This window comes from Phaseolus vulgaris, chromosome 1 (genome assembly GCF_051622355.1).
Source record: "Phaseolus vulgaris cultivar YP4 chromosome 1, ASM5162235v1, whole genome shotgun sequence".
NCBI lineage: Eukaryota > Viridiplantae > Streptophyta > Magnoliopsida > Fabales > Fabaceae > Phaseolus > Phaseolus vulgaris.
The window spans coordinates 39,734,796-39,806,884 of NC_143498.1; the positions used below are offsets into that span (position 1 = coordinate 39,734,796).

At 36.9% G+C, this 72,089-nt stretch overlaps 3 protein-coding genes and 1 pseudogene across 3 annotated transcripts; 2 read left to right on the forward strand and 2 right to left on the reverse strand.

Annotated features, from left to right (window-relative positions):
- Window positions 1–5,726: 5,726 nt before the first annotated feature.
- LOC150029619 (uncharacterized) lies at window positions 5,727–6,270 on the forward strand. The gene is made up of 2 exons (XM_090296638.1): window positions 5,727–6,095; window positions 6,214–6,270. The coding sequence occupies exons 1-2, from the start codon at window positions 5,727–5,729 to the stop codon at window positions 6,268–6,270; spliced, it is 426 nt and encodes a 141-aa protein (XP_090152764.1).
- Window positions 6,271–21,128: 14,858 nt separating this feature from the next.
- On the reverse strand, window positions 21,129–21,647 carry LOC150029620 (secreted RxLR effector protein 161-like). The gene has a single exon (XM_090296641.1). It carries the CDS (start codon window positions 21,645–21,647, stop codon window positions 21,129–21,131), a length of 519 nt encoding a protein of 172 aa, XP_090152767.1.
- An 860-nt stretch (window positions 21,648–22,507) lies between these two features.
- On the reverse strand, window positions 22,508–25,399 carry LOC137815962 (uncharacterized). Its single transcript, XM_068619069.2, has 3 exons — window positions 24,557–25,399; window positions 23,485–24,019; window positions 22,508–23,034 (listed from the first exon to the last, which is right to left on the reverse strand). Exons 1-3 carry the CDS (start codon window positions 25,397–25,399, stop codon window positions 22,508–22,510), a joined length of 1,905 nt encoding a protein of 634 aa, XP_068475170.2.
- Window positions 25,400–31,456: 6,057 nt separating this feature from the next.
- Window positions 31,457–58,679, forward strand: LOC137815963 (uncharacterized; annotated as a pseudogene).
- Window positions 58,680–72,089: the final 13,410 nt, after the last annotated feature.

The following is a 72,089-nucleotide window of genomic DNA, read 5'->3' on the forward strand; positions in this document are numbered from 1 at the left end:
TTATAAGGTTATATGTTAAGTATAAGGAGAGGTCACATAAACCAAAACTTTTCTAAAGAAATTGATTAATTAGGAAATATTATAATTCAATTTAATACAAATTTAATATACATCTCAAGATACAAAAGATAAAATATTTAATTGTCTAATTATCATATAAAAAAATAAACATAAATATTCTTAAAAATATATAAAATTAACATTAATATTAAATTTGTAATGTAGTAAAACAATAAACTATAGGTAGTGCTACTTGTTTCTACTATATTGTGATTGTTATCGTACATATTCATGCAACATTATTATGCCTACATTTTATCTAATTTAATTATTTTTATCACTACAGAAAAATATTTTTATTGTCAGATATTTCTTTTGTCAGGTAAGACTGATACAACATAGAAAAAACCAATGTTAAATTATGATTAGTGTTGGCATTGTGTCAGTTAAAATACTTACTTTCTAGCAATGGAAGCTAATGAATTTGTGTCGTCGAGATATTACTAGCATTGGTTAACTATGACTCTGTAAGTTGGGAGTTTATTCTTTATAGGCTAAAAAAGGGTTGGCTTTTGTGATAAATGGATTAATTGGATTAAGGGTTGCTTAGAATCAGCCTCGGTGTCGGTGCTTGTAAATGGAAACCCAACTAAGGAGTTTATTCATAAGAGGGGGTTACGTCAAGGAGGCCTGCTAGCACCGTTCTTGTTTCTTATATCGGCTGAAGGATTGACAGGTGTGTCAAGGTTGGCAATTGAGAAGAATTTGATTGATAGTTTGGAGATCGGGAATAAGAAAGTTAAGGTTAAGATGTTACAATATGTTGATGATACATTATTCTTTTGTAAAGCAAATACTAAAAGTGTTTTTAACATCAAGGTTGCGTTGAATTGTTTCGAATTATCTTCTAGGCTTAAGGTGAATTTCTTGAAGAACGGGATTGGTGGGATGGGGATTGATTAAACAGCGATTCAACGGTTTGCAACAATTCTTAATTGTGATGTAATGATAACTCATTTTATGTATTTGGGAATGTTGGTTGGGGGTATCATAAGAAAGGGTTTTCTGGGATGGTGTGGTTGAAAGACTAAAGACGAGACTGAGCAAGTGGAAAGGTAGGTTTTTATCAATGGCCGAAAGGATTTGCCTGATTAAGTCTATCCTTTCGTCCATTTTGTTATTAGGTAAATGGATTTGGTGCCTGGGAATGGATAAGGGCAGTTTGTGGAAAGAGATTTTTGAATCTAAATATGGTGATTGGAGAAATCTGAGAGAAGGAAAGAAAAATAGAAAGGATTCTCTTTGGTGAAATCATTTGAAAGAGGTTTGGGGTTTGGAGGGGTGGGGAGGAAATTTTGAGGATGCTTTCTTTTGGAAGATTGGTAATGGGAAGGATATTATTTTTTGGGAGGATAATTGGGTGGTTATGGTGCTTTGAATAGCGTTTTTCCTAGGTTGTATTCCTTGAGCACTTCCTGTAAATCCAAGATGGTTGAGTTTGAGGGTTGGGTTAATGTTGGTTGGGTGTGGCATGTACCTTGGAGAAGGAGGCTTTTTGAATGGGAAAAGCCTTTGGAGAGTCGTTTTTTACAGGAACTTCAAGGGATGAGGCCTGACATGGAAATTGTGGATAGTTGGGAGTGGAAGGATGGGGAGTGCTTAAGGTACTCGGTAAAATCTACATATGTTGTTTTAAGGAGGGGCCAAGAGGGGTCAAATAAGTTTTTGTTAGACAATTTTTGGAAGTGTAAAGCTTTACCCTCAACTCAAGTTACAGCTTGGAGGGTGTTAACGAATAAGATTGCAACCATGGCCAATTTGGAAAGGCATGGGATCGTGGTTGAAAGTTTGTGTGTTGTTTGAGTCGTGTCGTCATTTGTTCTTTGAGTGCATAATAACCTGGCTCATTTGGAGTCAGTGTTATGATTAGCTTGGAGTGGCGTCAGTGGACCACAATGACTCATGTTATCATTTTTTACAGTTTAAGTTGGGTAGAACATCTGATTTTGTTAATGATGTCTAGGGTGTGATATGGATCGTTGTAGTAAGTGAGATTTGGAAGCACAAGAACCATGTTATTTCTAAAGGTGGTGTGATTGATGTTTCAGAAATGTTTTCTCTTGTTCAGTTGAAGGTTTGGTCGTGAGTCACCTCCAAGAAATCCTCATTTTTTTCTCTTATTTTGATTGGTGTCTTGATCCTTTGGTTTGTATGAGGTTAGTTTTTTTACGGTTTTTTTTTCCAGTGTTGAGTTGTTTCTTTTTCGTTTTTTGGGTATTTACAGGAGTTGTGTTTTTTGTTCGTAGGAGGTGTTTGGTTTTGTTAGGAGGAGGCTAAGGATTTTTTTTTTATAAGGGTTGGATCACTCCTGAAGTGGTTCTTATTTATTTATTATTTCTTACTGATAAAAATAACCTAACATCGGTTAAACTAACACTGAATAAAACTTATATTAATTAATTATTGAATGTTAGTATTGGCCCTAACTCACATAAGAAAAGAAATTAAATATTTATTGAAAAAAATTAAGTTTAACATTGCAAAAAGCAAACACTTTAATTAAAAAATATAATTAATGTAATAGGCTATTGTCGGTCTGGTCGACGATTGAAAAAAAATGTTAACAAAAAAATTTACAGTGTAGAGTCGATTAAGCTGATACTAAGATAGAATAATAATAGAAATATATTATTCTGTCTAAGACCAACTCAGATCGAATTGTGAATTGAGATTTTCCTATAATATGCATATAAATATACACATGATTCTAAATTGCATAGAACTATACATATGATTCTAAATTGTAAACCAATTTATTTTGCAAACAAATTAAATTGCTATTAAAAAAATGAAATTTCATTTCTAAATTTTAAAAAATGTATTTATAAGAGTTTTATCCAACAATATATAGCCAAATTTCATATAAAGCTCCATATAATGTATCAATACAATTTAAAATCCAAAATCATAACTAATTGTTGTTGTATCAACTTGAATGTGTCCTCCAACTATGCAATCCTTTGATTTGTTAGATTAGCTCTTTTAGTGGTTGCATTAAATTTTTTAGTTTTTTTTAAAGGCAAAAAAGAAATTTCAATTGTTATATTAACTTTTTATTTACTGCATTAATTGTTTCAGTTGCTTCTAGTACTTGTTATCTAAGTCATTCATTCTTAACTAAGTAGCCTCACTTTGACTAATGGCAAAAACTAATAAAGAGGACCGAGTGAGAGATGACACTCCATGACGGAAGTTAGTAGTCAAATTCACAATGTCATAAACTCTACCTCCTACTAAAAAATAATTAAATAGAAACTAATTTTAAAGAAAAAAATAATTAGTTACTATATTGACTAAATTAGATATTATTTTTGTAAACTAAAAAATTATTAGTACCTAAAGTAGTTTCTATTATTTATAAATTAGTTTCTAAATTTGTATCTATTTAGTTACCAAGATTTTAGCTACCAACTTTAAAATCTAGAGTAATTAATTAACTAAAACCTTATTCTCTAACTAGATATCAATTTAGAAACTCATTTATATTTTTTTAATTAATAATAAAAACTACTTTAGATATTAATAACTTTTTAGTCTATAAAATAATATCTAATTTAGTCATAACTAATTATTTTTTCTCTAAAATTAGTTTTTATTTAATGATTTTCTCGTAGTGATTTGTACTCAACCACATTTCTCTTTGTTCAACACTCAATTTAGCAATCAAAATAGGGCGAGTTATTCATTAGGGTAAACATTTGTTATTTTCAAATTAGAGAAATAACAATTTTTAGAGTAAACATTTATAGATTATTCTTAAAGGATATAATGTGTTGGGAAAATCAAAACTAATTATCTCTTCTTGGTGTAGATACAAAATGGACACTTGCGAAAATAATAACCAAACAAAATAAAATAGAACAAAATACAAAAATAACACCAAGAATTTTTAATGTGGTAAAACCTTTTCAACTAGAACTACAACCCACGGGACCTAGTCCATAAAATGTCTCCATTATGAAAGTATGATTACAACATTTGTTTATCTCACTCTGCGAGGATAACACTTAATCTCACCCAATAAGGATGAAATACAAAATCTCTCTAGCATCTCACTAGGATTTCTAATCTCACACTATGATGAATATCTATTCTCTCATTTTTCTCTATGTTGTTCTTCTCCCTTGTTTGCATTTCTCTTCCTCACAAGTTCCCTTTATATAGAGAAGGAATTTGTGGGACTCTAATGATATCGGTTGGGTTGAAAATGGAGCAAGTAGTAACGTTGGCGAGATTATTACGATGTGGAGAAAAAGTTATTTTCAGTTGTTGAGGTCTTTTAATGGGAAATATTTTTATTTATTTTGGAAGGTTGGTGGTGGAGTGCAGGTTACAATATTAAATGTCTATTGTCCGGAGAAGCTGAGGGAAAGAAGTTAATTTGGGACGAGATCAGTGATGTGAGGGAGAATCATCAGAACACGGTATGGTGTCTAGTTGGGGACTTTAATGCTATTAGGAGGAAGGAGAAGAGAAATTTTTTTGCTTTAGTGTCAGACTATAGCAGCGAAATTAGGTCATAATTGTTAGATATCCCGATGATTGGCAGGAAATTTACTTGGTATAAAACAAATGGATCAGTGAAAAGCATAATCAATAGGGTCTTGGTTTCCAAGGATTGGTTGGAAATCTGGCCAAACAAAAAACAATTTGTTTCCAATAGATCGATGTCTAATCATTGTGCCCTAGTCCTCAAAGATGGGTGTTCTGATTGGGGACTGAAACCGTTTAGAAGCCTGGACATTTGGTAGAAGGACGACAAGTTCAACAAATTTGTGCAAGACAAGTGGACTAATTATGATGTGGTTGGAAGAGGGATGTTCATTGTTAAAGAAAAATTGAAAAGATTAAAGCAGGATTTAAAAGTTTGGAATCGAGATATCTTTGGGAACATCAATAGTCTTGGGGAGGATTTAAAAAAGAAGATTCAGGTTTTGGATGCTTGGGATGACGAAGATGTTCTTGATGAGGCAGTTAGGGAGGAGAGAAGGTTTTTGTAGGCAGAACAAAACAAAAATATGTTCAAGTAAGAAGCAGTGTATTTTCAGAAAGCTCGCCACAAGTGGCTTCAACAAGGTCATTTAAATACTAAATATTTCCATTCGGCTGTGGAGTGGAGAATGGTAAGGAATAACTTTAATGGTATGTACATTAACAACTGCTGGTGTGATGACAAGGATGTGGTTAAGGAAAAAGTCAGAATTTTTTTCAAGATTAGATTTGAAGGAGTTAGAGGGCCTCAGGTTAGGTTGGACAATGTTTTCTTTAACTCTATCATAGAATTAGATAATGAGATTCTAGTTGGTCTATTTACAGAAGAGGAAGTTAAGAATGCAGTTTGGAGCTGCGATAACTCAAAGAGCCCTGGTCCGGATGGTTTTAGTTTCTGTTTTATTAAACATAGTTGGGATTTGATTAAGAATGATATTTTTCTGGAAGTAAAGGATTTTGTTGACTCTAGTTATTAGCCTAGGCGGACAAATGCTTCCTTCATTTGTTTGGTTCCCAAGTTCGATAGCCCTCAGCTGCTAGGTGATTTCAGACCAATTTCTCTTGTCGGTTGTTAGTACAAGATTATATCAAAGCTACTTCCTCTCAGGCTGAAAAAGGTGTTACGTTATGTCATTAATAATAGACAATCGATCTTTCTCAAAGAAAAGGGTGTAATGGATAGTGTTCTCGTTGTTAGGGAGGTGCTTGAGGAGGCTAAGAGGACGAAGAAGAGTTGTATTTTCTTCAAGGTTGATTATGAGAAGACCTGTGAGTCTGTGAAGTGGGATTTTATCTATTACATGTTAGGAAGACTTGGATTCTACGATAAATGGATCCTTTGGATTAAATCTTATCTTGAATCTGCTTTGGTATCTGTCTTTGTTAACGAGAGTCCGACAAAGGAATTTTCACTGTTGAAGGGTCTGAGACAAGGTGATCCTTTCTTGTTTCTTATAGTGGTTAAAGGTCTGGTAGGAGTTTCTAGGAATTCTGCCGAGCTTGGAATGGTAGATAGTCTGGAGATCGAGAGTAAGAAGGTTAGGGTAAATATGCTTCAATATGCAGACGATATTTTGTTTTTTTTTTTGCCATGCGAATTCTAAAAGTCTGTTTAACATTAAGGCAATGTTAAATTGTTTTGAACTGGCTTTGGGTTTGAAGGTGAATTTCCTAAAAAGCAGTATTGGTGGGGTGGGAGTTGATGCGTTCTATATTTAGGGTTTTGCGGCTATTCTTAATTACGATGTAATGAAAGTCCCTTTCAAGTACCTGGGGTAGCCTATTGGGGGGTGTCATAAGAGGGAAGCGTTATGGGATGGAGTGGTGGCTAGAATCAAATCGAGATTGGGAAGATGGAAAGGTAGGAATTTGTCTGTGGATGATAGGATTTGTCTCATTAAGTCATTTATTTAGGCTATTCTGTTGTTTTACATGTCAATGTTTATGTTGTCGGCTATTATGATAAAAAAGATCGTGAGTATTCAAAGAAACTTTCTTTGGGGGTGGGATTCTGAAGGAAGGAACATCGTTTGGGTTTCTTGGGAAAAGGTTTGTGAGTCTCGAGAAAATGGTGAGCTAGGAGTAGTTAATATCAAGAATTTCAACTTGGCTTTGCTGGGTAAATAAGTGTGGCGGTTGGGGTCTAATGAGGGAGGTTTGTGGAAAGAGGTTCTAGAGTCCAAATATGGAGGCTCGAGAAATCTGAAGAAGGATAGGTGTATTTACAATGCTTCCCTTTAGTGGAAAGATTTGAAGTTGATTTGGAAATTGGAGAAATAGGGTAGTAATTTTGAAGACTGCTTAAAGTAGGAAGTTGGTAATGGGAAGTCTATCAAGTTCTAGGAGGACCAGTGGGTAGGCACTAAATCTTTGAAGAATAAGTTTCCAAGGCTTTTTTCTCTTACCGTTGAGAAAGATACGTTGTTGAATCGTAGTGGGATTTGGACAAACAGTGTTTGGGAGTGGAGAAGAAGCATTTTTTTTATTGGGAGAAGGTCCATGTTAAACAACTTCTCGAGGTAGTGCATGTCTCGTGCCCTGTTCTGAAAAAAGTTGATAGGTGGGTTTGGAAAGTAGATAAGCTTCAAAAAATTTCAGTTAATTCGACTTACGGGATTCTAAGAGATGTGAATGAGGGGGACTAGACGAGGATGTCTAAATTGTTTTGGAGGATAGGCTTTGCTTTAGCTCAGGTTACTGCTTGGAGGGTGCTGGAAAATAAGATCGCTACCAAGGCTAATTTGCACATACGCGAAATTGCAGTCGGAAGTGTTTGTTGTTGCTTTTATGGGTAAGAGAGGAGGAGCTAAATCATATGTTTTTTACTGCAGAGTAATTTGGCTGGTGTGGAATCTTTGTCATACGTGGTTGGGTATTTTGTCGGTTGCTCCTTTTCATGCTTACTCTCATTTTCTGCAGTTCAGGGTGAGTAATGCTCCAGAGTCAGTCAATTTAGGGATGATAAATAGTTGGATTGCGGTGATTAGTGCGATTTGGAGTCATAAGAATAAGATTATTTTTAAAGGTGGAGTTTTTGGATTCTTCTAAGATCTTTTCTTTGGTTCAATTGAAGGTTTGATTTTGGATCACTTATAAATCCCCTTCTGTTTGTTTTTCTTTTTCTGATTGGTGTCTTGATCTGTTGGTTTGTCTTTCTTTGCTTTAGTTTGTTGACAGTAGGAGTTTTTGGTAGGGTTAAATTTAAAGTAGTTGTCTGGAAATTTTATGTTGTTAGGATGTTCTTGTTTTCTTTGTATATGGTTTGGATCATACCTTAAGTGCTTCATATGTATATATTGTTTATTGCTGATAAAAAAAAGGAAGGCTTCTTCACAGAGAATGTTTATCAGATTTTCATGATACCTTGAAAAGACAATCTTCAACTTTCTAGGTTGAACTTCATAGTCTTCTAAGAAAGATAAAATTTCAAGAATTTGGAATATCCATCATTAAAAATATTGAATGGATAAATTAGCAAGATTCATTGGTCATGGTCTCCCCATCAATTAAGAAGAGATTTCCAATTTCCAATAATATGTAAGTTGTGAATCATATATGTTGTTTTTGTATAACTTTAAATAAAATAAGCTTTTCACTATTTATTTTTGTAAATTGAACCGGAAAAATACATTTTTTTTTATAAAAACTGTGATGTTAGATATTATTTAACAATATTAGTTAGTCTGTAATTTAACTAATATACCATATTTAGTATGAGTCATGCTATGATTAGTTTGTCATGTAAGCTAATTTTACAATATATTAGATGAATTATTGATGAGTTAGTGTAATTGTAAATGGATTTTTTTTAAAAGGATATAATTATTTGGCTATGGAAATCTTCAGAGTAAAATTACTGTTATGATATATGAGAAGTTAGAAATTGTAAATAGTTTAAATTGTTTTTCTTTTCTTTTCCTTTTTGGCAATTGCATCAACAGTGCAGAAGAGTGCAAAAGAGTGCAAGCCGCAGAACTTGGATATTTCTTTGACCAATTCGTGTAGGTGGACAAGTGGGAAAATATATTCGTGTCAGTTAATTATACAACAATATTATATCTATGCATGTGCATAGTACTAAGTATAGATACAGAATCGGAAATCCCTATTTGGATTTTTTTGGTGTTTTTGAAGGAAAAGATTTATAATAAAAACATGTCTAAGAAAATTAAGATAATAAAATATTATTTATTATACAACTAAAACTTGGCATTGTAAAGAAGTATTAAGAAATGTTAAATTAATAAGAAATGATTATCTAAATTTTGTTGTTAGTCTGAATCTTTTGTTAGACTCAATAGTTTGTTTTTGGGGGTTTTACCTCGTTTTATAGGTTTGTTTTTCTTGTTTTTTTTTATGAATTTTGGTCTAATATTTTATACTTGTTTGTTTTCTTTTTACTTTTTTTTTCTTTTTAGTAATATATTTTTTTTGTAAAGGGGATGATTATTAGATTCTGGAGTATCAGTTTAGATTCTGGAATATCAGTTTAGAGATACAAGTTATATAATGATATAGGTTTTATAATGATGTCTATAATAAAGTTTTATAAAAAGAATTATATTATAATTTTTAATCCTCTAAATTCTCCTTTTATAGTTTTTCTTCAATGTACAAGTACTATATGAATTTATAAGCAAATCCTTAATCTTTAAAACATTAGCATATCGGTGTATTAATTTCTTTTGATGTTTCATGAGGAAACAATACCTCTCTCTATATATAAAAGAAATTTAGTGACAAAAATTTAAAATGATTTAAAAAAATAAATTAAAACTTTACTTTTAATTCGGTTACCACTTTGACAATGATACTTATTCCCAAGAGAGTATAAAAAATAGAGTTTTTGAAACTATCCATGAAGCTCTCTCACTAGATTCATTTGAGCTCTCTCACTAGATTCATTTGAGTGCTCTAAAATAGTTTATGAAACTTTAACTAGATAACACACCCATAATGACTAAGTAAAAGAGAGTTAGAAGTTGGATTTATAAAGGAAAAAGAAAAAAAAAAGGATTATTCTTATTTCCTTAATATAACCTTTTGATACAAACTTAAACTTTTAATGAAATTACTTCATTTGCTATAAAAAAAAAGAGGATTTACTCATGTGTGTGACTCTTCAATGGGATAGTATATATTTTCTTGGTAATATTAGTGTTGCTACGGATTATCATCATCCTGGAACACGAATATGAAATAAAATATGAAACAAACTTAGAATTTAGGTTAAGGTTTTAGTTGAACTCACCGTGCAAGACAAGGAAAACAGCACTAAAGCCCTATAAAGACTATAATGGTCACATCTTTAGTCTATGTAACATGAAACCTAGCTAGCAACTTTTTCCATTTGTTTCTGCCTTTTCATCTTATTATGTTTGTCGCAACTTTGTTTAGCACCACATGCGCCATGTTTTTTTACAAAAATGGTAGCTTCATTTTCGTAGAAAAAATGATTCATTTTGGCCCATTTATGGATATCCTTCTCTAGCACTAACAGTGGTATATGTTCATTCGTTACATAATGACAAGAAAATAATCAACACAGAAATCCGTCAATATAGCGACATTTGGTCAAAATATATTTGTGGTCCAACAAGGATAAGAAAAAAAAGATTCGATATATGTGACCTTCAATAGTTTCATCAACATCTTAATTCAAGGAAAAATACAACCTTATATATGTTCATCTCGTTTGAATATGAGGAGCACTAATCTGAAGGCTGATTAGAACCTTTTTTCCATTTGCCTTTGCACCTGTCACGCCTTGCTATATAAGTTTGTCGCAAACTTTACTTAGCATCCATATGCAATGTTATTGTAACAAAAATGGTGCTTTTTCTTTCATGGAAAAAATTATTCCTTTTCTGCCATCATTTTGTGAATGCCCTTCACCACTAACCGTGGTACATATTCATCCATATTCATTGAATATTATTGACAAACTCAATATATATGAATATGTTCATCCCCTCAAAAAAATTGTGATATAATATTGAAGATGCTACATTGAGTTCATGATATTTTATGACATTTTATAATATATATATAAGTAGGTATAAATCTTATTTTTTAATATTTTTATAAAGTTTTATAAAGTTAAATTTGATTTAGTTTATTTTCTAATATGATATTAAGTTATATAAAGTATATCATAGAAAAAATTTGTTGGATTGATAAGTTACTATCCAATATATAATCTCACATACAAATTAATATATTTTTGATTTGTTGAACACATGTCATCACTCATAAATATATATTTTCACAATGCATGAGTTGATGGATCTTGAAGTGAGTAAAGTAATAATATAAATAAATTTAAAAAATCCATACTTGCCATGCTTGTTAATAATTTCATCAACCTTTAAATCATTAGAAAAAAGAAAAATGCATTATATTTATGGAATATAGAGGGACTGTAATGCAATGCGTGGATATGTTTTCTTCCATGTGTTGTTTTGGATGATAAAATAAATAGCTTATTCGTTGAGATGTTAAACAAAGAAATGAAAATAGAAGACAAGGAATGTAAGTAATATGATGAGAATATTATCGCACGCTGCCGGGTATAGACCCGACCGAATTCTTTTCCTGGTATGTAGAAAAGATGTATAGAAAGCATCATTAGAAGAGATAAATCTTTTCTTAATATTCGAGCTACGTATAGTGTTGGAATGACAGCTAGAAGTCTCCTTCAAAAGCATTTTTATAAGTTATAAATATGCAGCACGATAAGTGTAAATATGAAGCTTTGTATTGAATAATATAATGTTTTAAGGTAGGAGTTGAATGTACATATTCTTATTGAATAATGCAATGAGCTGAACTTGCTTGAACATGATGTCAATTTGGTCTTAATCTTAAGAGAGCAATTTAGTGAAATACATATTTTTTGAAAAAATTACCTTTTACATGCTGCACAGACTTCATTCATTATGTATAGTTTTTTTTATGAGTTTGTGTGCCGAAAGTAATCCATTAATATATTTTTTTTTCTTGTTTAAAGAAAGGTAAAAGTTGAATGTGATATATATTTATCTGGATTTTTTAACCGTAAAAAGTATATATTTTTATAATAGAGTATTTAGGATGTTCTAACCATTTAGGTAATATTTACATTAAGAGACTATTGGTATATCATTAAAAACATATTCTTATTCCGGTATTCTATACAACATAATTTCTCCAATGTTATTTTCTTTAATTTGTGTTTTACAACTGATATCAGAGTCATTTAACAGCCTATCTTAACGAGTGTTTGTTGGGCCTATTGTGCCACTCGCTATCGGGTCGTTATCATATCACCCATAATATGTTGTCCCACGCACGAGCTGTCACTCTCGGCGTGAGAGATGTGTGTTGGAGATCACACATCGACTAGAGATGAGAATATTTCAATATATATAAGTGGGGTGAGTTAGGCTTAAAGTCCACTTTGTAATAAGTTGTAGGAACTAATTGAAGAAAATAACAGGAGGCAAAAGGTTGTAGAAACTAATTAAACGTAATTGCACAAGATTGCAAAATTGCTGAACTAATCTTATTCATTTTGATTTACTTCAATAATATATATAATAAAATTACAATTACTAGGAGCTATAAAATAGGAATACTAATAGCCCTATAAACTGACCATTAATGCAATTCTGATTTGGAACAACCTTCATGCCCAACAGATCTCTTAACTTGATGAAAACATCGATCTTCAATGGCTTAGTGAAAATATCTGCAATCTGATCTTCTGATCTACAGTATTCCAATTTGATCATGTTCTTCCCAACTTGGTCTCGCAGGAAGTGATATCGAATATCAATGTGTTTACTTCTTTGATGAAAAACCGGATTCTTTGCAAGATTAATTGCAGAGACATTGTCAACATAAATCTTAATTGGAACATTTAGATTAAAACCAATTTGACTCATGATATTGTTTTTCTCAATCGCCATCAATTCTTCATTCATAGTCTCTTGCCATTTAGGATGTTGAATGACATCTGCAAGTCTCACAGGTTCTGATTCTGCAAGAAAAGCAAAGTGAAACAAATCTCCATTGTCATAAACTTCATCATCAAGATTTACTTCACAATCTTGAAGGTGTACAGGTTGTCGTTGCTGCCTTCTTGGTCGCTCCAACATAGTTGCAATTGGAGTTGCAACTTCAGGTTGAATTACAACTTCAGGTTGAACTGCAGGTGCTTCAAGAGTGACTACATCTTCCACATCATCGTTCAAAACGTAAATATATCGTTTTTTCAAATCCATTTCAGCTGCTGCATTCCGTTGTCATTCCTCATCTTCGGCAAATGTAACATCACGACTGATAATCACCTTCTTTGTCATTAGATTGTACAATTTGTATCCCCCATGCTTATATCCAATGAAAATGGTTTTCTCTGCCTTATCATCCAACTTCGATCTTGCTGCCTTAGGGACGTGAGCATAAGTAATTGACCCAAAAACCTTCAAGTGTTGCACATTGGGTTTGAATCCGCTCCATACCTCAATCGGAGTTGTGTTAGGAACACTCCGAGTGGGTGATCTGTTTATCAAATATACCGCACATGTTACGACCTCAGCCCGAAAATAATTTGGCATACCTTTTGCTTTAAGCATGCTCCTCGCCATGTCCCTGATTGTTCTATTCTTTCTCTCAGTAACTCCGTTGTGTTGAGGTGTGTAGGGACATGTTATGTTATGCAACCCAAGTTCTTCACAATGCCTCTTGGACTCATTAGACTTGTATCACCCCCTCCATCACTACGCACCATCTTAATTAGTCTGCCACTCTCTCTTTCAACAAATGCTTTAAATATTTTAAAGCAATGGAATACCTCATCCTTGCTTTTCAATAGATAAATCCAGGTTTTCCTTGAAAAATCATCAATAAAGGTTAAAAAATACTTATTACCTCATGATATGTTCATCGGGCCACAAACATTTGTATGAACAAGCTCCAAAGGAAATTTTGCACGCCAAGGCTCCATAACAAATGGTATCCTATGATTCTTTCCAAAAATGCAAGCCTCACACAATTGATCAGGGTGATGAATATGGGGTAAACCATTCACTAAATTTCGTTTGCAGAGATTTTCCAAACTCTGAAAATTTAAGTGCCCAAAGCGTAAATGCCATAACCACGATTCATTATTCACTATTGCATTCAAGCCCTTGAATCACCCATATGAATATCTACTAGAAACATGTGGTTTTTTGATAAAAAGGTTTTAAGAATCAAACTACCTTTTTATCAAAAATTGAGAATTGATTTTTAACTATGTGCATCACGTAACCCTTTTCGGCCAGCTGTCCCATACTCAACAAATTAATTTTCATATCAAGTACATAGAAAACATCATAAATGTACATGTGATCACCATTCTTCAATGTGATAAGAATTCGCCCTTTTCCAGTTACCGGAACGAACTTGCCATCACCGAATTTCACTTTTGTGCGAAATGAGTCATCCAAATCTGCAAACAACTCTTTCTTACCTCACATATGATTCGTGTAACCTGTATCCAAATACCAAGTCTGATTGTTTGGAGTTTCATTTGATGTGGCTGCCATTAGTACTGCATGATCCTCTTCATCTTGTTCATGATTACTATCTTCTTGAGCACAATTGGCAGCATGATTATCACCTTTTCATCTGCACTCATTTGCATAATGGTCGTGTTTATGACAATTATAACACTCCATATTTGATTTATTATAAATGCCTTCTCGTCCTCCGCGACCACGTTCTTCGCGCCAAGAGTTGTTTGAACTTGGAATGTGATTGGAACCAGTGTTGTTTTGCTCAGCGCCTCCATGATTTTGGCCACCACGGCCTTTGCTGGAATAACTACCACCACATCCCCATCCTTTGCCTCTTTAAATTGTTATATTATTCATATTTATTCATATCTCATTTTCTCTACTCCTTTGCTCCTTGCTCATTGTTTCCTCCATTGCTTGCTACACCTCAAGACTCACATTGCTCGCTCCATTGCTTCTAGAGCTTTTCCAAACTCGCAGTAGTTGCAGTGCCACATTCTTGGTTGCACCTATACTCCTCCCGAACCTAGAGAACCACCACCACCACCAACATCACCAGGTTAGTAAATTTTATTATTTTATTTTTATTATTATTTTTTTGCAGATATTATTTTTCATGAGTTTAATATATGTTAAATTATAAGTACAATTTATTTTAGTTATAATTGTTAAGTTGGAACTTGTATGTTAATATTGTTAGGTTAGAATTATTAATTAGTTAGATTATTTGTTATAATTGTAAAATTAGAATTATAAATTAGAATTGATTAATTTATATTGGATTTGATGTATCTTAATGAACTGTGTAATACGTGTTGGTGTTAGTATTGGGTCCGGGGATATTTGACCCCCGAAAAATATTGTTCTATTTTAGAAAGTTCATGTTTTAATCATTATACTATCCGTATTTTGTTATACTTAAGTTCACTGAGAGATTCTTAATTTCTCGTTTGAGGCTTAATCCATTCATTTATGTGGTACTTCTCGAATTGTAAAAATTTTCATACATCAAACTAAAGTTTATATAAAATTCATTAGATATTATATTGACCATAACTGTATTGAGTTGTTCGGTTAAACATAGTTGTTAATCTACATTTTATATATTTTACATAATTTTGGTTCATTGCATGTTGTGTTGATCTTCGGGTACATATTTGACTATGGACATTTGGTGTCGTCACTTTCATTTCGTGCCATCAGAAGACTAATGTGAAATGATGCTGAAATTTCGTAAAATATAAGGGATGACGATTAAAGATTATGTACTACTGAAATATAATAAAAGTGAATCTTCTCGAATGGAATATGGTGACACCTTTAAAAAATTAGTGAGATTTTACATAAGTCACCATATAATGTCAATGATGATTGCAATATGGATCGAATTTGGATTAATTCACCCTGCATATTTATAAAAACTTCTTATCGTTGGGAACAAATTTTGATAGCAATTAAAATTTCAAATATATTCCTAGCATTCAAATATGTTCAGCATTATCATTTAGGTCAGATGCTTAGAAGTACTTTTCAGTCAACTATAAGGATCAAAATCATGATAAAACAAGCGTTAAGAATAAAATGACAATACCAATCATCAATCAAGAACAAAATATTATGTTAAAATATCACCTCAATACATAAGAGTTTGAACATATTACTCTGAATCTCAAAGGGAAGAATTAGCCACTCATGTTGGTCATTACAAGCATAAAAAGCAAGAAAGGAAGATCCAAAATGTTTCTCCTTGACAGTTGCCTATGGGGTTTTCTATCTCTATCTATTATCCTAATGATGTCTAGGGTTATGCCTCGAGCCTTCTATTTAACCTATTCGGTCTTGGGTTAAGTGACATCTCACTTAAGCGAGTTATTACTTGCTTGAGCGAGTTTGACTAGAAAAAGCTCAACTTCACTGGAATGAACTCGCTTGGGCGAGTTCCGTTAGAGTGATCTTGCTTGGACGAGTTTTGAGCGAGTTTCCAATGTTCCAACTTCCCCTTTTCACCTTGTCCATTCTTCTTTATCCCTTTCATCTTTATTTCCCCTAGACTAAAATTAACATAAATTTGGGAATAAATCATTCTCATTCATCTTAAAACACTACAAAAAATTGTGTAAAGTGGCAGTTATTAATAACCGCCACAAGTTTCCGTATAATACAACATCTTAGTAACCACCACAATTATCTTTCAGAGTGTGTCATTTTGAATTGCTACAATTATCCTTCAAAATAAAAACCCTACGTTCCCCTTCCCTCCATACACCATTCCTTATTATTTCCAATTTTTAGAAAACTTGCTTTGACTCTTGGAAACTGAATACACTCTTAACTCTGCACACTTTTCATAAACACTCACATGAAACCTCTCTTCACTCCTTCTCTCTGCTAAAATTTTCGCCCTCTCTCTCACGAAACCTACCACTCTTCCCCCCTTTTTCTCTACAAAACACTCACGAAACCTTTCTTCACTCTCGCCTTCACTCTCACGTTAGGTTCTTTACTCTGGTCCTCACGAAACACAAACTATAAAGCGTTCACATGTTACACTCTTGCCTTCACACGTCTTCTCACTCTCGTGTGCATAAAACCTAGCCTTCACTGTCTGCCACTATTTGTCAGCGTTTATTCAGGTTCGAAATCTACTGTTGGATTGTTCCTAATTTTTCAAATCTATTGTCACCAGTGCAAAATTATAAAAACAACAACCATTTATTTAATATGTTTTTACAGTCAGACGCTGTCGTTCAAAATGCGGTGGCAATTTTGAAATTAACTTCATTTAAGAATGCGGCGACTATTTGTTATCGCCACATTCTTAAACAAAACGCTTTATTTTAAGAATGCGACTGGTAAAGTCACATTCTTAAACAAGGCACTTTATTTAAGAATGCGGCTTTACCTAATAGCCGCATTCTTAAAACAAATCGCTTTGTTTAAGAACGCGACTTTACCTAATAGCCGCATTCTTAAAACATTTTTTACCCTAACACAGAAGCGCGTCACTTACGCTTTAAACTTTCCTTTCTCTGGGACTTCGTTTCTCTTCTATTCTTCTGCTAGGTGTTTCCTCTCTTCTTGTAGCCACATTGCCTTCGTGCCATTGGTGAGTCGTTTCGAGCTCTCTACTTTTTCACCATTAGTTTTTGTATTTTTCTGTTTCTCTTATTTGTTTGTTTTCTGCCATTGCTAGAAGGTCACCACTGTTTCATTGACATTGTTTGGGATTTTACTGCGCCTTGCTCCTTCGTTGTTGCCACCTTGCTCCGTCACTGCTATCGCCGCCGTTGTCGGTCCCGCGCTGCTCTTTGTTGGGTTCAATAGTATCAAAGTTCAAGAGGGGGTGAATTGAGCTTTTAAAATTTTCACACAGATTCACTCTTTTTAGCAAACATAGGAAAAAATCAATTTATTATGCAATGAGCAGATTTATTTTTATGCTTACTTCATCAAGACAGTATTTCAAATATCTGATTTTAAGGTATTAAGCGATTTTAACAGAGAACACAAAAACACCTTGATAAGCAAAGAAAAAACATATAGTAGAATTCTGAGACAATTTATGAATGTCAAACCATACAACACCTTTGAATGATTCGTGCTAATTGATATACTTGGTTTTTGCAAAAACAATGTGCTTTAATTATATTTAAATTAGTTGTCTAGATTTCAACCAGTTATTCAGATTCATTTATCATAAACCAAGAACAGTATGAACAAACCCAGAAAGAATATATTCAATTTTAATTGAACAAATTTATTTTCTGTCAAATCAGCATACACAACAGTAATTGAGTGCAGAGATTAAGAGAGATTGAACACCACAAGATTATACTGATTCACTCATATGAGCTACATCCAGTCTCACCTCTCCCAAGGTGAAATCCACTAAAAATAGTACACACCAATTACAAAACCTAATGTTCTTAAGCCCTAGAACAACAAGACACACCTAGCTGAAAAACCCTATTTCAGCACACACAACTCTTCAAGAAGAGTCTTACAACAACAATTACAAAGAAAATAATGATGAAATGAATACACCTGGAAAAAGATTGCAGAAATCTGACTAGACCAGTAGAACAGATTGCAAAGAGCAGTGACAACACCTCCAACCAAGCTTAGAAAAAAACAAGAACGAGCACACCTTTTTCTTTTGAAAAACTCTTTCAAGAACACATCCTCATTGTCTGAAAACTCTCAATCTTTGATTTAAACTCGTTTTCTCAACACCCTTTTTAGTGAGTTATAACTCTCTTCATATAAGAAATGATTTATAACAGAATTTCAAAAAACAATTTAAAAAGTTGTTATAAAAAAAACAGATTGAAGTTATAATGAATAGATTTATTTTCAAAAAGGCAAATAGAGATTTTAAACAGTTGCAACACAATCATTTTGATAGCATAAAAGGCTGATCCAAGATACTTGATGCACAAAACAAAGTTATAAAAAAACTTTTCAAAAAACAGGCACCGGTTAAAAAAGAATCTTATTCATTTGAGAAAAAACAGATTCATTTTCTGTGCAGTAATGCATATTTTGGTAAAATATGAGAAAACCATTTTAGAAAACGTTGTGCTTGATCTTATCACCTTGATAAGGGTTAAGAGGTGGGTCACGATGCAAAAATCTCACTTTAAACACACTCTAACCTATATACAAGACTACCCAATTACAAATAAAAACTTCAAAGCAAAACACACATTGCTACATCAAACAGATTGACTTGAAGGAGCCACATCCATCTTCAATAATCTCCCCCTGTTTGATGGAGACAAATCCCCATGGCTTTGTTGTTTTGAAGAGAGATCAATACCTGTACTGCACCCAATACCAAAATACAAAAGCTGAAAGTGAACATATCATAAAACAGATTTAGGGCTAGAGTGTAGCTCTTTGTATCACAACAGCATATCAAGTTTGCATCACTAGCAATATGAGCTATTTTTCTCCCCCTTTGGATCATCAATCAACATTAATGCATAGAGAAATATAAAACCAAATAAAAGCTAAACATAACAGTCCAGAAGCTAAACAATACAAATTGTTCAACAACATAAGCATAAGATAAGCACTAAAAACATATCACTTATACTTGTAGTATAGTTCTGCCTACTGCTCCTGGATTCCTTCAATTTGATGGTCAAGATGCTGGAATCTGGCTTGTGTTGCCTCAAAATAGGTCTTTTGATAATTTCAAAGCACATCAAGACGATACAGAACCTGCCTTTCAAACATAGACATTGGTTCACCTCTGTATTCTGGAGCATGATAGGCAACAAAACCATTGTGGTTAGCTGCAGCAACATCTTCATTCATTGATTGTGGTGCTGGTGAATCTCCTCTGCATTCCATAGATGGAGATCTCTTTCTCTGACTTATAGAAGGTTGAGCAGGAGACTCCATTCTGTGAGATGATGTACTGTTATGTTGCTTGCACCGTATCATCTTCCATAGGCACTGTATTATCTCCCTCTTCATTGGTGAGATTTGATCCTCCATGTTCCTTCTTGTGAGTCCTGCTTTTATGAAATACCCAACTGTTTTCCACTTTTTGAAAACCCATCTTGATGAAAGTGGAATTGTCAATCTCACTCATAGCTTTGATAGTCTCATTCCTCTCATTAGTAGTATCAACACCAAAGTAATCAATTAATTTTGATACAAGAATAGCATAAGGAAATTTGTAATCAACTAACCTTTTTTTTCAACATGTGTTCCATTATGATGTATACACAGTTAACTTTTATCAGATTCATAATGCAGTACAGGAGGATTAAATCTTCCTCATGCAGAACAACATGGTTAGTGCCTCTGGGAATAAGTTGCCATGCAATAATATAGGCAATTAATCTTGGAGTTAGATTCAGATTACTTTCATGAAACCTGTTAACACTTTGAGTTGGATTCCTCACACAGCTCCTGTAGTATTGGATTTTATTAAACTTCTGAATTCCATTTGTGTTCCCTTTTCCAACCTTCAATCCAGAGTACTTGATTCCAGCCACTGAGTTCCACACATCATTGGAGATTTTAATCTTAATACCTTTCACATATGACACAAAGTTCTTTCCATCCAGTGTCAAGTTGGTGTAGAAGACCTTCACGAGGTCTGGATACACATTTCCAGTCATCTCTAAAAACTGCTTTAGTTTTTTATGCTTCAGTGCAGATCAGATTTTAGTTAGTTTTTCAATTTTTAGCCATGTGAACTTCAAGACCTTGGGTATGTTGATATATTTTCTACTCATCTCATGTATGTAGGCAGTTATGGCCTCTTCATCTCCAACAAACCAATTTTCCAGAACACCTTGAAAGTTGTTGTGCTTCTCCTTATTCTTCTTTTTCTGACGTGAGGAGGATGCCATTGTTGAACCTGTCTTAAGTCTGCACATTAATAAACTTGAAGACAAATTAGTGTGAAGTGAAAAACATACACCAAAAAATAAGCAAAGAACACAATTACCTTACCAGGTTTGGTTCAATAGTGAATGGTAAGAATTAACAATGATGGAAACAAAATTATATAGCAAACCAGTAGTGTTTTGATCAAGTATTTAAGAGCAAAGATATGTAAAGATTTGATTCCCTGTGCATGTGCAAAATATCTTTGAAAAGGAGCAAAAGATATTTTGAAGCACGGTTCACACATCAAACTTCCCCATTGTGTAATGAATACATCAAATCAGTTACAAAATCATGACAGAAACCGTCAAAGATTTGTTGGTTAATACCCACAATGTCAGTCAAACAGTCAAGGAACAGATATTAATGTTTCTCTTTCCTAGTCATCAATGCACACCAGTATCAAGAAAAAATAAACATGTTTAATTGATAAACAACATATTTATTTTTCACTGCAGTAGACAATTAACATTTATAATACCTAATTCATTCAGCAAAAAATTAAACCTATCTTTGGCTAAAGGTTTAGTAAGCAAATCAGCAAGTTGCAAATCAGTATCAATGAATTTAATTTTACATGTTCCATTTGATATGTGTTCTCTTAGAAAGTGATGTCTTATCTCAATGTGCTTATTTCTTGAATGCATAATGGGATTTTTTTGTTAAACTGATAGCACTTGTATTATCACACAGAATAGGTATTTTATTAAGCAAGATACCAAAGTCATTTAGCTGTTGCCTTAACCATAGAGTTTGAGCACAACAACTCCCTGTTGCAATATACTCTGCTTCAGCAATAAAGAGAGCAACACATGATTGCTTTTTGCATTGCCAAGAGATCAAGCTTGATCCAAGTAAGTGAGTGGTGCCACTGGTGCTTTTTCTATCAATCTTGTAACCTGCAACGTCCGAATCAGAGTAACCAGTTAGACTTAATGAAACATTACCTGGATACCACAAGCCAACATCTTTTGTTCCTTGTAGATATTTCAGAATCCTTTTGGCTGCATTGAAATGTGACTCTTTTGGAGCAGATTGAAAACGAGCACACATGCACACAACAAACATTATGTCAGGTATGCTGGCAGTAAGATAAAGACCCAATAAGTCCTTTGTACTTTGTCTCATCAACTGGATTTCCAGCCACATCATGATCAAGATGGTAGCTGGTTGAGAATGGTGTGCTGATTGATTTGCACTTGTCCATTCCAAATTTTCTTAACAAGTCCTTGTAATACTTATCCTAATTTAAGAATATGCCATCCTTGAGTTGTTTGACCTGGAAACCTAGAAAGTGATTCAGTTCATCCATCATGGACATTTCGAACTCACTCTTCATAATTTCCTCAAAGGTCTCACACATTTCTTCATTGGTTGATCCGAATATGATGTCATCCACATAAACTTGAACCGGAATTATGTCTTCCTCTTTTCTCTTGATGAACAATGTTTTATCAGATGTGCCTCTATCGTATCCTTGTGAAGTCAAAAAAGCACTCAATCTCTCATATCATTGTCTAGGGGATTGCTTAAGTCCATAGAGTGCTTTCTTGAGTTTGAACACATGTTCTGGATGTTGATGGTCTTCAAATCCTGGGGATTGTGAAACAAATACTTCTTCATTGATATATCCTTTCAAGAAGACGCTTTTCACATCCATTTGGAATAGTTTGAAACCTTCCATACATGAGAAAGCAAGGAGAAGTCTAACAACTTCTAGTCTAGCCACTGGAGCATAAGTTTCATCATAATCTATTCCCTCTTCTTGGTTATATCCTTTAGCCACAAGTCTAGCTTTATTTCTGGTGATCACTCCATGCTCATCAATTTTATTCCTGTATATCCACTTTGTTCCAATGATGTTCATTTCATATGTTCTTGGAACAAGTGTCCATACCTCATTCATGGCAAACTGATTCAGTTCTTCCTGCATAGCCAGAATCCAGTTGTTGTCCCTTAAAACTTCATCCAGATTCTTAGGCTCCACTTGAGAAACAAAAGCCATTGTCTCACAAATTATTTGGAGACTTCCTAGTTGAAACACCCTTTTCAATATTTCCAATGACATTGTCAAGTGTGAGATCTCTTGGGGTCGTCCATTCTTTTGGTAAATCTGTAGAAACAATTGGTTCTTTGACAACATGTGAGTCATTTGCATCTATATTAATCAAATAATTTTTATGTAGAACAATTCTTAAATCATCACATTCTAAGTCATCTGAAACAGATTTTTGCATGTAATTGTCAGATTCATCAAACAATACATGCATTGATTCTTCCACAGTTAGCAACCTTTTATTGAAAACCCGATAAGCATGTCCATTCAAAGCATAGCCAATATGAATACCTTCATCAGATTTTGCATCAAATTTTCCCAAATTATCTTTGCCATTATTCAGAATAAAGCACTTACATCCAAACAATCTAAGATGACTTGCACTAGGTTTTCTACCCTTATACAACTCATAAGGTCTTTTCTTAAGGATAGGGCTAATTAGAGTTCTATTTAGCACATAAGTAGCAGTATAAACTGCATCTGCCCAGAAGTATTTAGGTAGCTTAGATTAATTCAACATAGTTCTAGCAAGTTCTTCTAGTGATCTATTTTTCCTCTCAACAACATCATTCTGTTGGGGAGTCCTAGGGGCTGAAAAACTATGTGATATCCCATGTTTTTCATAAAACCTTTCAAACTTAGCATTTTGAAACTCCCCCCCATGATCATTACGAATAGATTTTACACAGCATCCATTTACATTTTGCATAACTTTTTCCAATTTCTTAAAAGCCTTATAAGCATATTTTTTATAAGCAAGAAAGAGAGTCTATGTATATCTAGAATAATCATCAACAATCACCAATGCTTATAGATTTCCAGCAAGACTAGCAATTCTAGAAGGTCCAAACAAGTCCATATGCAGCACATCCAAAGGTTTCTTAGTAGATACCATGTCTTTTGATTTAAAAGAAGTTATGATTTGCTTACCTTTCACACATGCATCACATAGTCTATTATTCTGAAATTTGATATTAGGCAAACCAGAAACAAGATCCTTGGATTTCAATTTGTTCAAATAATTTGTATGAATGTGAGCTAACCTTTTGTGCCACAACCAAGACTCATCACTTTTTGACAGAAGACATTCATTTTCAGAATCATTTTCCAAGATATCCAAGAGATATATATTGTTTACTCTTTTATCTGTAAACAAAACCTCACCAAAAGAATCATGTGAGATTTTGCGCCCATTTGATTTGAAATTTACCTTGTACCCTCTTTCACACAATTGACTGATACTTAGAAGACTGTGCCTTAGTCCTTCCACATATAAAACATTTTCAATGGTGGTTGAACTTCCAGTTTCAACATTTCCTTTTCTTAGAATTCTTCCACGGTTATTGTCTCCATAAGTGACATGTCCCCCTGCCTTGAGTTTTAGGCTAGTGAACTTAGTTAGGTCACTGGTCATATGCTTTGAACATCCATTGTCCAAATACCATTGGTTCCTCTTGTTGTTTTTCTGCAAAAACAAAACAAAAATAATACACATGGTACCCCTTTTAGTCTAGGGTCCAGCAGGGATTAATACCTTTCCTTTGGAAGCCATTTGGCCAAGCTTTTAGGAACAAGGTATTTTCTAGCAATGCATGTTCTAGAAGTATGTCCAAATTTCATACAATAAAAGCAAGTAACAGGATATACTTTTTTACCACTGTTGAAAGAGGAAAAACTTGTTTTTGAAGGAACAAAAAAACTTGGTAGCTTTTTAACATTGTTTTTCTTTCCTAGATTATATCCAATTCCATTTTTGTTGAAAACATCATTTTGTGACCCTAAAAGAGTCTCAAGATTATCTTTTCCCTTAGTGAAGTTAGATAAAGTTTTCAACAAATACTCAACTTATTTTTCCAACATTTTACAGTTTTCACAAGTCTTTATAGAAGCATGGAAACATGTCAATCAAGGCTTACAAGATCAGTTTTAGCTTTATGCAGTTCCTCCTCAAGTGATTTTACCTTAGGTGCAAGAACATTATTTACATTTTGCAATTTAGTACATAATCATGAGTTTCTTTGAAGGCAACTAGCAATTGATCATAATTGTCAGATTCCATAAAGAAATCACTCACCGAATCAGATATTGATCCTTCATCTTTCATCATGAAACAGAGCTTTGTTTCTTCACTTTCTGTTGAGGAGCTGGTTGTTGAATATACTTCATTTTCTTCCCAAGAGATATAGGCTCTTCTCCCTTTACTTCTTTCAACCTTCTTGCTGGCTGGTTTTTCTTTTATTTGATTGTTAGGACAATCACTCTTTATGTGACATGTTTTACCACAACCAAAACAAGTATAGTTAGAAGAATTAGATTCATTCGGTTTAGGATACCTCCTATTTTGTTGAGTCCTATCTTTGCCTTTCTGCTTTAGGAATCTGCTGAACCTTTTTATAAGTAGGCTTAGTGTTTCATCATGTTCAACATTCTCTGCCTCCTCACTGCTATCATTATGTACACTTATTTTCAATGCAACTCCTTTGGTTTTCCTCTCCACTGTCTCTTGCTTTTTAAGCCTTTTGAGCTCTAGCTCATGCTCCATTAATTTTCCAAACAGTGCAGTAGTGGACAGCTTTGACAGATCTTTGCTTTCTGATATAGCAGTCACTTTGGGTTGGCAACTCCTATCAAGACACTTCATCACCTTAATAGTGAGCTCTTCTTTGTCAAACACCTTTCCCAGTCCAGTAAGATGATTTACAATGTGGGCAACCCTCTTCTGTACATCAACAATGTTTTCTTCAGGTTGCATCCTGAAAAGTTCGTATTCTTGAATGAGTGAGTGTTTTCTTGATCTCTTCACATCATTCGTGCCTTCATGAGTAACTTCCAAAACTTCCCACATCTCCTTAGCCGAATTGTACTAAGATATTCTGAAGAATTCATCCATTTTCAATGCAGAAGTTATGACGTTCTTAGCTACTAGATCATATTGAGCCTTTTTCTTTTCACTCTCATTCCATTCAGATCTTGGTTTTGCAACAGTTTCATCTTTTACAACATGCATTGGCACAAAAGGTCCATGGACCACAACCTCCCAAATATAAGAGTCAATAGATTCCATGAAAATTTTCAATCTTATTTTCCTGAATGCATAATTCATCCCACTAAACATAGGGGGTCTATTAATAGACGAACCCTTAGCAAAAAGCACTTTAAACTCAGACATATTGCACACAAACTTCAGTAAAATACAAGTCCTAGCTCTGATACCAATTGTTGGGTTCAATAGTGTCAAAGTTCAAAAGGGGGTGAATTGAGCTTTTAAATTTTCACACAGATTCAATCATTTTACCAAACATAGGAAAAGAATCGATTTATTTTTCAATGAATAGATTTATTTTTCTACTTACTTCAGCAAAACAGTATTTCAGATATCTCATTTTAAGGTATTAAGTGATTTTAACAGAGAACAGAAAAACACCTTGATAAGCACAAAAAAAAAACAGATAGTAGAATTCTGAGACAATTTGTGAATGTCAAACCATACAACAACTTTGAATGATTCATGCTAATTGATATACTTGGTTTTTGCAAAAACAATGTGTTTCAATTATATTCAAATTAGTTGTCTAGATTTCAACCAGTTATTCAAATTCATTTATCAGAAAACAAGAATAGTATGAACAGACCCAGAAAGAACAGATTCAATTTTAATTGGACAAATTTATTTTCTGTCAAATCAGCATACACAACAGTAATTGAGTGCAGAGATTAAAAGAGATTGAACACCACAAGATTATATTGGTTCACTCACATGAGCTACATCCAGTCTCACATTTCCCAAGGTGAAATCCACTAAAACAGTACACACCAATTACAAAACCTAATGTTCTTGAACCCTACAAGAACAAGGCACACCTAGCTGAAAAACCCTATTTCGGCACACACAACTCTTCAAGAAACCCTATCAAAAAGAGTCTTACAACCTCAATTACAATGGAATGAATGATGAAATGAATACACCTAGAAAGAGATTGCATAAATATGACTAGACCAGTAGAGCAGATTGCCAAAAACAATGACAACACCTCCAACCAAGCTTAGAACAAAACAAGAACAAGCACACCTTTTTCTTTTGAAAAACTCTTTCAAGAACACATCGTCATTCTCTGAAAACTCTCAATCTCTGATTTAAACTCGTTTTCTCAACACCCTTTTTAGTGAGTTATAGCTATCTTTATATAAGAAATGATTTATAACAGAATTTCGAAAAATGGTTTAAAAAGCTGTTATAAAAAGAACAAATTGAAGTTATAATGAATAGATTTATTTTTAAAAAGACAAAGAGAGATTTTAAACAGTTGCAACACAGTCGTATTGATAGCATAAAAGGTTGATCCAAGATACTTGATGCACAAAACAAAGATAAAAAAAACTTTTCAAAAAATCAGGCACTAGTTAAAAAAGAATCTTATTCATTTGAGAAAAAACAGATTCATTTTCTGTGCAGTAAAGCATATTTTGGAAAAGCATGAGAAAACCATTTTAGAAAACGTTGTTCTTGATCTTATCACCTTGATAAGGGTTAAGAGGTGGGTCACGATGCAAAAAGCTCACTTTAAACACACTCTTACCTATATACAAGACTACCCAATTACAAATACAAACTTCAAAGCAAAACAAACATTGCTACGTCAAACACATTGACTTGAAGGAGTCACATCCATCTTCAACACTCTTCACCACCATCGTTGCCTTTACGCAGAAGGTTGGTGGTGTTTTATATTTTTTTAACTTTGTTTTAATGTTATTAATTTGTTTATTTTTTATTTATTATAACTTGTATTTTTTAAAATTTATATTTTTTTTTAGGTTAGAATAGAATTATTAAATTATTAGATGGTAGATAGATTTATATTATTTAATATTTATAATTATTTAATTATTTTTAATTTGTATATTTAATATTTTTTAAAATAAAAGTTTTCATGTTAGGCATCACTATGCAACTTGAGATCTCAGCTATACTGACACCTCAAGTAACAAAAATCATTTGCCATCACATGAAAAAAATATTATTAAAAAAAGAAAAAATAAAGAAAATACAAAAATATGGGGGACTAGACCAAAACCTATATGTTAACAAAAACGATACATAGGTAGACTATATCTAATCATAAAAAATTCTAAGAACATACTAGATGGTAGCCTATTATACCAATGAAAAAATTCTCTATGAATAAATCCTAAATTAGCCAGCTTATCAGTACATGCATTTCCTTCCCTAAAAATATGAGTAACCCTAAACCTGATTTTTCCACAGTAATTAAGACTAGTATTTCATCAATTACGAAGCATCCAGGGAACATTAGTCCTAACAGTAAACACAACACAAACCAAAGCAGAATCACATTCCAGCCAGACATTAGTAAGCCCCATCTTTTGAGCTTCCTCCATAGCATGTATAACCCCATAAAACTCAGCAACCAGAGCAGACTAAACTTCAAGAAACACAGAGAAAGCTCCAATAAATTCCCCCACACTCCTACAGAAAATACCTCCACAAGTAGTAAGACCAGGATATCCCCTAGCAGCTCCATTAGTGTTAATTTTAATTCAGCCTGGTGAAGGAAACTCCCATATAGGAAGAGGGCGAAGAACTTTACCAGTACGAGTATTAATACCGAAAAACTTGATCACATTGAAATCCAATATATCATTTTTCATTAAAGCTTTAGACAAATTTCCCACTATACGAGTTAAATCTTTAATAACTGAAATAGTCCTAGAAACCTCAATCTTATCCTGAAAACGAGCATAATTCCTCATACGCCATATCATCCAAATAGAAAAAGTTATCACTGCAAGCTTAATCAATTTAACCAAAGGACTACCATTACTCTTAATAAAAGAGAGGAGATCATCCTTATTAGATAAATGAGAAATAGGAAAAATCTGTCGAACTCAACTCCAAATTAAAACATTCAAAATATAAGTGTTAAATAGATTCCTCGTGCTTTTCACAAAGTGTACACATATAACAAATATGCAGACCTTTATTTTAAATATGTTGATCTGTAGGAAGCTGCCCATGAAAAACTTTCCAAAGGACAAGAGTTTTCGAAGGCGGAAGATATGAAGACCAAATAAATTTACCCCAACCACAGGGAACTCCTGGATCCAAAAAAAAGTCATAGCCGATTTAAGAGTGAAACGACCAGACTCATCTAAAATCCAATTAGGAATATCCTGTTCCGCCATAACCATGACATGACTAAAAAGATTAGGCATTTGTTGTAAAGACAATGGAATATTCCAATCACCACTTGTCCAAAACTGAGAGACTGTATCCGAAATGCTAGCACCATCAAATAATCCTACAATATTCGTTAAAGAAGGAGTACCGCACCATTTATCATTCCCGAAATTAATAAAAGAACCTGTACCAACAGTCTAAGAAGTATAATCAAGTATAGTAGAATAAAAGTGCTTAATTCCAGGCCAAAGAGATCATGATCTATAAACCATTCGAAACTCATATTTTGATTTAAGAACCCTGGCTTTCAAGAGCAAAGACCAAGGCATATTGCTATAAGAAAAGTTCCAAGCAAGCTTAAGAAGATATGCATTATTTTCATGGTGAGGGTTAATAATCTTCAAACCTCCATTCTCAAGGGGAGAACAAATCGTAGCCCAATTAACAGTAGTTATATCTTTTTCCAGAATATCACCAGTCCAGATAAAATTTTGACACCACTGCTTAACTTGTTTAAGAAGAGAAACAGGTCATTTACACAAATTAAAACTATAAGCTAGAAGACCTGTAATCACCGTATTGAACAAATGAACCTGACCCATCATGCTAAGAGATTTACCTTTCCAAGAAGCAAGCTTCAATTTGACTTTATCAGCCAAAGGTTGAAGAAAACGACCCCTTGGAGCACCAACAAAGATAAACACTCCTAAATAAGTGAAAGGAAAACAACCATGACTACAAGAAAGAATACATTGATTTTTTGGTGACAAATCTTGCAGAATTATTCATTGTGAAGAAACTACTCTTAGAATTATTAACATATTGACCCGAAAAATCACCATATGTTTTAAGAAAAATACTCAAATTTCTAAGAGACTTATTATTTCCTATAGAAAAAAAAATGTCATTTGCATATAGTATATGAGAGGGGGTGAGAAAACCTTGCGCACTAGCCATATGTAGTATATTCTTATCATTCACAAGCTTTGATAGACCTCGACTAAGAACATCCTCTGCAAGATAGAAAAGTAAAGGAGACAAAGGATCACCTTGTCTAACACCTCTACTACAAGGAAAAAAAACCCACCAAACTGCCATATATTCTTATAGAAAGCATAGCTGAATGAAGAATAGTACTAATCCAACCGACAAACGAGGTGTGAAAACCAAAGCGTGACAAAACTAATAGTAAAAACTTCCAACTCATAGTTTCAAAGGCTTTGTGAATATCAACTTTGTAAGCCACATTACTTCCGTGAACCTTTTTAGAAAGCAAGTTAATAGCTTTAGAAGCAATACCAATACAATCCAAAATCTTTTTGCCCTACACAAATCCATACTGATTAGGAGAAATAATTCTGATAGCCACAAGAGCAAGCCAATCGGCCAAAATCTTGGAAATAACCTTAAATTTAAAATTAGCAACAACAATTGGCCTATAATCTTTAATGTATTCAGCACCCTGAATCTTCAGAATAAGAGATACCACATTACTGTTCATTCCAGGGAGAACCGAGTTTTGTTTAAAAAACTGTTGGACAACATTGCAAACATCTATCCCAATAATTTCCCAACAACAATGATAGAAAACACCACTAAAACCATCAGGACCAGGAGCACTATTACCAATAAGGTTAAAAACAACATTATTTATTTCCAAAAAATCAGGACATTTAATCCACATCATATTCTCCTAAGCGGAGACCAACTCAGGAATATAAGTACCAATAAAATCTTCCATATTGTCCATTTCCTGCACATGAGAAATAGACTCAGCATAAAGAGTTTTATAAAAGTCCAAAATATGTTCTTTAATGAGTTTAGGATCCTCAATAACCACATTATCAATCCGTAGATGATGAATCCCACAAGAATTATTTCTCCTCTTGACCACAACATGGAAAAATGCAGTATTTCTATCCCCATCTTTACACCAAAGCATCTTATCCAGGATGCATTCTCATCTACAACAACATCTTTGTTTATGAGAATTTGCTGGTTTATTGAGATTTTACTTGCTCAAGTGAGAAAGTACGAAAAACACTGGTGCCTCTGAATTGATCTCACTCAAGTGAGAATGGGAAAAAATTATGTGCTCACGGGTGTATTCTCGCTTGACCCTGACAGTGTTTTTACAAACGCAGAATTAGGTCCAATGGTGCCATTAACTTCAAGAACCTTGGTGAGAAGCTCTCATTTTTGCTATGTGGTAGCTTATTTCTACTTTAATCTTTCATTATTCCTATTTCAAACTTGCAATCTTTGATCACTGTGTGCCAACTAAGTCTTTTACCTCTATATTTTGCCTAATTTTTGTGTTAAGCCATGGATTTATGTTTTTGGGTTAAAATTTGGGGGGTTTTGATTTTTTGAGTTTTGAAAGGGTTATGATAAATAAAGTTAAACTCTATGCTCTATAGAATTTGTTGGTATGATTGAATGTTGATTCTTGCATTTTGGATGGTTAGTTTTAGAAATTTTACCCTTTTGCATCAAAAACTTAAGCATGCATGGAAGGTGTTTGTCAAAATGCATTGTGAAAATTACATGGGATTTTTATTTTGGCATATGGATGGCTAGTTGACAATGCACAATAGGGGTTGTAAAAATGCTTTTGTGGAAATTACATGAGATTGGTTAAATTTTGAATTGAGATTGATAATGTATGAGAAATAGGTTGTGCCTCATTTAAATTTTTCAGTTATGGGTCGAAACAGGAGTACTGCAGCTCAAATGGCCCAAGGAAAAAGAGTGAGGATGGAGTCTCTAGAACCTCCGAGAGAAAGTAGATTTGGAAGTAAAGAAAAGCATAAAAGGTATGAAGAAATAAATAATTGGGCTTTTATTCCAGAGAGAAGAATACAGTTGTTGCCTGAGCAATATGACCCGCTCTTAGGGGGCCTGCAAAGAAGGAGTTGAAAGAGGCTAACTAAGCCCCTTCTGATGTGGTTCATGAATTTTATGCAAAAGCTTGGGCAGGAGAAGATGGAGTTCAAGAGTTGCGAGCAAAGGTACAAGGGCAATGGGTACCATTTGATAGGGATTCCATTAGTGCATTCTTAGGTGACCCCTTGCAGTTAAGAGGAGATGAGGATTGCACATATCACAGGTTGATGTCGCAAATTTATGGCTTCAATGATGACATACTGGCTAGGGAAATTTTTCTAGCCAATCACACTTACCAAATAACTGCAGTTGGTAAACCATGGAGGATATTAAGGAAGCATATGAAGACGTTATCTCAAGTTTGGATGGTCTTCATGCTGGCCAATATGGTACCTAATAACTATGTATCTGACTTAAATATTTTCAAGTGCCATCTTCTATATTAACTTTTAAAAGATGATTATTTTGTTGATGTGGCCAAAATTATTTTTCATGAAATTTATAAATTTTCTAGATTTGAAATTGGCCCAAATAATCTGAAGGAAAAGGATACTTTGGGGGTTCCCTACTTTTATTATTGCCCTTTGTGCAGAATATGGTGTGGAGGTTAATCCATCTGTGAATATTAGACCTCCAATTGATTTGAAATTTATTGTTAACAACTGTACTGCTGCAGAAGACTAAGCACCACAACCTGGTGAGGTTCCTATATATCAGTCACCTGTTCACCAACCATAATCATCATACCATCTAGGAAAGACAGGTTAATGGAATAGTTGCAGCAAATGCAGTCGGAGTAAAGAGCTACTTGGGACCATATACAAAGGCAAGAGAGTGACAATCATAGAGGGATAATGAGGCTCCAATAAGACATATATAAATCCTTTCCTCAAGGGCAACATAACCCCTACATGCCTCTTGATCAATTTGCTACTTATGTTGCTTGGCCTGGGGACAGGTACTATTATTCTTGGGGGGCAGATCCAACTAATGAAGCAGGACCATCTACGACTGGTGTAGATGATGAATTTAACACAAAGCTAGATGACTTTTAAGGGACGACTAATATGGTTATTTCTTTTTCAGTTTTTTTATTTTATTTTATTTTTCTTATTTAATTTGTTAGCATTTGTTTGTTTAGTTGTCTATTTGTATTAATTTTGGAATATTTTGTTGTTTATTGTTTTCTTGAATTATTGTTATTTTTTAGGTATAATTACCTTATTCGTCCTTACATTTAGGGTCAATAATCAATTTAGTAAAGTGGTTTCTTAAAAAAACAATTTGGTCCCTATGTTTTTTAAAATGTATCTAAAATGGTCTTTTCTGTTCATTCGCACCAAACGGCATCAAGTGCTACTTATGTGGCAGAGAGAAGTGGGATTGGGTGTTGTGTGAGGTGTCAAGTGACGTGGATTGAGAGATTAGTTTAGTGAAAAATGAATTTGGGTAGGGTTTTTTAAATTGCAATTGTGGGTTAGGAATTTTTAATTGTAAGAAATGAGTTTCTGAGGTGCGATATTGTAAGGTGTGATCCCGTGGTGCGATTATGGGGTGCGATTGTGAGCTTCCCTCCCTCCTTTCATCACTCTTTCTCATGCCTTGCCCTTTTCTTTCTCTCTCTCTTTTTCTATTTTTGTAGTTTCAACCACACTTCGTTATGGGTATTACGGGGATTCCCTTATCCTGTTTGGTCCAACCTCATCCCGTTTCATTAAAATCAGTTATGTTTTTGTGAAGCAGCTTCAAGTGGCAAGCAAGGACAAAATTTAAGTCTTTCTTCACGCTTTCAATAAGAAGCCCAAGTTAAGCTCCCAAACTAATTGGACGGTGTTGGATTTCTTCCTTCTTGAAGCGTATAAAAGCAAGGTAACATTGTTATAAGGTTTGGTTTGGTTTGTTCTAAAGCAGTCACCCAGAGAATGTGTTTGAAGAAATTGATTTTTCAACTTCAACGGATTTCTTTGTGGTTAAATTAGGGCTTCACCATCTGTATTAGGTGGGAAGAACGTACCTCTCGTAGTTTGGATTAGCTACATGGAATGGTGATTAAAGATCATGGTTGCCTCTTGTATCTTTTTTTCCGAGTATGAATGTCAGGTTTCTCTTAAGAATCATCCTTATTTTGCTGGAGACATGAAGTTTGAACTACCACAATTCCACAAACTAGCTTCCTCAATGCAATTCCTCTTTGAGGGACTGTTAATGGTAATTAATTATAGGACTAGTTGTCTTAGCTAAAAATTGGGTCAAAAACTACTTTAAGGCTATAAGTAGTTGAGCATCGGCTACAATTTTGGCATTAGATTATTTTCTACTTATATCACTAGCGCAGAAATGCTAAACAAGGGCGGTTGTTTTACATTTACAAATGCAGCTATAGAGCCACATTTGATCATCACGCATTCGTAAATCAAAAAGATACAAATGCGGCTATATAGCTGCATTTGTAAATACTATTTATAAGTGCGGCTATTTCTGGTAGTCGCATTTGTAAATACTATTTATAAGTGTGGCTATTTCTGGTAGCCGCATTTGTATATGCTTCTGAATCAGGTGATAGGGTTTAGGCTATAGCATTTACAAATGCGGCTATTACCATAGTTGCATTCGTAAATCTTGCGCTGGATTTACAAATGCGGCTTTGGTAAATAACCGCACTTATAAATAGTGGGTTTTTTTTAGTGCAATCTATTTAGTGCTAAACCCATATAAATTAACCTGTTCAATTATATATACCCAGCCAGACAAATACATAAATTCAGAGAATCAAATATATATTGATCAAAATGTACATTACAAACAGTAATCAAATTACGTATAATCCCTACACTATTGATCAGCTACCCTAGAGTTATAAAAGTTTATGAAATATGTGGACCAAGAATGTCTCACATATGACATGGCTTCCGAATTCATTGGTATTTCTTTTGTGAATAACTGCATTTCAAAATATAATTGACATAAATTAGTTTTAAGATACATATATCTTCAAGAATTATAAAAATGATTTAACATATCATGTTACCTCTTTCCAACCAGTTTTAACACCTAGTCTTACAATGGTAATCATCCATTGCATAATGTAATAGCCACACTCATAGCTTCCTGATTGTTTATTACACTATAATTCAATAAAAAGTAAAAGTTAGTATCTTGATAAACAATGATAAGAGAAAGAAAAAAATTACAAACCTTTATTCTTATCCAGTTCAAATTATTTGAACTGGATCGACCTTTTAGGATGTTATATCCACGCCATGAACTGGTTAATACAAAAAACCTTGTTAGTAGATGGTTAATTAGTAACTTACAAAGTTAAGTTTATAGTGTACTTACGTATCAATGATATTCTCAAAATTTGTGGGTATCTTCTTGTGTAGGGAACAAAATCACACAACAGTCTTATCAACCATTGATATGACAAGTATCTGTCAATGATGCCTATATCATCCATGAAAAGAGTTAGTAAATATTTAAAACATGAAATAGTAATATAATTGATGACATATTATTAAACTTACTCATTAATATAAGGGCATAAATAAATTTGTTTTCCCTCTTTTTCCAGGGTGTTAGTGATGTATGATTGGGTCTCATATGTCCTTGGTCCAACGGGATTAGTATATGCAGGATCTAAGAATCCATACACATTTTCCTTCTCCTCAGTGAGACAGACTCCATGCAAAAACCTACAAGTTATTAGTTAAAGCATAATCAATAATAATTTAACATAAAGTAATTGAAATATAGGTAAAAATACTTACATCATAAAAAATTGAATTATATTTATATTGAGCTCCTGATTCCCAGCTACAAATTCTAATAAATCTGTGTTGTACATCATCAGTGGCATTTCAGTGTTTATTTGAAAAAACGTATCACCAATCTGACTAGAACCTAGACCTAAGGAAGCTATAGGATCGTCAATTGGAACCTCACGCTTCTTCTCCGGACTTGGTTTCCAAAGAGGTTTCTACAAGATAAAGAACATTTGTATTAAATTATATGTAATATAAAAATATAAATAAAAATTAATACAATGAAATGAAATTATTACATGAGGTTGTGGCATAAATCGAATGAGGTGTTTGGGCCAGGCAACGAATGTCTGAAATGCATCGACCACAGTGGTTAAATCATCTGAAGGTAGTGGAACGCGAGCATCAGGTACTTGTACTTTTTCAACTCTTACCTTCGCCACATCAGATGTAAGGTGGTGGGCTTTTCATAGACTTTTCCAAGGGCCACCACCTGAGGAATCTTGCCAGCCGCTACCAGTAGCTCACATTCCCTCGTCTGCCCAATGATATCATCCCCTGATGTTGTAGAAGCCGCACAACTTCCCTTTGTGCTCTTGGGAGTGGGACTAACAAGGGGTTGAATCGGCTCACCACAAAGTTGTTGCGATAGAAACTCTTCTCACATTCGATCATTCTCTTATCTCATTCATTGTAGGAGCCTCACAACTTCCCTTTGTGCTCTTGTCACACTAGTGTGAATCCTGATTCATCAACTTTAACCCCACTTTTATTGTCAACCCATTTACACTTGAAAACTGGAACGAAAAACTTACTGTAGTCAACCTCTCATATCTCTTCTATAAACCGATAGTATGCCATTGATCCAAGTACTGGATTTGTATCTTTCGAAGTCGAAAACTGCATTGACTCGGCTTCAAGAGTAACACCAGAATTTTGAATTGTACTCTTTTCATCCATGGACTTCGGGTAAAATATACAATTATTCACTTCGTACGTTGTACATGAGATGACATCAAACTTCAATCCAGCAGCTAACCAGGTCAAGGTCTCTGATGTCGTTGAATCCTTGAACACCTCATCTTTAAACCAAGGCATGAAAGTTCTATCATGTTCCATCAAGACCCATTTCTCTGCTTGTCTTGGGTTATTTGCCTTCACAATGGCTTTATGAGCTTCTATGTAAGGTATAACTTCATCTGTGTTATTCAATATGTACAAATGTGCTTGCAAGACTTATGATCGAGATTTGCTTACAATATTCACACCACGTAAACATTTACTTGTAGAACGGCTGTGGTGCCATGAATTAGCTGGAAGACCTATTGGATTTGCTTTTGACATGTACTCTAAACAAAATTCAATACTTTCTTCAGCTATGTACCTTTCAATCATTGAAGCCTCTGGACGATAATGATTTTTCACATAACCTTTCAAAATTTTCATATACCGCTCAACAGGATACATCCATCTTAACTACACTGGTCCACACAATCTAACCTCTCTTACCAGATGCACCACTAGATGAACCATGATGTCAAAAAGAGATGGAGGAGGGATCAATGACTTTACAACAGATGGAAGAGAAGAATGAACACAAACGGGTTATGGTATGTCTAACATTTTTTGGTAAGATCCCACGAATAGATACCGACAATAACTGTTGCATCAAGATGTGGCAATCATGAGACTTCTGTTGGGTTTAATAGTGCCAAAGTTCAAGAGGGGGGTGAATTGATCTTTTAAATCTTTCTCGCAGAATCAGTATTTATCACAGTGTACAGAAAATAAATCGATTTATTTGAAATTGAACAGATTTATTTTGGCACTGTTTGTGTTTGAAAAACGTTTATACAGTCAAGTTAATCACAAGATTATGCAGATCGATTTTCCAGATTCACACACATTGATATAATGAAGAAAAATAGTGAATCACAAAACAACAAGCGTCAATTTTAAGCAAGTGATTAAGGTTCAATTGATAGCTTGACACTTAATTGAGAACCCTATTACAATCAACCTGTTCCAGTGGCTTTTAACAGATTATAGATGTTCTTTTTAGCATCAATCAGTTTTTCCAGAAATTAAGAACAGTATGAACCGAGCCCAGAAAAAACAGATTTATTATTGATTGAACAAATTTATTTCTTGACAGTTTAACAGTTATGCAGAAATTTAAGTGCAGAGATTAAGGGAGAATGAACACACGGCAATTATACTGGTTCACTCAACTGAGCTACATCCAGTCTTCACCTAAACCAAGGTGAAATTCACTAAATCACAATTCAAACAAACACAAATCCCACTGTTCTTGAACCCTACAAGAACTTAGGTACACTTGCTGAAAAACCCTATTTCAGCACACACACACTCTTCAAGAAACCCTATCAAGAAGAGTGTAGAACCAAACTTTTACAAGAAAAGAAATGTGAAACGACTACACCTGATTGAGGATGCAGAAATCTGCCTTAAACCAGTAGAACAGATTGCTAGAATAGTAGCAACACCTCTCACCAAGCTTTTGGAACCAAACAAGAACAAGCACTTTGTGATTTTCGAAATCTTTGAAGAACAGATGCTAATTCCTTGTAAATCCTCAATCCTCTGATGCAAACTTGTTTTTACAATTGTATGATAGATTGTTAAACTCGGAAACAAGTTTTCATTTTATAGAAAACCAACTTATAATAGTTTTTTGAAAAACAGTTAAAGCTGTTATAAAATGAACAGATTGAAAATAAAATGAACAGATTTATTTTCAAAAACAGTTAGAGAATTGGTTATGTGAGGAGACTTAGTCAGCCATTCTGGTGCAGGGACAAAACTGAAAACCGTTTAAGATAGCCATGGCACCAGAGTCAAAAAGAATCTATTCATTTACAGATGAACAAATTTATTTTTCAAAACGAAAACAGAGAAAGCTTAACTATTTAAAACATAGTCGTTTTGAAAGGTAGAAGACTTAGTCAAAATACTTGATGCACAAAATCTAATTTTCACAAGACTTAGCCAAGGCATCAGTTTAAAAAAGAATTTGTTTATTTAGAAAAGAACATATTTATTTTTATGCAGTAAACGATTTTTGTAAAATATGTGAAAAACAGTTTAAGAAACCTTATGCTTGTTCTTATCACATGGCCAGTGGTTAGGAGGTGAGTTACTCAGCAAAAAGCCCACTCTTAAACAACCTCTAAACACTACCTAAGACACACTTAAAGCAAAAGGAAATATACATGAATTGTACATAAAAGTCTTCATCAAACACATGTCTTGAAGGGGCAGCAACCATCTTCAACAACTTCAACCCAATTAACTTCAAATCTTTCATTGACACTAGGCTCTTTACATTTGAGGAATGTCCTTGTGGCACTTTCACACCCTTTAGACATTGACAAAAACTAATTTTTTCATCTTTTTGACATTGTGTAACAAGCTGGGGGCAAATATGTACGCTTACCCATTTCTATGGGTTCCAACTCGCCTCGTATGTTCATCTCAATCAAATCTAAACGAGCATTTAGACCATCCTTCGTCTTCCCCCGTTAATGTTAAGAAGTGTACCAATTAAGCTATCACACACATTCTTCTCAACATGCATTACATCTATACAATGTCTGACTTCTAACCTCGACCAGTACGGAAGATCAAAGAAGATTGATTTCTTCTTCCAAATGTTTGTAAAAGATGACTATTTTTTTTACTTACCAAAGGTGTGGTCTATGTTATTTACCTTTTCGGTAACCTCAACACCGGTTAATGGAGTTGGTGGACCACTAGCCTTTTGGTGTCCATTAAAGGCTTTTTTCAACCTCCGGTAAGGATGATGACTTCTAAGAAACCTCCGATGTCGAAGATATACTATCTTCCTTCCATGTTTCAATTGTTGAGAAGTAGTGTCTTCTTTGCATATTGGACATGCTTTATGACCCTTAACACTATAACTTGATAAGTTACCATATGCCAGAAAATCATTGATGGTGCAAAATAACATGGCATGAAGCTTGAAAGTTTCATTAGCAAATTCGTCAAATACTTCAACACCCTAGTCCCACATTAACTTCAAATCTTCAATTAAGGGACTTAGATAAACATCAATATCATTCCCTAGCTGTTTCGGACCGGATATCATCATAGACAACATCATGTATTTTCGCTTCATGCACAATCCAAGAGGTAAGTTGTAAATAACTAGTAAAACATGTCATGAATTGTGATTTTGTACTCATATTACCAAACGGATTCATTCCGTCTGTAGCTAAACCAAGTCGGATATTTCTTAATTCTTTACCAAACTCTGGAAACTCGTCATCAAATTTCTTCCACTGAATAGAATCAGCTGGATGTCAGTACATGCCATCACATTTCCTCTCATCTACATGCCATCTAAGATTCTTAGCATCGTTTGGGTTTGCAAACAAACGCTTCATCCTTGGAATGATGGAAAGATATCACATAACCTTCATTAGGGGTCCATGCTTTTCTATATCTTCAATAGTATCATCATCTTTTTGTTTCAACTTATAACGTGATAACCCACACCTCGGACAACTTTTCAACAATTCAAAATCTTTCCGGTATAATATACAATCATTAGGACATGCATGTATCTTTTTATACTCCATACCCATAGGAAAAGAATCTTTTTGGCCTCATAATTACGATTAGGTAGAGTATTTCCCTATGGAAGCATATCCGTTAACAACAGCCGACAACCGTGTGAAGTTAGTTGATTCAGGACACAATGGAGTCTCTGCATCGCTTGACATACTTCCTGATCCTGCCTGTTGACCAGAACGTTGGAACTTGCATCGTCAAACTTGGATCGACGTGCGCACCGCTTCAACCTCCGTCCTTCGTCACGATCCACCTCAAGAACCTGCAAAAGAACAGAGCGGCGCCGCTGCGGCCGATCGCACTCCAACGCCCAAGTCAGCGATTGAACCACCAAATACTTCAAGAGCAAACACTCAAGAACTCTCAAGGAACCGTGCAATGTTCTCTCTCACAGTATGCTCAAGAACTCGCAAGCGTAAAGAAGACAATCTGAACGTGCGTACCTCGAAAGTTCGTTAGGAAACCCTTTTATACCTGGGCACTTTCTCTCTCCTGGCAGTTACACACCTGGACACGTGGTTCGCATCCAGTCGTACACGTGCCATCATCTGGAGCCTCCTTGACTTGGGCGCTGCTTCTGACTCTCCTTTGGCTAAGTTACTTATGCATGATACTACTCAGTGCATAGCTGTCCTGGAGTGCGATCTCTACTGGAATTGGCGAGTTAGGGTGCCTTCGTACACCTCCCCTGTGGTCTCGCCGGCCGCCTTCATAATCTACACCACCTTCATCTTCGGCGATGTGCTTGCTCTGGCGATCTCCAATCACTTGGTCGCCTGAGTTTACATCTGGCGACTTCATCTTTAACCCGGTGATCGCCGGTTCTGGTATGCTGGAGATCGGAACACGCCAACTTAATAACTGGCGACTTCACGAGCCCCCCCGACTTCTTTCCCTTCTGCCAACCTGGCGTCTTGTCAACACGCCGATACTGTAGCTTGATGCCACGTCATCACTTCAACTACCAGGGCGGTACACAAGCCCCCCAGTCTTAAGCGAAGACCTGTCCAGCGAAAAGACTAAAAGAGTCACGTCAATACCGATCTACGTGGCATGGCACGGAATTTCAAGCGGTTGTACTTTCTGCTTCTCTGACGCTCTACCAAACACCTAACCCATCGCTCGACACGTGGCTTCATCAACGGTTACCTTCAGTTAACGTTTGCGCTTCCCAAACCCATTTCGAAAAACCCTTAAACCCATTTCGCTCCACTGTTCCATCACTTTCTCCGTATTCTCAGACGCTCCAACTCTCTTCTGCAAAAAAGCTCTCAACGTTCTTCAACTTCATGAATCACCAACTTCCTTCATCACTCTTCCGATCACAAAAAGGTACTTCCTTTCCTTCTTCTGCTGGTTTTTCCTGCATTTTAACCGATTCGCATCATCCTTTAACTGTCTGGTGCATACGTTGTGGGTTGTTTTTTCCATTTCTCCTTTCTCGTAACTTAGGGCTTCGTCAACGTCACAACGAACCTACGTTCGTTCATTTTTCACCCTTCTTCCATGATCGAGTCAGCCTCTGCGAACCCTGATCATTTTTCCTTTTCTTTTTCCTCTGCAGCTTCCGCAATGACTCGCTCAAAGATCACCCCAAATCCTCCTCCTTCATCACGAAACCCCTCCTCACAAGCACACGACCCACCGCGAGCACGTGGTGCTTCGTCTTCTCAGGCTGAGAGGCCTGCACCCTCCCGCCCCAACTTGGCTCAGGCCACCCCCCTGTCGCCGGAGGAGCCTCTGTTCCCTCCCCAGACTTCAAAAAACTGTACCCATGGGCCACCTCGACATTTTTGAGGGAAACATCTTCTGTAAATTCTGCTGGGGCAGTTCTACGATTGAAGAAAGGGGACGAGCCTTACCAATCATTCCATAAGGAGCACGACGAAAAGATGACGGTGCTACCTTGCCCTCCGGTGTGTGTTGACGATAAGGGGAACACCGGCGGGTTGTTCTGCCTCATATACACCACCCTGTTCAAGAAGGTGAAACTTAGGTTTCCCTTCACCCGTTTTGAAAGGGAGCTTCTCACCGAGCTCGATATCGCCGCCGCCCAGCTCCATCCCAACAGCTGGGCGTTCGTACGGGCTTTTCAAATAATGTGCGATCACTTGGGGCTGCCAGCGTCAGTGGACGTTTTCTTATTTCTCTTTGAAGCCAAGCACCCAGGAGATCGCCTATGGGTAAGCTTGAACGGGATTGCTGGGAGGTCGATCCTCTCTATCTTCCGGCAATCCTACAAAGACTGGAAGGGCAAGTTTGTCCAGGTGCGCCCCAACGAGAAGGACGCTTCGTTGCTCGACGGTTTCCCCTTGTATTGGGTAAACAAGGGAAACAAAGAGTCCAAGAGTAGCTTCAGGAGGCCAAGAAGTCCTGATAGCATGGGTGCCTTGGAGAGAGACCTCTGCTTCTTCTGGAAGAGCGTGGCAGATGCCAACATCACCTTCCTCACCACCATGCTCATCTGCTTCGAATTCTTCGAGGACCAACTCGAAATTCGCATAGGTTAGAACGTCTAAGTCTTTATTCTAACATTACCTCTGTTAACTATTTTTGGGCGTCTTGTGCGTTGTGCGCAAGACTTTGGTTTTATTTTCTGCACCATTTATCTGCTTTGCTGCATACTGCCTTATGCATTTATTTTCTCTCTGAGCTAACCCATGCATTTTTGCTCTATGCAAATAATATGTTGGGCCAGGGCAAGCTCGCTGAACTGAGGGCGCTCGCCCGAACCCACGGGTTGGCATCGGGTTCACAAACCGTGCCAAACTCGGTGGTGGAGATCGCCGCCGCACAGGGCCGATCGCCACCCAAAGGCCCAACTCCTCCCGATGTCCAACCCGCCAACCAACGCAAAAAGCTTGTCCTCAAGAAACCTAAGAGGAAAGCCCCCCAAGTAGTCCACGAGGAGGAAGAGGAAGACGACGAGGCAACTAAAGATGGCCTCGTCACGAAGAGGAAGAGGGTGGCACCTTCTTCACCATCTGCTCCACCCCCTCTTCCAACATCAACACCACCATCTACACCTGCTCCGCCTCCAACATTGCCACCCCCACCAGCTTCTGCCTCACCAGTCCAAGCAATTCCATTGGCGTCTGCGCCACCTGTGGTTGAGGCCCCCGAGCCAAGCTTCATGGAGGACCCCCCGAGCGCCTCCACGCCGTATGTATCAGCTGGAGGGGGTCCTCCTTCAAATGCCTCAACCGCAAACGTCGCTCCAATCGGGAATGAGGTTGCCCACAACTCTCCGATTCTGATTACTGAATCCCCGACGTCGCCACCACGCCAAGAAGCACCTGCTGAGCAACCAACTAAAGAAGGTGGCGGCGAGAGCCAACAACGAGCCCACCCGGTGCCTCCACAAGCAAACCTCTCTCTCGAGGTCACGAGGATGTGGGAGCCTTTCTCGGCCAAACTGAAGATGATGGCAGAGGACTTCCCCACCATTATCTCTAGAGCTGTGGAGAGCTCCACCAGGAAGCTCCAGGATGACCTCTACGCCCTTCGAACAGAGAACAGCACTATAAGGATTGAGGCGGAGAAGTTGTCCTGCAATCTGACACTCGCGGAGATTGAACACTCCCGAGTAGAAGATGCAATGAGCACCGAGCTCCGGGTGGCGCGCAAGGAGGCCACCGATCTCCGCCACAAGGTACAGCTCTTGGCTCAAGAGAAGATTGAGCTAGAGAGCAAACTGGTGCCTTATCGCGTGAAAGTGGCTGACCTGGAGGGCTTGATCAAAGCTGATGCCGCCAAGGTGAAAAAACTGGAGCAAAGGTCAGCCGATCGGGAGGTCTTCCTGGGGATGGTGGAAAAAGAAAGGGACGACACCATGGCGAAGCTTGCTGAAGCCAACAAAGAAAAAAGGAAGATCGCTGCTGAATTGGGCCAGGTGCAGGCAGAATCCAAGAAGGTTGCTGAAGACCTTCTTCAAGCTCAGGAAACCATCGACAAACTCAAGAAGCAAGCTGAAGAGCTGGAGCAGCAGAACAAGGGGCTGAAGGAACAAACTGAAGAACTCAAGAAACAGATTGAAGAACTTAATCTGAGTTCTGCCCAAATTCTGGCTGCTGGATTCGAGGCCGCACGGGAACAGTTCGCCTGCTTGTTCCCCGATCTAGATCTCAGTATGGTGTCCCTCAACAACGAGGTGATGGATGGGAAGGTGGTTCCCGCTGAAGACTGATCAATTCCCTCCATCCACTACCTTTACGCTTTCCCTTTGCATATAATTGTAATGAACTTTTTTCTTTTTCTGTATATGTGCCCCGAACTGATATTTACTTAATGACAAAGTCCTTGTATTTCTTCTTATAACTTCTTTAGCTGTTTTAACTTTCCTTGCACAATTTGCTTTAAGAAATTAACTTAGCGATTTCGTAAGCGCGATCATATACTTAACTGCTTCGAACCACTTCGATCTCGGATAGCAATCGCTTTAAAACTCGTAATCTCAAGGCAATGATCTTCAGCGTAAAACCATTCTTCCAGCAACGAACTTTAACTCAGCTACTGGCTTAAAACATCGCTTCACCCGATCTGCTTCATCAAAACGGGTCTTTAACTTTCTCGCCACCGTTTGAACTTTTCCTGGTCGCCAAAGACTCTTGGCGATATCAGCTTTTTTCTGGCTTCATACCTTGGCCATTGTTCCTTTATCTGGGGGTAGAGGCGCCTTTCGGATCCTTCTCTACCTCCTTGAGCTTCAGAACAAGAGACCGGGTGGCTAGGCGCTCTCTTCGACCCTACCTTAGCCACCTTCCAAACTTCTTCCACCCTTTACACCATACCTGAACTCGTTCGAGACGAGAAGGATTTTATCTTGCCTGAACCCGCTCATAGGCGAGAAGGTCTTTAACTTGCCTGAACTCGCTCATAGGCGAGAAGGTCTTTTAACTCGCCTGAACTCGCTCATAGGCGAGAAGGTCTTTAAATCGTGCCTCTACATTGCCCCAGGGGTTACATCTCCTCCCCCCCCCCCAGAAACACTGAGGACTTTCCACTGGTGCCTCTACATTGCCCCAGGGGTTACATCTTCTCGCCCCCAGAAACACTGAGGACTTTTCACTGGTGCCTCTACATTGCCCCAGGGGTTACATCTTCTCGCCCCCAGAAACACTGAGGACTTTTTACTCTTCCTCGCCTGCACTCGCTCGACGGCGAGGAGGTCTTTTATCTCGCCTCAGGACGCGCGAGGGCGTTGAGGTCTTTTAACTCGTGCCTTCGATCGCCGAAAGACGATGAGGACTTTAACTTTAACTTTAACTGATGCCTCCGATCGCCGAAAGACGATGAGGACTTAAACTTTAACTGATGCCTCCGATCGCCGAAAGACGATGAGGACTTAAAACCTTTTAGAAAGCATGCAATATATCTTTAACTTGTCTTAAGTCACGTATAAGTGACAAGGTCTTTCTTCAAAACTTTCTGAAAACAACGAGCATGCAATCTAAAACAACTTAAACTTTGAAAACTTCTCTTTATTGGGTGGCCTCGTTAAAAACCCTCCTTAGGGAAAAAATAGTGCCCCCTTCAAACTGTTTGATAGAGACATTGTAACATAACTTTGTGTTTGTCTTTACTTACAAAGCTTCTTAACTGTAATACAACTTGAGGTGCGTGGCGTTCCAGGTGCGAGGAATCGCCCCTCCTTCCAATGTCTCTAAGCGGTAGGCGCCGTTCCCGAGCGCCTCGGTTATTCTGAACGGTCCCGTCCACTTGGGCGACAGTTTATTCTCCATCTCGTACTGGTGGGCTTTCCTCATCACCAGGTTGCCTTCTCTAAACTGCCTCGGCATCACCTTTGAGTTATATCTTCGTTCAATCTTTCTCTTCACCGCCTCAGCCTTCAATCTTGCCTCTTCCCTGACCTCATCCAGTAGATCCAGGTTCAACCTTCTCTCCTCATTCGAGTCTTCCTCTACGAAGTTCTGGAATCTCGGCGAGCTCTCCTAGATTTCTACGGGAATCATTGCATCACACCCATAGACCAAGCTGAACGGGGTCTCATGGGTTCCTGACTGCTCGGTGGTGTGGTACGCCCAAACTATGCGGGGTACCTCCTCAACCCAGCTTCCTTTGGCTTTCTCTAGCCTTCTCTTCAAACCTCTCAGCAACACCCGATTAGCTGACTCTACCTGGCCATTTGTCTGAGGGTGCTCGACGGATGCAAACACTTGTTGAATTCCCACCCCTTTGCAAAGCTTCTTCAACAGGTGGCTTGCAAATTGAGTCCCATTGTCCGACACCAGGCGCTTGGGCACACCAAACCGGCACACAATGTTCTTCCACACGAAACCTTCGATCTTGTGTGCGGTGATTTGGGCCACTGGTTCTGCTTCAATCCACTTGGTGAAATACTCAATCGCCACCACCAAGTACTTCATCTGCCTGATCGCCAGCGGGAATGGTCCCAGGATGTCGATTCCCCAAGTATGAAACGGCCAAGGGCTGTAAATCGACTTCAACTCCTCAGGAGGCGCCTTGTGCCAATCGGCGTGCTGTTGGCATTGTTTGCAACACTGCGCGTACTTCTTGCAGTCTTCTCTCATCGATGGCCAGTAGTACCCTGCACGGAGAGTCCTTGCGGCCAGAGATCGACCCCCGACGTGGCTTCCGCATATCCCTTCGTGGAGCTCTGCCATGATTCTAATGCACTTCTCGCCATGCACACATTCCAGGAGTGGGTGAGTGAACCCAAACCTGTACAACTCGCCATCAATCAATGTGAACTTGCTAGAATTCTTTTTTATCTTCCTAGCCTCTGTCGGATCCAACGGGAGAAGGCCATCTGCCAGGCACCGCTTGTACTGTGTTATCTAGGTGTCTGGCTCATGGGTAGCACAGACCTGCGCCATGTTCACCTTCTCTCCTCGACATGCTCTAATTCTCGGCGATCTCAAAGTTTCTTGCGTCAAAGACTTGTGACTTCTTGCCGCTTTTTCCGTCGACCTGCTTATCTGAAGAACCAGGTGATCTGCTACAAATGCTCTCGGCGCCTTCAGAGTTTCTTGAATCACCGTCCTCTGTCTACCCCCCTTGCCTGAACTGGCGAGCTTAGCCAGCAAGTCAGCTCGGGCATTCTGCTCTCTGGGCACATGCACCACTTCAAAGGAGGCAAAGGAACTCTTCAATTCCCGCACATACTCCAGGTAAGCCGCCATTTGTGGATCTTTAGCCTGGAACTCACCTGTTACTTGCCCTGTGACTAGCAGCGAGTCACTCTTAGCCATCAACACCCTCGCTCCCATCTCCTTTGCCAGCAAAATCCCGGCGATCAGCGCCTCATATTCTACTTGATTGTTGCTGGCTTTGAAGGCAAACCTCAAAGATTGTTCGATCAGCACGCCGTTGGGTCCTTCCAAAATGACTCCAGCACCGCTACCTTGCTGGTTCGACGATCCATCCACCGAGAGCACCCAACGGAAATCGTCCCCTTCAACTCGTGTCGCCTCAGATGAGAGCTCGACCACGAAATCTGCGAAGATTTGCCCCTTAATCGGGCCTCGGGGTTCATACTTAATATCAAACTCTGACAGCTCTACTGCCCACTTCACCATCCTTCCCGCAACGTCGGGCTTCTTCAAGACCTTCTGGATGGGCAGGTCAGTCATCACCAGAATCGTGAAGCTATGGAAGTAGTGGCGCAACCTCCTCGCCGAAAATACCACCGCCAGCGCAGCCTTCTCCAGGGCCTGATATCTCGTTTCGGGGCCCTGCAACACCTTACTAACAAAATAAATAGGCTTTTGAACCTGATCTTGGTCCTGGGCGAGCACCGCACTCACCGCCCTCTCAGTTACAACAAAATACAACCTGAGAAGGGTTCCCACCAGCGGTTTGCACAAAACCGGCGGGCTCGCCAGATACTCCTTCAGCTTGACGAAGGCTTCCTCGCACTCCTTCGTCCAAGCAAACTTGTTATTCCTCCTTAAGCACTGAAAATAGGGATGGCCCTTCTCTCCGCTAGCTGACACGAAGCGAGACAGGGCGGCCATCCGACCTGTTAGTTGTTGCACTTCCTTCACGGTAGCCGGGCTCCTCATCGCCAGGATGGCGGCACACTTATCCGGGCTGGCTTCTATTCCCCTTTCAGTTAAGAGGAAACCCAAAACTTTCCAGCCTCCACGCCGAAAATGCATTTCTCTGGATTTAGCTTCAATTTGAACTTGGCGATCGTCGTGAACAATTCCTCCAAGTCTGCAACGTGCTTGCTTTTCTCTGGCGAGGTCACGACCATGTCTTCGACGTACGCTTGCACATTCCTTCCCAACATCGGTGCAAGTACTCGATCCATCAACCTCTGGTACGTGGCCCCTGCGTTCTTCAGCCCGAATGGCATCACCTTATAGCAGTAGCACGATCTCTCGGTCATGAAGGCAGTCTTCTCTTCATCCATGGGATGCATCTTGATCTGATTATACCCCGAGAAGGCATCTAGGAAACTCAACAACTTACACCCTGCAGCACTATCCACCAGGGCGTCTATGCTTGGTAAAGGATATGAATCCTTTGGGCAAGCCTTGTTCAGATCAGTGAAATCGACGCACATGCGCCATTTCCCATTACTCTTCTTCACCAGCACGACATTTGCCAACCATTCAGGGTACTGGACTTCCCTGATGTGGCCTGCAGCGAGGAGTTTCTGTGTTTCGTCCCTAATCGCCTACCTCCTCTCCTCGTTGAACTTTCTTCTTCTTTGTCGCACTGGTCTCACCAAGTTGTCCATCGCCAGATGATGGCACAAGAAGTCGGGATCGATCCCGGGCATGTCCGAAGCGGACCATGCAAAGGCATCCAGATGCCGTTCAATCACCTTAGCAATCTGGTCCTGGAGCTCGACCTCCAGAGATCTTCCCAGCCTGAAGATCTTTCCCCCGATCTCTCTCTCGAGCCACTGCTCGACGGGTTTTGGTCTGGTTTCTCTGGCGATCACCGCCCTGGCGATCACCGCCCTGGCGATTCCCAGTTCTCTCGCTTCCTCGGGGCGATTCCTTGCCTCTTCTTCCTCCAGACGGGAGTTCCACTCCCCCAGATCAGCATCCACCATCTCCACGTCCCTTCCGGCGGTCTCCTCTATCACCGTCGACCTGGGCTTCACACCAGGAGGCGGGGTGGTTGTTACGTAACTCACCGATCTTTTGTTTTTCAGGCTATTCTCATAGCACTTCTTTGCTTCTTTCTGATCGGATTTGATGGTGATCACCACCCCCTCCATAGACGGCAACTTCACCTTCATGTGTCGAGTCGACGGTATGGCGCCTATCCGATTGAGCGTGGGCCTTCCCAACAGGATGTTGTAGGCTGAAGGAGCGTTTACAACAAGGTATTTGATTTTCTCCGTTCTCGAACCCGCCTCGTCTGTAAACGTACTCCTCAATTCTATGTACCCCCTGACCTCCACCTGGTCACCAGCGAAACCATACAAACACCCTCCATAGGGCCTCAGCTGGTCAAGGGGCAGCTCCAACTGCGTGAAAGTCGACCAGAACATCACGTCTACCGGGCTTCCTTGGTCCACCAGCACCCTGTGGACCTTTCTTCCTGTTGTGATCAACGAGATGACTATGGGATCGTTGTCATGAGGCACAACGTCCCGAAGATCCTGCTTGGTGAATGTAATGTCCACTTCCGGCGAGTGGTCTTCAAACATATCCACCGTCATCACAGACCTCGCGTACCTCTTCCTCTGTGATGCGGTGCATCCACCTCCTGAGAAACCCCCTGCAATGGTGTGGATTTCCCCGTGCGTAGGCATCTCGTGTTGCTGGGCTTCTCCACCTGCTAGTTGGGAGCTCGACGCGCCCCCCGTCCTTCTGCCCAGCAAATAGTCATTTAGGAACCCGCTCTTTACCAGATCGTCGAGCTGGTATCCTAAAGCTAAACACGAATCCACGGTGTGGCCAAAGCCTTGGTGAAACTCACACCAGGCATCTGGCTTTGGTCCCAGCACCTTGTCGCCCACCTTCTCTGGCGCTTTCAACCTAGCAGATATGTTGGGAATGGCGATCAGGTCCGCCAATCCCATGACAAACTTGTGCTTAGGCGGGCGATTGTATTCCCGGCGTGCTGGTTGCTGGCGCCCTTGGCCCCTGCCCTTGTTCTTTCTTGGATCATAAGGATGGCGAGTCCTCTGATCCCTTCTGGCCGCCGCTGTCTCCAGAACCCTCTGTGGCTGGATCCTGCTCTGGGCGCGTGGCCTAGCGGGAGCCATGCTTCCTCTCTTCTCGGCGACTTCACTCTCGTCGACGATGTGGGCCACCGCAAGTCGCCTCACCTCAGCAAACGTGGCGGGGTGAGCCCTGATCAATGCCTCGCAGAATGGTCCCGGCAGCACGCCCTTCTTAAATGCGTAGACCAGCATTTCTTCATCTTTAGCCGGCGATCTGATCATCTGCGCCCCAAAGCGATTCAAGTAGTCCCTGAGGGACTCTCCCTGATATTGCCTTATATCAAACAAATCGTAAGACACCCTGGGCGGTGCCTTATTCACGATGTACTGCTCGACGAAAATCTTCGAGAACTGTTGGAAGTTGGTAATGTGACCGTTAGGCAGGCTCACAAACCATTCCAGCACTGTTCCCTGGAGAGTGCTCACGAACATCTTGCAGTATACGGCGTCTGATCCTCCTGACAGCATCATCTGCGTATGGAACGTGGTGAGATGAGCCTCAGGATCCTCCACCCCGGTAAAAACAGCCTTGACAGGTACCACACTCGCAGGAATAGGCGTGTCAGTAATCGCCTGAGCGAAAGGCATGGGAAAAACACGAGGCGGCGTTGACGGCGCGACCTCTTCAGCAATAGGACGCCCTTGCTGCTCCTGAAGAGCTTGACGCAGCTCTTCAGTCACCTTGCTAAGCTCATCATTCCTGGCCCGCGAGGCGGCCAGGTCCTCATGCATTCTCGCCTGTTCTATGCGCGAAGCTTCCACAGTTGCCTGCAATGAGCGCATAATTTCTACCATCTGCGCCATGGTCATGGCGGCGGCGCCTTCAGCAGCAACGGGTGCAACTGGACTTGAACGGTTGCTTCTCATTTTTCTCATGAAAACTCAGCAAATCACAGAGAGTAACGAACAACACTTCCTTCAGCGACGATTGATTCAGCGATCAATCGGCCAAAACTGCGCGAATCTCCGCAAGAAAACTCAAGAACACAGCGAACCTCCACAGAAACCTGCAACTCCACCAGAAACCACCGCTTCTCCCACGACAAACCAAACGAGCCAAAGAACTCAAACTTCACCGAACAAATCTCGCGTAAACAGCAGAAAACCTCACTTCACCGAACAAAAACCCAAACGAACGGTGAAAAACGCGAAATCACCGAACAAAACTCAGATGACCAGCGAACAGTGGTTGCACCAGCACACAACCACACATAAAACTACGAAAACCTCCAAGAACTCACGCTGTGGATGGGAACAGGTTTTACACGGCCCCACGGTGGGCGCCTGATGATCCTGCCTGTTGACCAGAACGTTGGAACTTGCCTCGTCAAACTTGGATCGACGTGCGCACCGCTTCAACCTCCGTCCTTCGTCACGATCCACCTCAAGAACCTGCAAAAGAACAGAGCGGCGCCGCTGCGGCCGATCGCACTCCAACGCCCAAGTCAGCGACTGAACCACCAAATACTTCAAGAGCAAACACTCAAGAACTCTCAAGGAACCGTGCAATGTTCTCTCTCACAGTATGCTCAAGAACTCGCAAGCGTAAAGAAGACAATCTGAACGTGCGTACCTCGAAAGTTCGTTGGGAAACCCTTTTATACCTGGGCACTTTCTCTCTCCTGGCAGTTACACACCTGGACACGTGGCTCGCATCCAATCGTACACGTGCCATCATCTGGAGCCTCCTTGACTTGGGCGCTGCTTCTGACTCTCCTTTGGCTAAGTTACTTATGCATGATACTACTCAGTGCATAGCTGTCCTGGAGTGCGATCTCTACTGGAATTGGCGAGTTAGGGTGCCTTCGTACACCTCCCCTGTGGTCTCGCCGGCCGCCTTCATAATCTACACCACCTTCATCTTTGGTGATGTGCTTGCTCTGACGATCTCCAATCACTTGGTCGCCTGAGTTTACATCTGGCGACTTCATCTTTAACCCGGTGATCGCCGGTTCTGGTATGCTGGAGATCGGAACACGCCAACTTAATAACTGGCGACTTCACGAGCCCCCCGACTTCTTTCCCTTCTGCCAACCTGGCGTCTTGTCAACACGCCGATACTGTATCTTGATGCCACGTCATCACTTCGACTACCAGGGCGGTACACTTCCATATCCATGCGCTTTTGCAAAAGACTCATCTCCTACATCACGAATCATGTCCTCCAATCGATCATCATTTACATCATCGTGTACTTCTTCATGCATGGTGGACCCCACGTATTCTTCACTTACGGAAACACATGGTAAATTTAATAATTCACCATGCCATGTCCAAGTTGTATAAGATCGAAGAAACCCATCATGATGGAGATCAAGCTCAAGTGGACATGGAGGCCAATCATCAAGAGCAAGAATAGGATGAGGCTCAAATAGAAGACGGTGATGGAGGTCAAAGCCCACCTCAAAGGTTTACTAGAAGCATGTTCAAAGCTTTAGGAGCTAATGGACGTTTATTTTCTCTTTTTGTAATTTCTTTGTTTGAAGGTGCTTAGAGGGAAACATTAGAAACCTCTTTTGTTAAAGCATCTTTAGGTCTTTAGAATAGGAGTCTTAGGGGGGGTGCGTTAGTAGATAGGTGTAGGAGTAAATAGGGAGGTGCCAAAGTGAGAGAGAAGGTCACACCTTCTTCATGACTATAGTTGGCGCCACTTTCATTTGTTTTTGGGGGGAATTTTGAATTCATTTAGCTTTGCATTTCAGCACCTCTAGGCTATAAATTAAGGTGCTGCCTTTGTATTTTTCAGATTTGAAATTTGATTAGAGAAACTATACTCAATTTTTTAGAGAGCATTGGAGAGCTTTGTGCCTTCCTCACTAGTCTTATCTTGAGAGTTTCCATGGTTACCTCAAGTCGCGGCTTGCACACTCATCTTGGAGTCAACATCCTCTAAGTGGCGTGATCATCCAACCATTCCTCCATCTTCATGAGCTTTCTCTTCTCCTTCCTTCCTCCTCTTTCAATTGTTCATGTCTTAGCTTGCTTCTCTTGAATTTCTGTTCGGCATTTTCATTTCTTATGAGCTTTGCTTCGGTTCATTTGTTTACTTGCTGTTCTTCATCATTTCTTCTTCATTTCTAGTCTTTTGTTCGGTGCATTTCTGTTTTTGTGTTGTTTAATCGGTGCCTTTGCCTTTTCTTCCAATTCAATCGGTTCAATTTGACAAAACATGGAACTTCCATATGAGTTTGGGTTTTGGTACTAGTCTTGGTGAGTTCTTGTTCATAGAACCTTGATCCAATTCTATGATAAAGTGCCTATCTCATATCCAACTCAAGATGATTCCTAAGAATGTCAAGAATCATTCAAAATGTGCTAGTGGAATCATATCATGTGGTATCTAGAGTTTAGGTGTGTTCTTGTTTAAATTTTGAGTTGTGTTGCACTTTAATTTCAAGAGCTCTTTAATTTCTTGCAATTTACGGTTCTGTTTTAGGCTTATTTGAGTTTTCTTGCTGTTTTCTTAATTGTGCCTATCATATGTTTGAGTATTTTCCTTTTTGAATCCATACAAGTTTTGTCTTAGTCTTTTTTTTCCATAATTGTCATCACTTCTTGTTGTACTTTTATTGATTTTGTTGTTTCTTGCTTTGGTGTCATATAATTTTCTGAGTTTGATACTTGATCCTTTGTGCATTTTCTGTTTTAGTTTGAGTTCATGCTTGTATTCTAGACCTATACAAGTTCCTATACATCATTTTCCATTATGTCTTTGCTAGTTCATAATTCTGTTTTTCATTCCTATTAGGATTCCTCTGTTTTCTGAAAACGTGCTTACTGTTTTTCCTTATTGCAATTGATTAAGTCACTGAAAAATTCTGAAATTCTGGATTTGTGTTCTTCAAAGTGTTAGACAAGAGTATAAAAAAGAAGTACTCAGAAATTCAAAGTACACAAAAAATGATAAATAAAATACAAAAAATGTACAATTCTGCCGAATAAAAATACGGTTATCTAGCAGCGATTTTGAAAAATTTATCTCAATTAATTGGCTTACTTTTTTTAAGTGATTCCAGTGCCATTTTTGAGCTAAGATCTTGAAGTTTGTGTGGTTAAAATTTCATAATCCAGTTCGCTCTATATCATTCCAGTTAAATCAGTGAACATCAAGCACAGTTTGCATAAAAAATATTTTCCAGTAGCTAATTTTTTGTTTTCTTCATCTACTCCAGTGCTTTTCTTTAAGTATTCTTTTGTGTGTCTACTTTCTCATTGAGTTCTTTAATTTTCTTGCTTGTCTTTTGTTCATTAATCTTTGAAGTTTGTCAAACATCTAGTATTCCTTTTGTTCTAGCCTTTCTTTGCTTATATTTTTCCTTGTTTGTCTTTATTGCTTCTTTGGTTTTGTTGTGGTTGGCTTTGAGATTGGTGTGCCTTGCTTTGACATCTTTCATTTGAGGATTCCAAGACCTCAAGATCAGATTGGTGCAGGGACATTATTTCTTTGAGAGTGACCTCTTTTTCTGGCCAAATTCACTTCGGCAATTTGGTTGCCAAACTCACTGTTTTTGCTAATTTTGTTTCTTAACTTGTTTGCTGTTTTTGTGTGTTTGCTGTTTTTATTTGCAAATGGCTGGATTTTCAAGTGATGCATCCTAGAAGCAGCATTCTCCTTCCAAAGCTTCGGTCCTTGGTGAATTGCATGAAGCTCAACGCACCATTAGGCGTTTGGAAGAGAAATTGCAAAATTTGGAGGTGCAACAAGCTAGGCCATCTCCTTCTATCCATGATGGGCATCATTCACATAGACCTTCAACAAGAGCTTCTTCAAATGACATAGGCCATGAAGAAGACTATAGGAGAAGGAGAACTCCACCCCAATTCCATGGACATAGACATCACAACCAAGGGGAGAGACATCACCATGGAAATGGCTTCTACCAAGATGCAAAGGCTAGGCTACCTTCGATCAAGCTTCCTTGTTTTATTGGCTCTAGTGATCCTAGTGTATATTTAGATTGGGAGGCTAAGTGTGAACAAATATTTGAGATCCATGAGATCCAAGAGCATAAGCTTAAGCTAGCCACCTTAGAGTTTAGTGATTATGCCATGAAATGGTGGCATGGTGTTGTAAAGGACATTATCTATCACAAGGGTCCTCCCGTGGACTCTTGGAACTCTTTAAAGGATCAAATGCGCGCTAGGTTTGTGCCCCCACATTTTAGGAAAGACCTCATGTTGAGACTCCAACGGTTTCAACAAGGCACGCTAAATGTGGATGAATATTACAAAGAGCTAGAAACGCTTGTGCTTAAAATTGAATTAGAGGAAAGTGAGGAAGCTATGATTGCTAGGTTTGTGAGTGGTCTAAGGAAGGATATTCAAGATATTGTTGAGTTACAAGAGTATTCATCATTGGGGTCTTTAGTTCATCTTGCAATGAAGGTGGAAGCCCAACTTGCTAAGAAAAATTCTTTCAAAAATACTTCCAAATGATGGTTACTACAACAAGTCTTGGAGGAACAAAAAGTCTTTTTCTAAATTTCCTTCCAAAGATTCTTCTTTCAAACCCAAGGAACCTAAGCCATCTACTTCTAGGCCTAAATCACCCACTAGAACGTCTAATACCAAATGTTTTAAATGTATGGGTTATGGTCACATAGCTGCTAATTGCCCTTCTAAACGAAGTATGTACATGCATGATGGCATTGTAGTGAGTGAGCATGATTCGGATTCTCCTACGCATTCTTTTCATTCTAGTGCATCTAGTGGGGATGAGAGTGAGTGTCCACTTGAAGGGGATTTGTTAGTTGTGAGAAGACTTCTTGGCCAAGTTTCACAACCTTTTGATGAAAGTCAAAGGGAAAATATTTTCCATACAAGATGTCTTATTCAAAACAACATTTGCTCTTTGATAGTGGATGGGGTAGTTGTGCTAATGTGGCTAGTACAAGAGTAGTAGATAAGCTTGGATTGCCTACTATCTCTCCAACTCGGGGAGTATGATGGAGATCAAGCTCAAGTGGACATGGAGGCCAATCATCAAGAGCAAGAAGAGGATGAGGCTCAAATAGAAGACGCCCATGGAGGTCAAAGCCCACCTCAAAGGCTTACTAGGAGCATGTTCAAAGCTTTAGGAGCTAATGGACGTTTATTTTCTCTTTTTGTAATTTCTTTGTTTGAAGGTGCTTAGAGGGAAACATTAGAAACCTCTTTTGTTAAATCATCTTTAGGTCTTTAGAATAGGAGTCTTAGGGGGGTGCGTTAGTAGATAGGTGTAGGAGTAAATAGGGAGGTGCCAAAGTGAGAGAGAAGGTCACACCTTCTTCATGACTATAGTTGGCGCCACTTTCATTTGTTTTTGGGGGGAATTTTGAATTCATTTAGCTTTGCATTTCAGCACCTCTAGGCTATAAATTAAGGTGCTGCCTTTGTATTTTTCAGATTTGAAATTTGATTAGAGAAACTATACTCAATTTTTGAGAGAGCATTGGAGAGCTTTGTGCCTTCCTCACTAGTCTTATCTTGAGAGTTTCCATGGTTACCTCAAGTCGCGGCTTGCACACTCATCTTGGAGTCACCATCCTCTAAGTGGCGTGATCATCCAATCATTCCTCCATCTTCATGAGCTTTCTCTTCTCCTTCCTTCCTTCTCTTTCAATTGTTCATGTCTTAGCTTGCTTCTCTTGAATTTCTGTTCGGCATTTTCATTTCTTATGAGCTTTGCTTCGGTTCATTTGTTTACTTGTTGTTCTTCATCATTTCTTCTTCATTTCTAGTCTTTTGTTCGGTGCATTTCTGTTTTTGTGTTGTTTAATCAGTGCCTTTGCCTTTTCTTCCAATTCAATCGGTTCAATTTGACAAAACATGGAACTTCCATATGAGTTTGGGTTTTGGTACTAGTCTTGGTGAGTTCTTGTTCATAGAACCTTGATCCAATTCTATGATAAAGTGCCTATCTCATATCCAACTCAAGATGATTCCTAAGAATGTCAAGAATCATTCAAAGTGTGCTAGTGGAATCATATCACATCACATAGCAAGTGCTCCCTCATTATATTAACATCCAATATCGTTCCATTCAAATAGTTAACGCACGGACACCTGATCTTTGCTCCATCATGACCACTATTAATCGGGTTACGTTGTGCAAATTGTATAAATTATTCTACTCCTCTTTCGTACTTGTAAATCAAAGCACTTGATTTACAAGTGCGGTTTTGATTTACAAATGTGGCTATACAAACAGCCGCATTGGTAAATCAAATTAATTTAAAAAATGTCACCACATTTTTTATGAATGCATTTAAGCGCAAAGTTGCACTAAATAAAGAGCATTCATTTCTTTATTTTGCACTAGTGTATACACTATTTCTATCATATTAATAATTAACGTGAGATTCTCAACCTACTATATTCTTGACAAAGATTGTTCATTTGAGTTATTTGATAATAACCTGTTTGTTAAGTTTAACAATTATTGAGGTAAACTTTTACATCATCTTAAAATTTAACTCAACTTTAAAAACTAATTTAGAAGAAGAATGTTGCCTCTTATTCATTATACTATTTTTTAATCATATTACTAGTCAACTAGAATGAGTAATACTTATTGTTGTTCATTATAAGTTGCTCCTCACTTATCATGATTTTATTTTGAAGAAACAATCTTTTTTCAGAAAGCTTACAACAATCATTATTTCTTTCAATAAAGAAATTTGTTACCAATTATGCAACAATATGTCCAATTCTATTCTCTAGTGTTACACCCAATTATCTTTGAAACAGGGCATTTTTATTTTTATGGACATTGCTAGGTAAAGAAGCTGAATACATGGTTGAGAAAGATGATAGATACCTCATTGGGGTTCTAAACATGAATGCCAGGAATATAATCTTGACTATGGAAGTTAATGTTTCAGCAAAGGTATACAATACCACCAAAGCCAAAAAGATGTGTTCCAATGAAAATGGACCTTGTAGGCTCAGTTATTTCTTCCCTAATACATATTATGTTATTCTTACGGAAACCAACAATGTAAAGCATAAGTAACCTTGTCTAGCTCATTTATCTGTACAGATCTTCGCTAAAGTAATTCAAGAATACAGTGTTACATCGATTGATTACAGGTAGATGGGGTATCGTATGTTGAAATTTCTTTAGTGGTCTGTGTGTTTGTCTATATATTACTTCTGGGTACAATGATTAAAATTTATGTTCTAAATCCTTTGGTTTAACTATATATAATTTTTGTTTCTAAAGATGTCACATTTTTGTGCGTAGAAAGTTATTGTGATTGTTGTTTATCTGATTTTGAAAGTCCTTGGAGTTTATGATGATGTTGAGAAACGTAGTCATGTTACAATCGATGTTATATACAGAACAAGTAATTTAGTTGCAACATAGACCGAGACTAAGCAACCATCTCAGCCAACTCGAAGGACATCAAGATCAAGTGCAAAATTTTCAAGACCCAACAGTTTCATAACCATCTCAGCCAGTTCGAAGGAAAAGATCAAGTTCAGAATTTTCAAGACCCAACATGAGGCTTAAGTTACAGTCCATTAGAGGCCGCTTTTGGAAGCCATGAATGCTTTTGGAACCCACTTATTTCTATAGTTGTGTATTTTGAAAAACAATTATTCTAGGCTCCTATTAATGTATTTTGGAATTGTTAGAATAGATGGTTTAAACAAGAGGGGGGATGAATTGTTTGTCAAAGATTTTCGCAAAACTTAATTAAGAATGAACCTTTATCAAACAATCACAGACAAGCACTTAAGGAAAGCAATCAAACAATGATATAGAAATTGTTACAGAATTTTAACCGGTTGAAATTACGTTTTAAACGGTTGTTTATACCAGCAACAAAAACAAAATTAACAGAAACAATTATAAGGAGTTAGAAAAAGAGAGATTTACACAAAAGGTTTATACTGGTTCACTCAACCTTGAGCTACATCCAGTTCTTAGAACAACCTCTGAGTTCCACTAGTAATCAAATCCATATTACACAACCACACCACAAAGAGGTGACCTTGAAAACCACAAGACCCACTCACCCTTTTTACAACACTACACACCTCAAGTCAGAACACCCTCTGACTTTACAGGATTTCATACACTCATAGTTGTAATGAAAGAACAATTACAAGAACTTTGAAAGGGATAGAAAACACCTGAGATTATACAAAATAGGAAGCCTTATGATCAGATCTTGTACCAGTGCAAAGCTTTAACAGCAATCTTGCAAAACCTTTGAAAACTTCTTTCAAAAACAAATGCTATATTTATAGCATTTGAAATCTAGCCGTTTACGACTACATTAATGAGCTAAAACAGTTTTGATCACATTCAAAATAGTTAAAATAGGTTTTCTAAAAACTGTTATGAAAACACACATTTAACCGGTTGAAACCACGATTTAAATGGTTGAATGGGTAAGGTAGTTACATAACCAATTCAAAAAACAGTTTCAAAACCTTTAAGCCAGCTAATTGACAAACAACCGATTATATCGATAAATCAACCGGTTGTTTTCTCTTTGCTTGGAAAAACACTTTGTTTACTTAAAACAGATTGATTAAGCTTTGCGCAAGGATTAAGAACTGATCTTAACATAGATTCTAAACATCCTAATCTAAACCCAAACAAAAAACAGCACATCTTCAAGCTTTAACTTGGATTTGAAACATCAAAGCTCCCTTGTTCAACAGGAATGACATTTACATTCATGTAGTTAATGTATTTAGTAATTTTTGGAGTACATTAATGTTATCAGGTTCTATGATAATTAAGTTTTCTTCATTACAAATCTATCATAAGTAAGTTTGCTTCATTCCAAATGCATTTGCTTATTTCATTTCCTTGAAGGTTAAATTTTATATTATATAGCGCATTACTTGATACTAAAATAGAATTTAAAATTTCATTTCGGTTTAAAATTTCATTTTGCTTTACTTCATACTGGAGTATTATATGGAACATCAAATATTTGGTTCATTCAAATTCATTTTGCATTGATATAGATTTCAGGATACATATTACATATTGGACATAATGAACTCAACATACTAATATATATACATTAACTCATTCAATCATAATCCCAAAATATACATTGATTCATCACTCTTGGAAATTTTAAGAAAATAGTCAACATAACAATGTTTATTGTAATAGCAACCCTACTTATAACATCTAAATCCACTTTCTTGACTACTTCAGAAGTTTTTCCATGCCACAAATCTTGTTTCTTTGTCTAGCAATAATTCCATCTTTGTCATCCCCAGTGTCTTCAATACACCATCTAGAGAAATTGCATCCCATGCTTACGCCAGTCCTACTCTGTATTAGACAAAACAATAACCAAAACAATCAATACCAATGCATTTTTTTTTCATAAACCACATTTCAATACATTTCACCATGTACTTTGGACACACCTAAAATTGCCTCCCACCATTTTTTTACAATTATTGCTTTTGAAAAACAATTTCTTCAAACCACATTCTTTGGGTGACTGCTTTAGAACAAACCAAACCAAACCTTATAACAATGTTACCTAGCTTTTATACGCTTCAACAAGGAAGAAATATGACGTCGTCCAATTAGATTGGGAGTTTAACTCGGGCTTCTTATTGAAAGCGTGAAGAAAGACTTGATTTTTGTCATTGCTTGCCACTTGAAGCTGTTTCACAAAAACATAACTGGTTATAATCAAACGGGATGAGACAGGACCAAGTAGGATAACGGAACCCCCGTAATACCTATAACGGAGAGTGGCTGAAACTGCAAAATAGAAAAATAGAGAGAGAAAGAAAAGGACAAGGCGTGAGAAAGAGTGACGAAAGGAGGGAGGGAAGCTCACAATCGCACCTCAAAAACTCACTACTTACAATTAAAAATTCCTAACCATTAATTGCAATTCAAAAAACCCTAAACCCCAATTCATTTTTCACTAAACTAATCTCTCAATCCACGTCACTTGACACCTCGCACAACACCCAATCCCATATCTCTCTGTCACATAAACAGCATTTGACACAGTTTGGTGTGACTTAACAGAAAGGACCATTTTAGATACATTTTGAAAACATAGGGACCAGCTTGATTTTTTAAAAAACCACTGTACTAAATTGAATATTGACATCAAATGTAGGGACGAATAAGGTAATTATATCTATTTTTTCATTCAGTTTGTTTTCTAGTTTATTTTCTCAAATAAAAAAGAACTGGAGTATTTGATGAGCATATATTTATTCACACTCACTAGCCTTATTCATAGATTATTGGACTATAATAATAAATAAATCCATTGTTTTAATAAATATTCTTATAATTGGGTTTATTTGGGCCATATATATTATTATTGTTAATTTTGTGTTTTTAGGGTAAATGATCTGAAGCATCTACCTTTGTGAATGGGCCAAATATGCAAAAGTCCAAGTTGCTTCTTTGAATCAAAACAAAAAACAAATTCTGAGGAGAAGAAAGAGAAAATAAAAGCTACAAGATCCCAGAAACAGAATTGGAAACAAATCTTCTGCAAAATAAAAAGAATTATGGAAAGTTGAAACTGTTTACAAAATCTAAACTGCAATATTTTCCCAAGATCCTTGGAGCAGAAAAGTCTATTAAAGGACACAAGCATCAAGGAGAAGAGGAGAGCTTCATAAGGTTTTCTTAGTTTCTTTTCTTATTTGTAATTCTTTTGCCTCCGCATGAAAAGCTAAACCTTTTGGTTGATTCCTTTGTGATTCCCCATTGAGTTTTGAGGTTTTGATCAATAAAAGTTTCTATTTTCAATTCTCTATAGCAGTTGTTTTTATTGTCTAATCTCCTAGAAAACTAGTTTTTGTGAGAGGTTGTACTTGAACGCATGATTGAGAGTCTTCCTTATCTTAAACTTTGGTTTCTTAGTTAGTTCGTATTGTTCTAATTAATTTCTTGGGCGCATGATTCAAGAGAGAGGAGATAAGCATTCGCATGGAGTATACGCATGGAACAAAGTGGGTATTGATTAAACCGGTAGATGCATGCTTTACTGGTGAGCTTCAGTTGAATTAGGTTTGGCGCATGTTCAATCTAGTTTAGCTCTGTTGAGGATTGAGAAAGGAATAATCTTTAGAGAACCTGTGAAGAATTCATTGGTGGAAGAACTTGGGAGTCAATCTGCATTCTTTACTGATTTAAATCATTATTTATATTTTTCTGCTTAACGATCGCAACCCCTTTTACTTTACCATTATTGCTAATTTTCATTGTTTGCATATAGGTTTTGATTTCTATTAACTGAAATCACTATTGGATTCGTTGGGAAACGACTTGGGGTCATCTGACCACAATTATACTATGATCTCTCTAGTTTGGACAAGTCTACGCTAGAATCATATTAATTTGACAGCAAAACGACAGCTATCAATATTAATCTATTGAAAAAATGAATTTGTGTTTTAAATATTAAATAGTGAGATGAATTAGACACGGGCTAGAAAAAAAATGATTGAATCCCTATTCAAATCTAATTGAAATTGTGATACATGAAAATTTCACAGGATGATTGATTAGGATAGAGAATGACAAAACAAAAAGGAATGAGACCATTTAAACCAAGTGAGTGTGTGAACCTTAAACAATTTTGAGAGTTTTACTGATGAATTGATAGTTGTGGTTGCTTAATTTTTATTTTATTTATTTCATAAAAGAGCATGAAGATGATTGAGACATTTGTTTGTGTAAATTAGGAACCCAACACCAAATAACCAACCTTAATTTTATTATAATTCATTTTTTTATATATCCCTTTTGAGCCAAGAATTTTTATTATTATTGCACCCTAAACTTTTAATGATATATTTTCCTACCCTTGGAATGTTTTAGGAAGGAGAACATAGATGCAATAAATATAGAAAAGGGAATGGTTGGTTCTAAATTTTGAAAGCTCATAAAGTTGAAAATATGAAGAATCTATTCCTATTGATGAAAAAAAATCATGTTGAAAATCATGAAAAGATGATCATGAAAGAAAAATAAGGAAAAGTGTGAACTCAAAAGGAAATAGTGATTAGATAACATATATGTTCTCTATAATTGGATTGTAGGTATGTTCTTCTTTTTTAAGATGTGCATTTTGTTATCTAAAAAACCAATACTTTTTTTGGAAGCCTAGCCTCATTACAACCCTGGAAAAAAGACCTTAAGATTCATGTTTCTAATATGTTTGTAATTTGAAGATGAAATGAAAAAGCAACTGTGATTTGTTATGATTCAGTGAAAATAGAGAGAAACACTTACATGTGAGCATATTAGAAGAAATTCTGTGATGAATTGTCATTTATTTGTTTTGATTTGATTCTGGAAGTTGATTGTGTCTATATTTTTCTGTATTTGAATTTGGAAGCATCATAAGTTCTAATTTGATCTATTGTTTAGTAAATTAAGTTGTTTTGATATTTAAATTCAAATATATTCATTTACTTTGCTTGATGACAAGCAAGATTCTAAGTTGGGGAGAGTGATAAGTGCCTAATTTCAATAATATTTCACATTAAAATAAGGGCACTTATGAGTATTAATTGCTAAATTTCATATAAAATAATTCCTAATTTATGAATTTATATCTTTTTACATATTTTATAATCTTTATTTGAATAAGAGCATTTTATTCCCAAATTTGGTGTTAATTTCAGGTGTCTAGGGAAAAATGTAGATGATTAGGCTAAAGAAGAATGATATAAGCTAAAACGAGAAAGTTGGAAGGTCCCATGACACATAAAAGCGCCAAAAAGCCAATTTTGCAACAAGAAATCTCGCTCAAGCGAGCTCATTCTCGCTTGAGCGAGAATGCTCCAGTGACGTTTTCGAAAATTGACGCCTTTCTCGCTTGAGCGAGCTACATCTTGCTTGAGCGAGAATGCGTCAGACAAATTGGGTCATTTTTATGTTTTTATCAATAAGCCCATCAGCGCAAAGCAGGAAGTCACCTACTCTAGCAAATTGGGTTAAATAGGGGGCTAAAGGCTCAACCCTAGTGTGTCAGATTGAGAGGAAAATATCATTGAGTGAATTGTAATTCGATTGTGAGAATAGGAGGTGTAGGAAACATTAGAAGAGGCAGTCGTCAAGGAGAAACATCTTGGATCTTCTTTTCATGTCATCCTTGAGTGTACTAGTCATCATGAGTGACTAATTCTACCCTTTGGGATTGGGAGTGATTTGTTCGAACTCTTATGTATTGAGGTGATATTTAAATATAGTATAATGTTCTATTCTTGATTGATTATTGGTATTTTTGTTTTGTTTATAACTCTTGATCTAGAATATTAAATCTGACTGGAAAGTATTTTTATGGTTTTGACCTAAACAACAATACTTAACATATTTGAGTGTTAAGAATAGACTTGAAATCTTAATTGCTATCAACGTCTGAGCTTGATTATAAGTATTTTTTTATAAATATGCGAGGAGATTAGAGATTAGAGGAGATGAGTTTGTACTTCTGTTTTGAGGAAGGAGTATTCAATAGGTTTATGGTTGCAAAAGTTATCGTGCTATTTGTTGCCTTCATACTTTGATTTTGTCATTTGATTTCAATTTTCACAACAGCCATGGTCATGCAGTTCACATTCTAATAGTTGTTGCTTACATGTAAACAAATCTGATTTGACTGTTGTGTAAGGGGAACACAATCACTAACTAAAACATGAAGTAGTTGTTTTTGAAGGTCTAATAGGTTGGCTAGCAATGGCATTTTATATATTTGTTGTATCTATTGGAGATCAAATGAGATTATTTTGTGAATTTTGGTAGGTTAGGGGTTTCATGTTCAAGCGGGACCATGTGTCTCATCTTGTGTACCCTGACATTTTTTGGATTCCGGGTTTTTGTATATGGATTGGAGTACCCCTAGTACTCCCATTAATTTCATTTTTTATTGTCGTTAAAAAAAACAAGTGCAAATGACTTATTAGTACACAACATCTTATATAAAAATATGCATTATTTAAATCAATTATGGAGAGTGATAAGAAATAGAATGGCCACAAAAGATAATTTAAGTAGAGGTAGTACATTGGGTGTTATGTGTGATGAGAAAGAGGAGACTCTAAGTCACTTATTCTTAAAGTGTAGCATTGTTAAGGCAGCTTAGAACTTGTGTTACAAAATTTATTGGTAAGGTCATTTTACTAGATTGTGAAACAGAACACTATTAGAGACTTTTTTCAATACTCAGATTGAATAAGTGTAGGGGCAAAGTGTAGGGTTGTACGTGGATTTCCATACTTGGGGAAATCGATAGAGAAAGGAATAATATAGTGTTTTGGAATGCTACATCTAACTCAATGGAAATTTTTGCATTAGCTCAATTGAAAACCTGATCATAGATTATAGGTAAAGAGATACTAGCTAATTTTTCTTATTCTTATTGATGTCTTAATCTTATAATGTGTTTTAAATCTATAAAAGAAAGTAATTATTCTTTAAAGATGAAGATTTGTTCAAACATACATTAGGCATGTCAACTGATTTGTTTATTCATTGGTTGTCCTTACAAACGTTAAATTTGGCCTTAGCATCATGTGGTGGGAGGTTGGTAGTCTTTCTATTTTGTAGGAGCAGGGGTATGGACATGCAAACAACTGTTGATACGAATTGAACAAAATTTCCAACACCACTTATGCCTTTTACTGTTCTTGGAGGCCTACGGTTCTTTAGTACTTAGACGATTTAAATGCTCTGGGGGTGGATCAATCCATGATAACAATACAAATAGTAAAACAAACTCAAAAGACATTTACATATGAGGGCGTTGGAAATACAACTCCAAGAGAAAACCAGATACAACAACGATGGCACACAATTAAGCTTAAAGAATGACAATAGTCAATTAAGAGTATGCAAACTATGTATTTGTGGTTACAATTCAAATCAACCTGTAGTTCATCAACTCGTCATACCTACACGTAGTTGTCTTTGGATTTTGAAATTGCCCATTTTGGAGATACAGGTTTAGTTGGTTGTCTGATTTCATAAATAAGAATACATTTTCTCAAGGTATCAACCCTAATTTTCAAAAATATAATCACTTTTTGTGAAGGATAAGGAAATGTGGCTTGCAAAAGTGCTTTTCTTAAGATCCCTTAAATGTTCCAATTAATTTATTTCATTTTTGTTGAGGAAAAAAATTATTTGTCAACAACTTTTCTTTTTTGTTTAATTTTATAAAGTTCATTTAAAAATTATTTTTGTGCAGTGTCTCACCAAAATCATATTATTTTTGTTCAAAGTAAGAATTAAAAAAAAACTAACATTTTTTTCTAAAGAAATAGCAAATGATAAACATTACATTTCCACGCACTAACTAGCATAAATAAACTCTGAAATTCAATCTAAATATATTTGTGAACTTGGTGTGAAGTATCCATCATTGTGATGGATTACGATTGTGAGGTCTAAATCAATCTATGGGGGAATATGCCACAAGAGAGGGAGAGGAATGAGAAACAAAGAAAGAGATGGATGGGAAACGAAGAAAAGTTCTTAAAAGAGAAGGAAGATGTGTTAACTAAGCTCTAAGGCTCTAGTCTCGATCAACCCATATAATACAAACTTTTGTACGTAGCTATAGATATATAGCATCCAAAGTAGGGGAGAGTTCGGGAGAATAATAATACTAACAAATCATCTATCATTGCTAAACTCCTCAATGATTTTCAATCCAATAATTTCATAATCATTCCAAACGTACATTTAAACCTACAAATTTCTTCTCTCCATCAATCACTCAATGTGTTCGATGTAATATGAAAATATAGTTACAAAAGAATAAATGTTGAAACACATTAATGAAGTGCCATGAGATTCTTTTAAAATTATACAAAAGAAGAGCTAACTAGTAAAAGTAAAAAAAAAAAAAAATAAGTAGAAGATGATTTGGTAGATATCCGATGTAGAGGAGATGGTTATGTTAACTTCTTAGGTGTCCTTGAGTGTTGTGGATGTGATGAGTGTCCACTTGTGTTGTGAAGGATGAAAATGAGGAGTGAAGATGCTTGCTAGTTCTTCCACTTGTATGTATGCCCGTGTGATCCCTTGTGAGCATCACGTGTACTAGTCCCTACATGATTCCCCTTCACAATATGTCACCACTTCCCAAAGTGATTCCTAAATCATGTCTCCATCCGCATCTTCATGAAAACACAACATCATAAGATCATCAAAACAACCCTACCTAATTTCTCACCTTCTAATCAACCCCTTCCATCTTTCTCTTCTCACTTTTTTTATCATCTCACAACTTTTTAAGTGTATATGGATTCAAATATTCCTCAAATAAAAAAAACTACTTATAATATATATACTTTCATTCTATCTTATCTTCCCCACAATGAATTATTGTTTGTACTTCAATAATAATCTAATAGTTTTTTTTACTTTTTTTATGAGTAAAAAAATAAATAAATAAAATAGTTTAGGGTTACTTCAACTCTATTACAAAAAGATAGCTTATGTATAGACATAACCTTAACCAATACCATCAAAACATAAGGTAGTTATTAAAACATAGTCTATCATGTTTGTGTTTTGTACAATTTTTTTGCACCATAAGAATAGGATTTCATCGTTGTTGTTGGTGAACACTTAACAATTTATCTTTACATTACTATAAATCACTAAAAAATCTTCAGTGTACAAATGAAACTGAAATCATATATTTAACTCAAAATTTAAAAAATTAGTTTTAAATATAATGTTCTTACGTATGTATCACAATTATTTATTTTTATTCAATTTAAGATTTCCTTGTTTACACTTTTCATTCTAATAGAAAGAAATGGTAGTTTTAATTTGAAGGTAAATTATTTTTTGCCACCGTTTTACTGGTGTGCTAACTTTTGTAAATGATTAATCTTTGTAAAAAAATTGATTAGCTATTTTAGTGGCGTCTCACCTTTTAATTATATTTTCATTTACAATATCACTTCGAATGTGAAATATACTTAAAAAACCTGAATCACATTCCCTCGAATCAACCCATTGTTAATATTTTCTAACAAATTTTGGTCAAACAAAGAGATACTTATGACCCTACAAAACATTTTAATTATCAACTCAGGCAAATTACAACTAAAAGCATTATGTAGTGACAAGATTATTTTTATTTATTTATTTATCAGAAAAAAAATAAAAATAAAAAAATATTTTAAGGATGTCTCAATCCTATTACACACAAAAAAGAAAGTATATTCAAATAACTAGATTTAGGCACCTTTATGTTTGTTAAAATCATTATTGAGAGGAGAAAGAATCTGTTGGGGACAATGTTAGATAAAGTAGATGTATGAAGGTGTGATTTTGGTATTGAAAGCAAAGCAAGAGTTTTGTAGTGGGGTTTGAATATTCTTGAAATACTCCATTTATTTATTCTTTACTTTTTGATAAAAAAAAATAATATTTAAATTATAATCAACATGGATCCATGTACTTTTTTATTTCAGATAAAATGGTTAAACTAATTTATAAAAGTAGGGGGATTAAACTCAACCTTAATAGAAGAATTTGTTGGGGGTATAGTTGTTGAAACTATTTTAGAGATGTATCTAAAATGTTGCCAATTTTATGTTTGAAGTATTTGATTTTGAGCATGAAGAGAGAATGTTGAAAATTCTTGGTGACAATAATGACAAAAAATAAAGAAATGGAAACTATCTCTATCTGATGAAGTAGTTTTTGAAGTTGAGTTTGACTAAAAGCATGGAAACATTTGTATTGAAATTAGTGTTGGTTGAGAGTGTAATGAAGAAGTGGTGAGATAAGAAACAGGAGGAAAAGCACTGAAGAAACATTTTGATTATGTTACTTTTAGAGTAGGGGACCCTAATTTGACTATCTCACTCAACTCTAACACCAAGAGCCCTTGTAGGGGCCTCACCCGCCAATCACTCTCCTAACTCAAAATGGAATTCTATTCCACTCCTTCCAATACTCTCTTCACCCAAGATACTAACTACAAACTCATTCATCATCTTCTACAAACTCAAAACACTACCTCAAATCTCATTTTTCTTCTTCGGCTTTATATTATATGTGGAATACTTAGAATATTTTAACCCTATGCAAACTCTTTTTTTTATCGGTAAAAAACAAATTAAACTACGTGACGTACTTAAAAAATAATTTAACCTTTATAAAAAAAAATTAACCTACAACTCAATCATGTATTCCAACAAATAAGAAAATAATAGTTTAATAATAACAAAATAGTTGTGCATATTAAGAAAATAATAATTATCAAATCATACGTAATTATTGTACGTAAGTCTACCTACACTTCTTGTATATATTTTCTATATATTTTCTTACCATCTTATATAATTTTTTTTTTTATAGTGCACTATACAAACTATGATGTTTGTCTTGATTTCCTTGACTTAGGGAATTGAATATATTTATGCAGCTGATCTAATTTGGGAGGATTTCTTGCAAATTGTGAAGGAAAAATTCTAGAATTTTTGTCCTCCTTTACGAAGAAACGTGCACTAAGAAGGGAGTTTAGGCACTCACCTAACAATCTTTTTGTATCTAGTCAAATTACCAACTTTTTAGGGATTGTAGGATAAGTTATGTTAGTTTTTTATCATAAGGGTTTCAACACGCATAAATGTTCTTTTTAATTTTATTAATTCTTTGTTGATAAAAATATAAAACATTCATAAATATTCTTTTTAGTTTTATTAATTTTTTTTATAAAAAATATAAATTATGATAATCAAAACATCTATAAATATTCTTTTTAATTTTATTAATTTTTTTTATAAAAAATATAAATTATGATATTCAAAGAATATTACAAAAGATTTACACAAAACAACTCTCACTTTTTTTCTTCGAACTAAACCTCTCTATAAGCTATAAAAAGTCATTTATATGTAGTCCATCCATGTACACAACCATAAACCTCCAACCTCAAGTGTATGTGGTCCCCCATCAAGAAGCCACTCCGACCCATGTGAGGTAAGCACTACATTTTCTTTCCACATGAGAATATTAATTTTTTTGGTAGAATTTAGTTTAGGTTTTACACTCACTTTACACTATGCTTCTTTATGTTTCTTTCTCTTTCTTTCATTTGGAAAATGTATATATTAAAGTACACTTTATTTTGAAATGAATTGAAGAGAGGAAAGAGAGAAATGCAAAGAAAAACATGCATGAGAAGAAAGGGACAGATGTGATAGAAGAAAAGAGAAGATGAAAACAAATTTTAATGGAAATGGGATAAAAGAAAAAGTGATGTGTTTATTTTTAAAGTTTTCTTTCTAAATTATACCTTTTTTTTATCGTGATACTAAATATGCACTTCCTTTACCTTCGTTTTTTTACTATATCAATATAAGCGACAATACATAATCCATTTGTTACATCTTCTTTTCCAAAAAAAAAATAACTTTTTTTATTTATTTTTAAAACTGATCGAACGGTCAATACCATAACTCGGTCTCCATGACCGAGCTGACCGAGCCCGGCACATCCGTGTGGGCCGACTGACACATTCAATCCATTAACGCTCAAATCAAGGTCAGCAAAGCTAAACCACCATTAAGAACTTGGTAATACGCTCCTAAGCACAATCCACTCTACTACTCCGACCCAATAAGGTAAGCCCATTAAAATAATATAATCAGCGCACATTCTAAGAACAAGGTACGTCATTATTGAGTATACTCTAACAACCGAGTGTCGAATACCCTTTGTTTACTTGAGCGTTGGATTGCCTTCTGCAGGTACCCCCCCCCCCCCCCCCCTTCATTCGGCATTCACCTGTGCTAGAGTGATCGAGACCTGAAGGAGTAACGCTAAGGCGAGAAGGAGCAAGCTAAAGTTCTAGCAGACTGTCCGACAAAAAGAAGGGAAACGAAGCTAGTCAACAGTTTTCTAGGTTCCATCTCCATAGCAGGAACAACTGGCGCCCACCGTGGGGCCAAGAGAAACTAGCTGAAGGACGAAAGTAGATGGTATTAACCCGAAGCATGGAGAGGATGAGTGTAGCCGATCAGGCGATGTTGTTCGAAGAGGAAGAATGAAGAAGCTACAAAGAAGAACGAGCAAGATATGCAAGCTCTCCGGGCGGAGAATGAAGAGATAAGGAAGAAACTAGTGGAGGGAGGACCATCTGCTAGGCCGACCAATGTTGTCGGCAGGTCCTACACCTCCCCTACCAACCCGAGACCAGTAGAGGAGACCAGAGACAAGGCTCCCACCCATGAGATGGATGGTGAATCCTGTCTCAACAGGTCAGCCAGGATGACTGTCACGCTGGACTCGGCCTATCGACACCCCTTGACCAACATCTTCATTGAAGCTCTATTGTCGGACAAGTGGAAAGGTTTCAAAAGGGATGGTATGATGGATCCACCGACCCAAACGACCATATGGATGCGTATACTACCCATATGAGTCTTTATACCTCGGACGATGCAGTGTTGTGTTGAGTGTTTCCTACATCCTTGAAGGGAGCAGCCCTCAGTTGGTTCACCAAGCTCCCACCCAAATCCATTGATAGCTTCGCCACACTCGTGTCGAAGTTCAAGACTCAATTTGCCACCAGCAGGCCGCATCACCTGACCTCAATCGCCCTAGTGGGTATCCGCTAGGAGAAGGGAGAGTCGCTAAGAACCTTTGTTTATAGGTTCAGCAAGGTGGCAATGAGCATCCAAAATCTCAGTCCGGACGTTGCCATGCACCATATGTTGACGGCCCTGCGAGCGAGACCATTTGCTGATAATCTGTTTATGCCGCCAACCTTGACGAACTTAGGAAGAGAGCAACTAAGTTCATGCAGGTGGAGGAGCTCAAGGAGTTTCGCAATCAACTTGGTTTGGTTTGGATGTAGCTCTAACCAGCATACCCTGCCAATACCTCTCACACTCGGTTCGGTCTGGATGAAGCCTTAACCGACAT

Bases quoted from the DNA above. Each gene is read 5' to 3' on its own strand.
- LOC150029620 (XM_090296641.1), bottom strand. From the start codon at position 21,647: ATGTGGCTGGAAATCCAGTTGATGAGACAAAGTACAAAGGACTTATTG.
- LOC137815962 (XM_068619069.2), bottom strand. From the start codon at position 25,399: ATGTGGGAAGTTTTGGAAGTTACTCATGAAGGCACGAATGATGTGAAG. The intron at 24,020-24,556 runs GTACTAAATTGC...TTGTTTTTGCAG, and splicing joins TCAAAGAAACTCATGATTAT to AAAAACAACAAGAGGAACCA. The intron at 23,035-23,484 runs GTAAGCAAATCA...ACTTCTGGGCAG, and splicing joins ATGTGATGCATGTGTGAAAG to ATGCAGTTTATACTGCTACT.
- LOC150029619 (XM_090296638.1), top strand. From the start codon at position 5,727: ATGGATAGTGTTCTCGTTGTTAGGGAGGTGCTTGAGGAGGCTAAGAGG. The intron at 6,096-6,213 runs GTAAATATGCTT...TTGGGTTTGAAG, and splicing joins TCGAGAGTAAGAAGGTTAGG to GTGAATTTCCTAAAAAGCAG.